The sequence below is a fragment of the Bombina bombina genome, chromosome 2 (genome assembly GCF_027579735.1).
Source record: "Bombina bombina isolate aBomBom1 chromosome 2, aBomBom1.pri, whole genome shotgun sequence".
NCBI lineage: Eukaryota > Metazoa > Chordata > Amphibia > Anura > Bombinatoridae > Bombina > Bombina bombina.
This window is the reverse complement of record NC_069500.1, coordinates 944,702,750-944,774,838: the sequence shown is the minus strand read 5'-3', so window position 1 is coordinate 944,774,838 and position 72,089 is coordinate 944,702,750.

Genomic DNA, 72,089 nt, shown 5'->3' with positions numbered 1-72,089 from the left:
CAGGACTGCTTTCGCAGTATTCCAGAACAATTCTGGGTTGTCCCGGTGGGCTTGATTATCCGTGTAAAAATCGTTCCAGGCATGTGTTAAGTGCTTCAGGAAAGCATCCGAGGTGTACAAGAAGCCTGGGAATCGCAAAGTCTGCTTGTTGGCAATACTTGCTCCCATAGAGATCACGAGTTCTACTGGTGCGTGGTCAGAGACCACTACCTGGTGTATCTTGGCCTTGTTAACCCTTGGAACGATATTGGAAGAAATCATGAACAGGTCTATCCGCGACACCGTGGGCGACGCTCTAGAGATACAAGTAAAGTCCTTGCTTTCTGCATTCCGCAATCTCCATACATCTACTAACTGCAAGGAGTTCGACAATCTAGAGAAGGTCCTCTTTTCAAAGGCACCAGAATCCCGAGGCTGTCCGCCTCCCGATACTCGCTCTGGGTCTCTCCACCTGTCACACACAGGGTTTGGTGCTAGGTTGAAATCTCCCCCGAGTATGATATCCTGACCAAGATAAGGGGACAGTGTCTGGATGAGCCTGGTCCAAAAAGCTGTGGATTTGCAGTTCGGGGCATAAATGTTGCAGATTACCAGTATCTTTTGATTTGTTCTAATTTTGACTATTAAAAAGCGTCCCTCACTGTCTTTGTGGGTGTTTAAAATCTCAGTGTTCCCCCTTTTCCCAAATAGAATGGCTATACCTCTGCTCGAGTTGGTGTATGAGACATGTTCCACCATTCCCACCCAGTCCCGTCTGAGTTTGTCGTGTTCCACCTCTGAGAGGTGAGTCTCCTGCAGTAGGGCAATGTCTGTCCCCAAACGTCGCAAGTGCGCCAATATGGTGCTTCTCTTAGCAGGGGAGTTAATTCCCCCTACGTTCCATGTCACTAATCTTACAGCCATTTAAGTAATGCTATAAGGTGGCCGTACAAGTCGTTCCCCCAGTGGGGGGAGTCGGAGAGGGGTAAGGCAAGCGTCAGACCGAAAGCAGCGAGAGAAGGCATAGAGAGGGCAGGGGAAGCAGGAAGGAAAAGAAGAGGGGGAGGGGGGAGAGAAGGAGAGAGAGGAGAAGGGAGAGGGAAAGAGAAAAAAAAAAAAAAAAAAAAAAGGGAGAACCATCAGTTTGATATTATCCTGATAGGTTAAGTGCTCTAGAATGGGGAGGTCCTTTATTTCATCAAATTTGTCATGAGCATTTAAACTAACGGGGTCCGGGGACGCCACTCCCAGGAGTAGAACTAGTGTCCCATTCTTTAGAGAGATCGTGAAATATGTAATATCAGAGAATTGGCAAAATAAACAGTTCCAAGATAGCGTATAAACCCAACTAAACAATCTTAGTACTATAATAGAGAGGTTGAATCGGTACCTGCAAACCCTCCAATCTGTTGACATGATCTGACTGACATATTGTAACATTATTACCATAGAAATAAAAAGAAGATACCTTATAATATGGGGTGTCTTATCTAACTTAACATTGCTTTGAGTGTTGGAGCAGTAGCAGTCCCTCTGCACCGGCCCTGTTGTCCGGATTACTGTCATATACCTCATGGCAGTAAACTTCAGGAGTAAGAACATTATCAGCATATACCATGAGCTAGGTTCACGGATAAACATAACAAGAAAACATTTTGTGCAAAAAACAAACATCATAACCAGTCATTAGGCCTATGTGGCAACTATCCTGCAAATGAGAAACCTGGACCTAATCAAGACCATTGATCTAAACCCTCTCAACCCGGGTCTGAGCGAGATGGGCCATTGGGGCTATTCCCTCTTCTATTTTGTTCTCTTCCCAGGTATTCTGTAACCTCCCACGGGGAGTCAAAGAATCTAGGGCCCGAGGGAGTTAGCAGTTTAAGTCTGGCTGGGTATAAAAGGTAAACCTGCCTACCCTCTGAGTTAAGTCGCGAGCATAGCGGGGAAAATTCTTTACGCTTCCTCATTAGTTCTGAGGAATAATCCTGAAAAATGAGCAATTTAGAGCCTTCAAAAATTACGGGTGACATTTTTCTATAAGCACGTAGCAGTTCTACCTTCAATTGGAAATGTAGTAACTTGACCATCACTTGTCTGGGCTGCGCATTATCCCTCTCCTGCTGTCTATCAGGTCCCACCCGATGTGCCCTTTCCACACTACCTTTAAAAATGTTGGGGATGAGTTTAAGCACTAGGGGCAGGGTATTTTCAATAAAGTGAATAAGGTCTCTGGGCTTGACGCTCTCAGGAATCCCCAATATGCGCAAGTTGTTGCGGCGGGACCTATTTTCTAAATCCTCCAGCCTCTGATGTAAAACAATGTTTTCCTTAACTAGTACATCAATTTGGGTACCATGAGTAACTGCAGTGTCCTCAAGCCCTGACACCCTGTTCTCTATCTCAGTAAAGCGAACCGAAAACTGTTTCATCTCCCCTGTTAAGTGATCTAGGCCCTTCTGCAAGCTATCAATTCTGGGGAGAAAGATGGAGGAGAGTTGCTGCACCACAACATGCGTATCGAGAGGTAGCCCATTAAAGTCCTGCACAGCAGAGGGCGTATCCTGTGTGTGGTCAGCAGCCCCCCTGTTCTTTCCTGAGGACTTGTTTTTCCCTGACATTTTGCCCCCAGTCAAAAATCTATCCATGCAAGGGTACAATCTCTATCAGAGGTAGTGTCCCACCACCCCACTCCCCTTCAGAGGTATAATCAATTCAATAGGAAAAGCCTGTAAAATACAATACTACCTTAGTTATTTGAAACACTTGGCACAGTAAATTAACACAGTCTATACAGAGTCTTAGTTGTATGAACCTCTTTGCATATAATCACCAAAAGTCCAGGCAAGGAACAAACATGTATAAGAGAGTCTGTTTTCTTTTCTTCTGTCTCCCCTTCCCCTAACTTTTGGGTGGATCAGCCAAGGGGAATCCCTGTTGATTGTAGAGAGTTTTAACTGGCTCGTAGCAAGGGGGTTAGTAGTGATGAGAGAGGGCTATAAGGTGATTAGAGCCACTGATGTTGTAAAAAGTTCTCTGCAAACTGAGCCGTTTGTGGCTTAAGGTGTGCTTCCCCCAGTGTTCTTACAGCTACTGAGTATTATTATAGCACCGTCCAGGCCCCATGTTTAGCTATCAGGGATAGTGCCAGGGCACTCTGTGAGAAGTACGTTCCCTTGTCTAGTGTAGTACCAGAGTCTGTCCCCCACCAAGTGAAAATGTGCAGGGTGATAAAGTTACCTTTTCAGCCGGTCACAGGTTATGTGTTGTGGGTACTTAGGCACACAGGTGATCTTTTCTTTAGCGAGCCGATGCAAGGTATGAAGCGGCATGAAGCGGCAGTGCTTTGTGGAGTTGGGCAGCGCTTTTTGTCCAGCAGCCACGTGGGTCCGGTCTTCCTCAGCGGCTTGCGGTGAGCAAGATGGCGGCTTTTCGCGCCGTATGCTGGCGGCCCTGTGGAGTCGGTAGTCTCTGCTCCTAGACAGCCCCGCTTACCTCCGCTGTCATCACGGCTATTAAAGGTAAGTACACCTTGGATCGGTCCTCTCTACTTGGTGTGTCCCAGTACCGGCACAGGAGGGAAGTTTTTCCGGACTCGGTGGTGAGGCTTAGCACTCTCCAGGCAGCGGTCTCAGCCTTGTGGTTTCCCCAACCAGGTGGGGGTGTCTGTCGAGCCCTTCACAACAGCAGCCGGGTTGTCAGACGTGGTCCGGAACTTTGCGGTAACACTCTCACACTCAGAGTGGCGCACGTACACGTGCTATCTTTCAACGGTGGGGGCGAGATGACTGTCGCCAGTGCTTGAAGTGCCGAACACCAACCGTGTTAAGGCTATAATGCACTTGTGGATAGCCAGTAGTAGAAACCAGCAATCCAAAAGGGGTTAAGTAGCAGCTTAATAGCTTTTGAATTTGTAGCAGCTCCGGAGCTCTTCACTACAGCTGCCTATCCCTTGGCCCGCCCACCGGAAGTCCGAAAAGATACCTTTTAATTTTAGTACTGGCAGACTTTGTGCCAGTACTTAAAGGGACACTTAAGTCAAATTAAACTTTCATGATTCAGATACAGCATGTCATTTTAAACAACTTTCCAATTTACTTCCATTAGAAAAAATATGCAGTCTTTTATATTTACACGTTTTTGAGTGACCAGCTCCTACTGAGCATGTGCAAGAATTCACAGAATATACGTATATGCATTTGTGATTGGCTGATGGCTGTCACATGGTACAGGGGGAGTGGAAATAGACATAAAGTTGAAATTTGGTAGAAAAAAATCTACTACTCATTTGAAATTCAGACTAAGTGCTATTGCATTGTCTTGTTATCTTGCATCTGTTGATTATGCAATTCTACTGTAATTACTGGCCCTGGAACAGCCAATAGAATGTGAGATCAATCCTATTGGCTGATTGAATCACATCAGCCAACAGGATTTATTCTACCTTAATTCCAATTGGCTGATAGAATTCTATCAGCCAATCGGAATCTAAGGGACGCCATCTTGGATGACATCACTTAAAGGAACCGTCATTCAGTAAGAAGCCATCGTTTGAAGAGGATGCTCCGTGTCAGATGTCTTGAGGATGGAGCCGCTCCGCATCGGATGGATGAAGATAGAAGATGTCGTCTAAATGAAGACTTCTGCCCGTCTGGAGGACTTCTGCTGCTTCCTTGAGGATGGATGTCCGGTCTTCAGAACAGTAAGTCGATCTTCGGGGGGTTAGTGTTAGGTTTTTTAAGGGTGTATTGGGTGGGTTTTATTTTTTAGATTAGGGTTTGGGCCGCAAAAGAGCTAACTGCCCTTTTAAGGGCAATGCCCATCCAAATGCCCTTTTCAGGGCAATGGGGAGCTTAGGTTTTATTAGTTAGTATTTTATTTGGGGGTTTTGTTGTGTGGGTGGTGGGTTTTACTGTTGGGGGGGTTGTTTGTATTTATTTACAGGTAAAAGAGCTGATTTCTTTGGGGCAATGCCCCGCAAAAAGCCATTTTAAGGGCTATTGATAGTTTAGGCTATGGGTTTTTTTTATTTTGGGGGGGCTTTTTTATTTTGATAGTGCTATTAGATTAGGTGTAATTAGTTTAAATATCTGTAATTTGTTTATTATTTTCTGTAATTTAGTGTTTGTTTTTTTGTACTTTAGCTAATTTAATTTATTTAATTGTATTTAATGTAGGGAATTTATTTAATTATAATGTAGTGTTAGGTGTTATTGTAACTTAGGTTAGGTTTTATTTTACAGGTACTTTTGTATTTATTTTAGCTAGGTAGTTATTAAATAGTTAATAACTATTTAATAACTATTCTACCTAGTTAAAATAAATACAAACTTGCCTGTAAAATAATAATAAACCCTAAGCTAGCTACAATGTAACTATTAGTTATATTGTAGCTTGCTTAGGGTTTATTTTACAGGTAAGCATTTAGTTTTAAATAGGAATTATTTAGGTAATGATAGGAATTTTTATTTAGATTTATTTTAATTATATTTAAGTTAGGGGGTGTTAGGGTTAGACTTAGATTTAGGGGTTAATACATTTAGTATAGTGGCGGCGACGTTGGGGGCGGCAGATTAAGGGTTAATAAATGTAGGTAGGTGGCGGCGATGTTAAGGACGGCAGATTAGGGGTTAGTACTGTTGGGGGGGTTGTTTGTATTTGTTTACAGGTAAAAGAGCTGATTTCTTTGGGGCAATGCCCCGCAAAAAGCCATTTTAAGGGCTATTGATAGTTTAGGCTATGGGTTTTTTTTATTTTGGGGGGGCTTTTTTATTTTGATAGTGCTATTAGATTAGGTGTAATTAGTTTAAATATCTGTAATTTGTTAATTATTTTCTGTAATTTAGTGTTTGTTTTTTTGTACTTTAGCTAATTTAATTTATTTAATTGTATTTAATGTAGGGAATTTATTTAATTATAATGTAGTGTTAGGTGTTATTGTAACTTAGGTTAGGTTTTATTTTACAGGTACTTTTGTATTTATTTTAGCTAGGTAGTTATTAAATAGTTAATAACTATTTAATAACTATTCTACCTAGTTAAAATAAATACAAACTTGCCTGTAAAATAATAATAAACCCTAAGCTAGCTACAATGTAACTATTAGTTATATTGTAGCTTGCTTAGGGTTTATTTTACAGGTAAGCATTTAGTTTTAAATAGGAATTATTTAGGTAATGATAGGAATTTTTATTTAGATTTATTTTAATTATATTTAAGTTAGGGGGTGTTAGGGTTAGACTTAGATTTAGGGGTTAATACATTTAGTATAGTGGCGGCGACGTTGGGGGCAGCAGATTAAGGGTTAATAAATGTAGGTAGGTGGCGGCGATGTTAAGGACGGCAGATTAGGGGTTAGTAATATTAAACTAGTGTTTGTGATGCGGGAGTGCAGCGGTTTATGGGATTAATATGTTTATTATAGTGGCGGCGACGTTGGGGGCAGCAGATTAGGGTTTAATAAGTGTAGGTAGATTGCGGCAACATTGGGGCGGCAGATTAGGGGTTAATACATATAATTCAGGTTGCGGCGATGTCCAGAGTGGAAGATTAGGGGTTAATAAGTATAATGTAGGTGGCGGCGATGTTAGGGGCAGCAGATTAAGGGTTAATAATATTTAACTAGTGTTTGCGATGCGGGAGTACAACGGTTAGGGGATAATATGTTTATTATAGTGGTGGCGATGTCCGGAGCGGCAGATTAGGGGTTAAAATTTTTATTATAGTGTTTGCGATGCGGGGGGGGCCTCGGTTTAGGGGTTAATAGGTAGTTTATGGGTGTTAGTGTACTTTTTTTAGCACTTTAGTTATGAGTTTTATGTTATAGCGTTGTACCATAAAACTCATAACTACTGTCTTTCAAATGCGGTAGGAATCTTGACGGTAGAGGGTGTACAGCTCACTTTTTGGCCTCCCAGGACAGACTTGTAATACCGGCGCTATGGAAGTCCCATAGAAAAAAGACTTTACAAAGTTTACGTAAGTCGTTTTGCAATAAGGCCAAAAAAGTGTGCGGTGCCCCTAAACCTGCAAGACTCGTAATACCAGCGGTAGTGAAAAAGCAGCATTAGGACCTGTTAACACTGCTTTTTCACCTAACGCAAAACTCGTAATCTACCCGTTAGATTGCAGTATTTTAGTTGAATTATATATATATATATATATATATATATATATATATATACATATATATATATATATATTTAGTGTGTGAGAGTGTGTATACCTTACTGTGAGATACTTTAAAGGGACATGAAACACAGAGCGTATCATTTTATACAACGTTATCATTTATTTATATAATTTTGTTTTGTTCTCTATCTTAATATCCTTTGTTGAAAAGTTTGCCTAAGTTATCTTAGAAGCTGCTGATTGATGACTGTATTTAACAAAGGATACAAAAAAAGAAGCAAATTAGATAAAAGAAGTAAACTGGAACATTTATTGAAATTGTATGTTCTTTCTGAATCATGAAAGAAAATTGTGTCTCATGTTCCTTTAATTTACAGAATGTATAAAACATGAATGACAATTTAATACATTTTGTTATCTAAAAATGAAATGGACATTGTACTGTAATTTCTGTAAAATAGTTTTTACCTTAATATGTTTTCAATGACATTACCATTAAAATGTATGAGAAGTTGCATCTTTCATTTCTTTCATTTCTTTTTTTGTATATGAGATAGCTGGGTTTGTTCTTCATACCACCACTCATTAACATGGGTTTCCTTTAACAACATATCTTGTGATCCTATGCCTCTATCAGTTGGAGTACCGCAAGGCTCTGTCTTGGGTCCCTTGTTTTCTCTCTTTATACATCCTGCCTTGGAAAACTTATAGCCTCCTTTGGATTCCAGTACCACCTATATGCTGATCATACCCAAATCTATCTTTCCTCTCCTGATATCTCTCCCTCTTTACTCAACCAGATTTCTGACTGCCTCTCTGCAATTTTCTCTTGGATGTCTTCACACTACCTCCAACTCAATCTGTCCAAAACTGAGCTGCTTCTTATTCCCCCCTCTTCAAGACATCCGACACCTGACATTTCTCTGATGGTTGGAGACTCTATTCTCAACACCTCACCCCAGGTCCGCTGCCTTGGGGTCACACTAGACTCAGAACTCACATTCAACCCACATATACAAACGCTTACCAAATCCTGCCATTCACACCTACGCAACATTTCCAGAATTCGTCCATTCCTTACTCAAAATACTACAAAAATACTTATTCATTCCCTCATCCTGTCACGCATTGATTATTGCAATTTACTCTTAAATGGCCTTCCAAAACACCGCCTCTCCTCCCTCCAATCTATTATGAATGCTTCTGCTAGACTCATCCACCTAAGTCGACGATCTACATCAGCTGCTCCTCTCTGCCAGTCTCTACACTGGCTCCCCATATACTCCAGAATACAATTAGCCCTAACCTACAAAGCACTCAACAGTCTAACTCCCAACTATATTTCCTCTCTCATCGTGAAATACTCCCAATCCCATCCTCTTCGATTAACCTCTGACCTACGTCTCTACACTCCTGTTATCTCTGCATCCCACTCCCGCCTCCAAGACTTCGCACGTGCTGTTCCTGTCCTCTGGAACTCTCTACCCCGCTCCATCAGACTGTCTCCAACCTTGTATAGCTTCAGAAGATCCTTGAAAACCCACCTCCATCCCGCATCCGAACCAAGCTAATACATGTACATGAACTGCCTGACTCACTGCTGCAAATACAACCAATGTAACAAGCTACCCCAACCTTATGTCTCTGCACCCTAAACCTATAGACTGTGAGCTCTCAGGAGCAGGGCCCTCTTCCTCCTGTGCTAGATTTGTTTAGTCTTGTTATGTTATGTATTGTATCACAAATCTTTGTCATTGTATACCCCTATCATTGTACCCAGCGCTACGGAATTTGGCGGCGCTATACAAATAAATGATAATAATAATAACAGTGCACAAGATGTCAAAAATGATATGGCTAATGTGACAGGATGCACATTCTGGGTTGTCCAGTCTAGAACATGCATCCTGTCACGTTAGTCATCAAACTTTAGACAGCATATGCTCAATTATATTTGCACACTTTTATGTAGCAGTAGCTGTTGTTAATTATACTCTAAACATTTTAACTAATTAAATGGGCCGCAGCAGTAGTTGGGGAACTTAGCTTGTCCATAATTTTGATTTGACTTTGTGCACTGTAGGTTACTGTCCTAATGAGTACTACAGGGGAGGGGAACATTGTCTGAATTTCAAATAAAAAAACAAAATAAGTGTTCTTACATTACAATCCCTTTTTTTATGTATAGACAGCATGCAATCTGATTCCTGGGACAGATATATACCTAGGCTGTGTGAGTATGACTTTATTGAGCAGATGAGCAAACATTCTGATTCTGGAGACTCAAGATTGATAAGTATTGTCATGGAAAGGGCAAAACTCTACTGCAGAAGAAGACTACTTTGGTAAGTAACCCCTAGGTTTCCTATAACCCTTACCAGGGCAACCTGAAAACTGGCAGGGGACAGTAAGGGGACCCAAAATTTCTAGTGGCAGCCCTGGCTATTGATGCAGTGGGTGTACTACATGCAATGGTCTAACATAGAGTAAATATTCTGTACATCGCCATACTAATTGAAAGTTCTGGATCAAATACAGAGAGACATGTATTACTAAGTTTACAGTGTACTTGCTACATTGTATTTGTGGGAAATACTATGTAGGTAAAACCAATGATGATCTGAGAGTCGGGATGGCTAACCATCATTCAGCAATTAGAGCTGGCATTAAAACAAGTGACTCGGAACAACTGTTAGCTAGACACTTTGTGCAGTCAGGACACACTGTAGCTGATCTACCTGTACCTGTTATACAGAGAGGTGGGGAGAGGGAAAAATACTCCTTCAGAAGGAATCCAGGTGGATTTATATGTTAAATACTATAAGCCCACAAGGTTTCAACACTGATCTCGATCACAGTTGTTTTCTATAAGGTATAGGGAAATTATTTATAGAATATAGTAGTGTTATTTATCTGCAAAGAGAGATGTTTAGTGAGTTCATTTATAATGAGATTTCTATTATTAAGTATTGAGTAGTCAAAATGTGTAAAATGGGATTTAGTTCTTATATATATTAATTGCTATAGATTAATAAGAAGAGATTGACTGGTTATTATTAAGTTATTGTATCTCCAGCACACAATATTTTGTATAGTATCTATGTATTTATAATGTGTTTAAATTTTAGTTTTGTCTAGCCGGAGCTTCTGTTTTGTCTGCCGAGCGTTACACAGTTAGATGTCACGGTCACAGTGTTATGGAGTATATATGGGGTAAGTTGATTGTCACTGTTTTATGTTTATTTCTGAGGAAGGCGTTTGCCCCAAAACATCACATTATTAAAACCAAAAAATTGCTATACTCAAGTCCGGAAAGTGCCTGTTTGGAATTTGGGGTTATGTACTGTTTACTAGTGTACCCCATCAAGGTGTATTTGGAATGTGTGTGCTGAGTCTCGAATTTATATATATATATATATATACAGGTAGCCCTCAGTTTACGCCGGGGTTAGGTTCCAGGAGGAAATGTTGTAAATTGAAACCCAGTTTATAATGTGTCATTGGGAAGTGAGTTAGGGTTAGGTTCCAGGCCCTTCTCAAAATTGTCATAAGTAACACCTAATACATTATTTTTAAAGCTTTGAAATGAAGACTTTAAATACTAAACAGCATTATAAACCTAATAATATAGATTGTATCGTCATCAAACTAAGTTTAATGAACAAAAACATTTGCTAACAGGACCTATTTAAATAATCACACAACAGACTGCATCACCATCAAACTAAGTTTAACCCCTTAAGGACCAAGGACGTACGCCACACGTCCTAAAAAAAAATACAGTTAATGACCGAGGACGTGTGGCGTACGTCCTTGGTCTGGAAAGCAGCTGGAAGCGATCCTGCTCGCTTCCAGTTGCTTTCCGGTTATTGCAGTGATGCCTCGATATCGAGGCATCCTGCAATAACATTTTTTAGCAATCCGGTGCAGAGAGAGCCACTCTGTGGCCCTCTCTGCACCGGACATCACCGGCTAAATCCGTTGGTGGGTGGGAGCCGGTTCGGGAGGCGGGTGGCGGCCATCGATGGCCCTGATGATGTGGAGGGGGGGCGGGATCGTGGGCGGGGGTGATCGGGGGCGCGCACGGACGCACGCGCGTGCACGGGAGGGTGGGGGCGGGCGCGTACACGGGGAGGGAGCGGGTGGGAGCCGCTACACTACAGAAAAATTATGTACTCAAAAGTACTAACTATTGACATTAAAATGCATTAGTTAGGGGGTGGGGGATTGGTCTGTGGGGGGGGGGGAAAGCTACACTACAGAAAAACAACATAAAAATAAAAAATAAACTATTTCTCTTGCAAACTGGGTACTGGCAGACAGCTGCCAGTACCCAAGATGGCCCCCAATAAGTCAGAGGGGGGGTTAGAGAGCTGTTGTGGGGGGGATCAGGGAGGTTGGGGGCTAAGGGGGGATCCTACAAAGTAGCATATGTAAATATGCTAAAAATTTATTTTATTTTTTCTAAAAAAAACTTATTTTAGTACTGGCAGACTTTCTGCCAGTACTTAAGATGGCGGGGACAATTGTGGTGTGGGGGAGGGAAGGGAGCTGTTTGGGAGGGATCAGGGGGTCTGATGTGTCAGGTGGGAGGCTGATCTCTACACTAAAGCTAAAATTAACCCTGCAAGCTCCCTACAAACTACCTAATTAACCCTTTCACTGCTAGCCATAATACACGTGTGATGCGCAGAAGAACTTAGCGGCCTTCTAATTACCAAAAAGCAACGCCAAAGTCATATATGTCTGCTATTTCTGAACAAAGGGGATCCCAGAGAAGCATTTACAACCATTTGTGCCATAATTGCACAAGCTGTTTGTAAATAATTTCAGTGATAAACCTAAAATTGTGAAAAATTTAGCGTTTTTTTTAATTTGATTGCATTTGGCGGTGAAATGGTAGCATGAAATATACCAAAATGGGCCTAGATCAATACTTGGGGTTGTCTACTACACTACACTAAAGCTAAAATTAACCCTAGAAGCTCCCTACATGCTCCCTTATTAACCCCTTCACTGCTGGGCATAATACACGTGTGGTGCGCAGTCGCATTTAGCAGCCTTCTAATTAGTAAAAAGCAAAACCAAAGCCATATATGTCTGCTATTTATGAACAAAGGGGATCCCAGAGAAGCATTTACAACCATTTATGCTATAATTGCATAAGTTGTTTGTAAATAATTTCAATGAGAAACCTAAAGTTTGTGAAAAAAATTGTGAAAAAGGGAACATTTTTTTTTATTTGATCGCATTTGGCGGTGAAATGGTGGCATGAAATATACCAAAATGGGCCTAGATCAATACTTTGGGATGTCTTCTAAAAAAATATATATACATGTCAATGCATATTTAGGGATTCCTGAAAGATATCAGTGTCCCAATGTAACTATTGCTAATTTTGAAAAAAAGTGGTTTGGAAATAGCAAAGTGCTACTTGTATTTATGGCCCTATAACTTGCAAAAAAAGCAAAGAACATGTAAACATTGGGTATTTCTAAACTCACGACAAAATTTAGAAACTATTTAGCATATGTTTTTTTGGGTGGTTGTAGATGTGTAACAGATTTTGGGGGTCAAAGTTAGAAAAAGTGTGTTTTTTTCCATTTTTTCCTCATATTTTATAAAAAAAATTTATAGTAAATTATAAGATATGATGAAAATAATGGTATATTTTGAAAGTCCATTTAATGGCGAGAAAAACGGTATATAATATGTGTGGGTACAGTAAATGAGTAAGGGGAAAATTACAGCTAAACACAAACACCACAGAAATGTAAAAATAGCCTTGGTCCCAAACGGACAGAAAATGGAAAAGTGCTGTGGTCATTAAGGGGTTAATGAACAAAAACGTTTTTTTTTTACTTGCATTTTTCTGCAATCAGTTCTCTGCATTGTTAGCATGTTAGATAATATTGGGTCTGCACCTATTCTATGCATTTCAATCTGCGGTGATTAAGCAGTTAGGCACCCTCACCTCAAGCAGCTGGACAGGAAGATAATAGGGAAGTGCCTGCTAAAACTTTTTGCTTGATAGCTAATGTCTGTTCTGTGTACACAGATCAATTTAAGGCTGTTAAGTTGCATAACTTTGCTGCAAAACAAGCGGACAGCTCCACCTACAGGCTATTTTAATTAGGGCACTTTGCTTTCCAAAGCTTTTCAATAGCAGTCACATTACTGAAAAAAAAAGGTTGTTATTCTGAAACGGCGCAAATTGAACCGGCGTAAACCGAGGGCCACCTGTATGTATATATATATATATATATATATATATATATATAAAACACACAGATGATGTCTAGCACTCACTTGCAAGCACTCACCTAAGATTAAAAGCAAAACTGGAATAGTTAGTTACCACATCTGGCCAAATGGGACAAGCCCAAGGTACCCCGTCAAGGTCTCTACCAAAACCTGGGTCCCTAATGCAGCTAAATAATGCAAGTCTGGGTGCAAGGCCCATAGGGAAAATTACAAAAAAAATTAATACAACACACAGAGGAAGTCTAGCACTCACTTCCAAGCACTCAGCTTGAGGGCCGTCTCATGCCAACTACCATGCTTTATACTTCTTGCAAGGAGCCAGTTCTTAAAAAAATGTAGCATTGTTAATAATTTTAACATACCAGGCAGTTCATGGGTTCAAGTGGAGAAGTGTGTGTCATCACTCATGCACCAACCCGAGACCGCGTTAGACTAACTGAGCTAAAGCCAGAGGTAGTTATGAATATTGCACATTCCCGAAACGTCACTGTTATGCTTAAATAAATTGAGTATTTAATATTGAAGACCCGGTGAGTGCTTTCTACTGGTGGTTGCTGGATTTTTATTTAAATGTACCCTGGGCAGCTGAAAAAAAGTGTGTGCGGAGCCCTACAGAGGAGTATTTTATATATATATATATATATATATATATATACACAAAAAGAAGGATAGTTGTATCTGGGATCAATACGATAATGAATCAAGCCTTGTAAGCTTGCCCCTTTAGTGTTTAACCGCTGACTATGTCAGCTGCAATTTCAGCGTGTTTGCAAGCATGTCCTGCTCACGGTCAGTCGGCCGAGCTCCAGTGTCTCCTTGTAGAGGTGCATGTAACAAAACCATGTGTCCTGCTTGTCCAATCCAATGCAATATTGGAGCTGTAGCTTGTGTGAGACGAAATCCTCCGTGATATACCTGGTCTAAGCTGCAAAGTGCTGTAACATGCTGAGATGGGAGCAGGGGAGCGATATTCAAAAGTGAAAGACTTCCCTCTGCAAATCTTGGTAAAAATGCAGTACATAGAAAAAACGAGTAGCAGAGGTATTCTTCCAGTTTAAAAGCATCCAAAATGTATTGAAATATTAAAAGGATATAAAATCCAACATGAAAAAAGGTACCATAGACTGAAAAATTAGAAGTAACAGCAACTACAACGCTAACATGTTTCAGCACAGAGCCATATTCATATTCTGTGCCAAAACATGTTAGCGTTGTAGTTGCTGTTACACTGCTAATTTTTCAGTCTATGGACTATGGTACCTTTTTTCATGTTGGATTTTATATCCTTTTAATATTTCAATACATTTTGGATGGTTTTAAACTGGAAGAATACCTCTGCTACTTGTTTTTTCTATGTACTATATATATATATATACAATATATATATATATATATATATATATATATATATATATATATATATATATATATATATATGTGTGTGTGTGTATTTATAGCTACTATTAGAAAGCTGTCAGTACTAAAGATGGCCACAATTAGTGGGAAAGTAAGGGTTAAATCGCTATTTGGGGGGAACCAGGTAGGTGGGAGGGTTGAGGAGGATCACTGCACTGCAAAGAAAAACAAATATGTATATAAAATAATAATAATAATAAAACAAACTAAACTACATACTGCCAGACTGTCTGCCAGTACCTAAAATGGTGGTGACCATTGGGGGGGTGAGGGAGGGAATAGAGCTGTTTTGGACGAATCAGGCAGGGATCATGGGGTGGGAGGTGTCAGGTTGGAGGATAATCTCTACACTAAAGCTAAAATTACACTTACAAGCTACCTTATTAACCCCTTTACTGTCAGGAATAATAGAAATGTAGTGCACAGCTAATTACCAAAAAAAACAATGACAATGCCATGTATGTCTGCTGTTTCTGAATAAAGGGATCCCAGAGTAGCTTTAACAATTATTTGTATCATGATTGGACAAGCGGTATGTAAATAATTTCAGTTAGAAACTAAAAATTTGTGAAAAGGGATTTTTAATATAATCACATTTTGCAGTGAAATGGTGACATGAAATATAAAAAAATGAACATATATCACTGGTTTTCAAACCTGTCCTCAGGCCTCCCCAACAGGCCAGGTTTTCAGGATCACCTTGGGTGAGAGCAGGTAAAATAACCATGTTTACTAATCAGATGATTATTTCACCTGTGCTCCAGTTCAGATATCCTCAAAATGTGGCCTGCTAGGGAAGTCTGATGACAGGTTTGAAAACCAGTGGCTAGATCAATACCTTGGGTTGTCTACTTAAAAAGATTATATAGTTTTGACAGGTAAATAAATAAAAAAAACAAGGCTCTATTTCTGATAGAGAGCTATTTGGGGGGGATCATATAGTAGGGAATGTTAAGGAAGATCACTACACTGCAGAAAAAAACTAATAAATATAAACAAAAAATAATGATTTTAAAAAAAAAAGTGATAGCAAAACTGCTAAAAATTCTCTGGTATTTTGGTCAAGTTTTCTCTGAAATTCCCTCTGGCGAAAGGGGTTAAAATACAGTTACTAAAGTAATAAATATTAAAATTGAATAAATATTAATTAATTATTAATGATCAGTATTATATATATATATATGTTCATATATGTGTGTGTATGTATATATATATATATATATATACTGTATATATATATATATATATATATATATATGTGCATGTGTCTAAATATGTGCATATATATATATATATATATACTGTATATATTTATATACAGTATATATATATATTTATATATAGAGTACATAGGTAGAAGCACTCAGTGGACTTCAGAATCTTGTGTACAACAAATATTTATTTGTGACATTTTGAGACCTCAAACGTCCCTTCTTCTGACAACTAGTGATGTTGCGAACCTAAAAATTTGGGTTCGCGAACGGCAGACGCGAACTTCCGCAAAAGTTTGCGAACGGGTGAACTGGGCAAACCGCCATAGACTTCAATAGGCAGGCGAATTTTAAAACCCACAGGGACTCTTTCTGGCCACAATAGTGATGGAAAAGTTGTTTCAAGGGCACTAACACCTGGACTGTGGCATACCGGAGGGGGATCCATGGCAAAACTCCCATGGAAAATTACATAGTTGATGCAGAGTCTAGTTTTAATCCATTAAGGGCATAAATCACCTAACATTCCTAAATTGTTTGGAATAACGTGCTTTAAAACATCAGGTATGATGTTGTAACGATCAGGTAGTGTAAGGGTTACGCCTGCTTCACAGTGCGCAGTGTAGGTGACATACCTGCCCTGACCATGCTTTGCAGACCAGGTATTAGTGGTCAGATGGACCCTTGCCCCAACACTGTGTGCCAGACATGCCATTATAGCAGACTTATATGGCTTTGGCGTTGCTTTTTGGTATTTAGAAGGCTGCTAAATGCCACTGAGCACCCCACGTGTTTTATGCCCAGCAGTGAAGGGGTTAATTAGGGAGCATGTAGGCAGCTTGTAAAGTTAATTTTAGCTTAAGTGTAGTGTAGTAGACAACCCAAAGTATTGATCTAGGCCCATTTTGGTATATTTCATGCCACCATTTCACCGCCAAATGCGATCAAATAAAAAAAAATTGTTCACTTTTTCACAAACTTTAGGTTTCTCACAGAAATTATTTACAAACAACGTATGCAATTATGGCATAAATGGTTGTAAATGCTTCTCTGTGATGCCCTTTGTTCAGAAATAGCAGACTTATATGACTTTGGGGTTGCTTTTTGGTAATTAGAAGGCTGCTAAATGCCACTGCGCACCACAAGTGTTTTATGCCCAGCAGTGAAGGGGTTAATTAGGGAGCATGTAGGGAGCTTGTAGAGTTAATTTTAGCTTAAGTGTAGTGTAGTAGACAGCCCAAAGTATTGATCTAGGCCCATTTTGGTATAAAATGAATGCCACCATTTCACAGCCAAATGCGATCAAATTTTAAAAAAACTTAAATTTTTTCGCAATTTTAGGTTTCTCACTGAAATTATTTACAAACAGCTTGTGCATTTATGGCACAAATGGTTGTAAATGCTTCTCTGGGATCCCCTTTGTTCAGAAATAGCAGACATATATGACTTTGGCGTTGCTTTCTGGTAATTAGAAGGCCGCTAAATGCTGCTGCGCATCACACGTGTATTATGGCTAGAAGTGAAGGGGTTAATTAGGTAGTTTGTAGGGAGCTTGCAGGGTTAATCTTAGCTTTAGTGTAGAGATCAGCCTCCCACCTGACACATCAGACCCCCTGATCCCTCCCAAACAACTCCCTTCCATCCCCCACCCCACAATTGTCCCCGCCATCTTAAGTACTGGCAGAAAGTCTGCCAGTACTAAAATAAAAGTTTTTTTAAAAAAATATATTTTTTTAGCATATTTACATATGCTGTGGTGTATCATCCCCCCTTAGCCCCCAACCTCCCTGATCCCCCCCAAAACAGCTCTCTAACCCTCTCCATCTGCCTTATTGGCGGCCATCTTGGGTAATGGCAGCTGTCTGCTATTATTTCACAGTCAAAAAAGTGTTGTTTTTTTTAAATGTACACTACTGTTACACCAGATATAAGTGGTGGTACTGGGCAAGTGGGCACAGTATACGCTGTGAGCCTGACACACACGCTGGCAGGCAGGAAACTGCAATTAGATTACACAGGGAAAAAAAAAAAGCAGACTGATGTTCTAGCCCTAAAAAGGGCTTTTTGGGGTGCTGTCCTTACAGCAGAGATCAGATGAGTCCTTCAGGACTGTAGTGGACACTGAATACACTAGCCTAGCTATCGATTTCCCTATTAAATCAGCAGCATCTACACTGTCCCTCCTCTCACTAAGAATTCAGCTTCCAAATTAATCTAAAATGGATGCCCAGGAGGTGGGAGGGTCTGGGAGGGAGGGTCTGCTGCTGATTGGCTGTAATGTGTCTTCTGACTCAATGATAACGAATAGGGGGCGGATCGAACATCGCATATGTTCGCCCGCCGAGGCGAACGCGAACATGCTATGTTCGCCGGGAACTATTCGCCGGCAAACTTTTCGCGACATCACTACTGACAATCTGAAAATACAAACATGCAAACTTATATAGGCCTGTGTAACCCTCCCCCTGTCTGGCCACCAATCCCTGGGGACCGTGTGCAAAGGTACCAGGGGCTGTACCATAAGCCAGCCCAATTGTGAAACATACCACTGTATGAGTGAAATACATGAAAATAATAATAAAGCCAATAACATAAGTATTACTGTTATTATAACAAAAACATAAACACACAGGGTTGTGTTGCATTTATGTTTATGCTTCTACCTATGTACTCTGTTTATACTCCCATAGAGCACCCTGGCAGTTGCAGGACGGTGGTGAGAGTGCATATACCTTGCAAACTTTGGCTTATATTTATATATATATATACAAAAAATTGTAAGAGATGGGTTCATAAGAACCAACAAGTCTATTATAGCCAGCACTGATTATAAAGCCAAAATTCTAATAAGCCAATGCAGGGCTGAGAGACACCTAGGGAGTTACATAAATTTAAAAAAAGGCACCTCAAATCATTAAACTAGTGCATTCATTTATTAATATACCATAAACCACAGTTAAAGTGTAATATGTTGTTTCAATTTACAATATAACCAAATCAACATATTCCCAGGAACTGTTACAACTGTGCACACTTTTGTCTGGACTAATGTCGTATCCTTATACCTCCCAGTATGGTACTTTGTTCATAATTTAGGGGTATCTGTTTAATTATAACTGGGCACCTAGTGTCAATTACACTTTAACTGTGGTTTATGGTATTTTAATAAATGAATGCACTAGTTTAATGATTTGGGGTGCGGTTTTTTTAATTTATGTGTCTCCCTAGGTGTCTCTCAGCCCTGCATTGGGTTATTAAAATTTTGGCTTTATAATCAGTGCTGGCTATAATAGACTTGCTGGTTCTTATGAACCTATCTCTTACAATATTTTGCATTATTATAGACTCTATTGCCTGGCACCCCTAGTCTGCCAGATACTTAAGATTGCTGATTGGGGTTGATTTTTGCTCTACTAACATTTGGTGCTGTGAGTGGCTTCTCTTTTTATATATATATATATATATATATATATATATATATATATATATATATACACACATACATAATAGCTCTTTCCAATCATTCATCTTGTCATATACCATATATCTTTTAATCCTTATAAAAAAAATTAATAAGTTTTTATCAGATAGTGTATATATATGAGTGTAACACTTTATTTTAATGTACTTATGTTGTGCTTGGTGCAACTTTTTTTTTAATCCTTACACTTTACGCTAGGAGGCCGAATTATCATTGTGTGGACGGACATGATCCGCACAACCTCCTCATGTGTTATTTTAATATAATGTGATTAGCCTAATTGATTAAATTATAGAATGCAATGAACTTTGCATTAATTCTATTTTCCTAAGTATATTTATTAATTCATATTTTAGTTTAGGTAAAGTTGTTTTTTTTTTACAAACAAGAGGATTAGGATTAACATGTATCATGTATTATGTGAGGAAATATATGTATAAATCTTAAAAAAATTACAAATAGAGAATACAGGTCTCATAGTCAAAAACAAATCTCCATCTTAGAGCAAAGTCATAGTACAGACTTTACAGAGGCAGAGCTATCTGAACTATCTGAGGGGCAAAACCTGGAAATCCAAGAAAAACATGAGCTTCCTCTCATGGGGCCCGATATTAAAAGCTTTGCGGTTGACTGCAACAAATAGCTAATTTTTCCTCACCTGTCTCACAATTTTCACAGCAGGAGAAATGCTCCAAAAAAGCCATGCATCTTTTATAGGAAAGTATAGGCCTTGATACCTTAGAATACCTTAGAAAACTTTGCTAATGAATATAAATAAAATAAAATGCATTTGAAAACCTCAAAATAGATTATGTTTTGCTATGTGTCATATAATCTATATGCAAACTAAATTAAATATTTCTTAAAAATTGTAATCTCACCAATGAAAGAGCGGTGAGTCATGATGTATGTGTGAAGATGTTTGCTGTTGGATCTTGTTTAACCCCTTAATGACCACAGCACTTTTCCATTTTCTGTCCGTTTGGGACCAAGGCTATTTTTACATTTTTGCGGTGTTTGTGTTTAGCTGTAATTTTCTTCTTACTCATTTACTGTACCCACACATATTATATACCGTTTTTCTCGCCATTAAATGGACTTTCTAAAGATACCATTATTTTCATCATATCTTATAATTTACTATAAAAAAAATGATAAAATATGAGGAAAAATGGAAAAAAACACACTTTTTCTAACTTTGAGCCCCAAAATCTGTTACATATCTACAACCACCAAAAAACACCCATGCTAAATAGTTTCTAAATTTTGTCCTGAGTTTAGAAATACCCAATGTTTACATGTTCTTTGCTTTTTTTGCAAGTTATAGGGCCATAAATACAAGTAGCACTTTGCTATTTCCAAACCATTTTTTTCCAAAATTAGCGCTAGTTACATTAGAACACTAATATCTTTCAGGAATCCCTGAATATCCCTTGACATGTATATATTTTTTTTTAGTAGACATCCCAAAGTATTGATCTAGGCCCATTTTGGTATATTTCATACCACCATTTCACCGCCAAATGCGATCAAATACAAAAAATCGTTCACTTTTTCACAAACTTTCGGTTTCTCACTGAAATTATTTACAAACAACTTGTGCAATTATGGCATAAATGGTTGTAAATGCTTCTCTGGGATCCCCTTTGTTCAGAAATAGCAGACATATATGGCTTTGGCGTTGCTTTTTGGTAATTAGAAGGCCGCTAAATGCCACTGCGCACCACAAGTGTATTATGCCCAGCAGTTAAGGGGTTAATTAGGGAGCTTTTAGGGAGCTTGTAGGGTTAATTTTAGCTTTAGTGTAGTGTAGTAGACAACCCCAAGTATTGATCTAGGCACATTTTGGTATATTTCATGCCACCATTTCACCGCCAAATGCGATCAAATTAAAAAAAACGTAAATTTTTTCACAATTTTATGTTTCTCACTGAAATCATTTACAAACAGCTTGTGCAATTATGGCACAAATGGTTGTAAATGCTTGTCTGGGATCCCCTTTGTTCAGAAATAGCAGACATATATGACTTTGGCGTTGCTTTCTGGTAATTAGAAGGCCGCTAAATCCTGCTGCGCCTCACACGTGTATTATGGCTAGCAGTGAAGGAGTTAATTAGGGAGTTTGTAGGGAGCTTGCAGGGTTAATTTTAGCTTTAGTGTAGAGATCAGCCTCCCATCTGACACATCCCACCCCCTGATCCCTCGCAAACAGCTCCCTTCCCTCCCCCACCCCACAATTGTCCCCGCCATCTTAAGTACTGGCAGAAAGTCTGCCAGTACTAAAATAAAAGGGTTTTAAAAAAATAAATACATTTTTTTTAGCATATTTACATATGCTACTGTGTAGGATCCCCCCCTTAGCCCCCAACCTCCCTGACCCCCCCCCCAAAACCGCTCTCTAACCCTCCCCTCTGCCTTATTGGGGGCCATCTTGGGTACTGGCAGCTGTCTGCCAGTACCCAGTTTGCAATAAAAAGTGCTTTTTTTTTGTTTTTTGTTTTTTTCTGTAGTGTAGCTTTGTAGCTTCCCCCCCCCCACACACAGACAAACCCCCACCACCTTGCTGATCGTTTTTTTTTACATTATTTACATTTTTTTTACATTTTTTATTTCAGCATTTTCTGTAGTGTAGCGGTTCCCACCTGCTCCCTCCCCGTGCACGCGCCCGCCCCCCCACCCTCCCGTGCACGCGCGCCCGTGCGCGCCCCCAGCCACCCCCGCCCACGATCCCGCCCCCCTTCACACAACCAGGGCCATCGATGGCCGCCACCCGCCTTCCGGTCCGGCTCCCACCCACCAACGAAGGAAGCCACCGATCTCTGGTGCAGAGAGGGCCACAGAGTGGCTCTCTCTGCACCGGATGGCTTAAAAAGGTTATTGCAGGATGCCTCCATATCGAGGCATCACTGCAATAACCGGAAAGCATCTGGAAGCGAGCAGGATCGCTTCCAGCTGCTTTCCACACTGAGGACGTGCAGGGTACGTTCTCAGGCGTTAACTGCCTTTTTTCTGAGGACGTACCCTGCACGTCCTCAGTCGTTAAGGGGTTAAATCATTCAAATATTCCTGCAAAGTTTCCTCATCGTATTACAAGATACACCCATGAATCACCTATAGAATGCCTATATTTTTGCAATAGTAAGGAGCATTGGGAATGTTCTAATAAAGTAACAATGATTTCCAATAATGTAAAATTATGTTTTATGTAATGATCACTTGCGTATTAAGTTTAACACATGTTGGTTTTATTGTGCATATTTTGTAGACAGAATTACAAACAAATTAAAAGATGAAAAACAAAAATTAAAATATTGTTAATCGATGTATTTATATTACAAAATACATTTCCATATTGTAACCTTTTTCAAGAGGGTTGTGTTGTGTAGCATACTGTCATGTATAGTGTAAATGCTATATACAGGGAGTGCAGAATTATTAGGCAAGTTGTATTTTTGAGGATTCATTTTATTATTGAACAACAACCATGTTCTCAATGAACCCAAAAAACTCATTAATATCAAAGCTTTGGAAGTTTTTAGTTTGTTTTTAGTTATAGCTATTTTAGGGGGATATCTGTGTGTGCAGGTGACTATTACTGTGCATAATTATTAGGCAACTTAACAAAAAACAAATATATACCCATTTCAATTATTTATTTTTACCAGTGAAACCAATATAACATCTCAACATTCACAAATATACATTTCTGACATTCAAAAACAAAACAAAAACAAATCAGTGACCAATATAGCCGCCTTTCTTTGCAAGGACACTCAAAAGCCTGCCATCCATGGATTCTGTCAGTGTTTTGATCTGTTTACCATCAACATTGCGTGCAGCAGCAACCACAGCCTCCCAGACACTGTTCAGAGAGGTGTACTGTTTTCCCTCCTTGTAAATCTCACATTTGATGATTGACCACAGGTTCTCAATGGGGTTCAGATCAGGTGAACAAGGAGGCCATGTCATTAGATATTCTTCTTTTATACCCTTTCTTGCCAGCCACGCTGTGGAGTACTTGGATGCGTGTGATGGAGCATTGTCCTGCATGAAAATCATGTTTTTCTTAAAGGATGCAGACTTCTTCCTGTACCACTGCTTGAAGAAGGTGTCTTCCAGAAACTGGCAGTAGGACTGGGAGTTGAGCTTGACTCCATCCTCAACCCGAAAATGCCCCATAAGCTCATCTTTGATGAGACCAGCCCAAACCAGTACTCCACCTCCACCTTGCTGGCGTCTGAGTCGGACTGGAGCTCTCTGCCCTTTACCAATTCAGCTACGGGCCCATCTATCTGGCCCATCAAGACTCACTCTCATTTCATCAGTCCATAAAACCTTAGAAAAATCAGTCTTGAGATATTTCTTGGCCCAGTCTTGACGTTTCAGCTTGTGTGTCTTGTTCAGTGGTGGTCGTCTTTCAGCCTTTCTTACCTTGGCCATGTCTCTGAGTATTGCACACCTTGTGCTTTGGGCACTCCAGTGATGTTGCAGCTCTGAAATATGGCCAAACTGGTGGCAAGTGGCATCTTGGCAGCTGCACGCTTGACTTTTCTCAGTTCATGGGCAGTTATTTTGCGCCTTGGTTTTTCCACACGCTTCTTGCGACCCTGTTGACTATTTTGAATGAAACGCTTGATTGTTCGATGATCACGCTTCAGAAGCTTTGCAATTTTAAGAGTGCTGCATCCCTCTGCAAGATATCTCACTATTTTTTACTTTTCTGAGCCTGTCAAGTCCTTCTTTTGACCCATTTTGCCAAAGGAAAGGAAGTTGCCTAATAATTATGCACACCTGATATAGGGGGTTGATGTCATTAGACCACACCCCTTCTCATTACAGAGATGCACATCACCTAATATGCTTAATTGGTAGTAGGCTTTCAAGCCTATACAGCTTGGAGTAAGACAACATGCATAAAGAGGATGATGTGGTCAAAATACTCATTTGCCTAATAATTCTGCACTCCCTGTACTATAGTCAAAATAATAAGGAAATATAAAAACCCGCACAAAACATGCCACAAATTGGGGTATAGATCATTACATAAGTATCAACCAAACCTAACTTCACACATTAAAATTGAAGAAATACTCTCACACTGGCTTAACCCCATAATGACCACAACACTTTTCCATTTTCTGTCCGTTTGGGACCAAGGCTATTTTTATATTTTTGCAGTGTTTGTGTTTAGCTGTAATTTTCCTCTTACTCATTTACTGTATCCACACATATTATATACCGTTTTTCTCGCCATTAAATGGACTTTCTAAAGATACCATTATTTTCATCATATCCTATCATTTACTATAAAAAAGTTATAAAATATATAACTTTTTTATAGTAATATATAACCCCCTCTCAGACTCAGAACCCATCGATGGCCGCCCACCCGCCTCCCACTTCAGCTCCCACCCACCAACGAATGCGGCCATCGATGTCCGGTGCAGAGAGGGCAACAGAGTGGCTCTCTCTGCATCGGAGGGGTAAAAATGGTTATTGCAGGATACCTCGATATCGAGGCATCACTGCAATAACTGGAAAGCAGCTGAAAGCGATCAGGATCGCTTCCAGCTGGTTCCCAGACCGACGACGTACACCATACGTCCTCAGGCGTTAACTGTATTTTTTCTGAGGACGTATGGAGTACATCGTCGGTCATTAAGGGGTTAATCATCATAAACAATATCACATTTTATTCAAACCATTAAAAGTGTATACAGCATGGGTAAAATCAAAGAAAACAAAAAAGTGCAAGTGCACTCAACTGATGTCTGAAGCATTTTGGGCATGGCCCATAATTATAGACTGGTTTAGAATGGGTGCACTATTATTATGAAGTCTATGGGGCCGATTTACTATGCCCCAAATGGGGCCAACTTGCCCTGTTTCCGCGCAAGCATTCAGGCTCGCTGGAAACAGGAGTTAAGAAGCATCTGTCTTAAGATCGCTGCTCCTTAACTGGATCCGCCGCCTCTGAGCGGCATACAGCAATCAAACCAATCACATGCGATCGGTTTGATTGACAATCCCTGCTAGCGGCGGATTGGCCGTGAATCTGCAGGAGGCGGCATTGCACAAACAGTTCACTAGAACTACTTGTGCAATGCTGAATGCCGACAGCGTATGCTGTCTGCATTCAGCGATGTCTGGTGGACATGATACGATGCAGCGCATCATGTCCGCCAGACTTTGTTAAATCGGCCCCTCTAACTGTTGTTTATTGGTAAACTTTGGAAAAAAGTTTTCAGCACACATTGATTAATATATATTAATACAATTATATCACATGATTAGAGTACCAGGAATTGAAGCTGGGTGAACTATTTTTATGGCCAGAGCCAAATCAGTCGCATTATGGATAAACTGATACTTTGTAAATGCTATTAATCATAATTTAGAATCATTGGATCTTTGGTTAGAAATTGCACTGAAACATACAGTAGAACTCATTTAAATGTGACAAACATTAGTGCCAGCCAAGCAAAAGCCCAAAGTCTATGTATTGAAAATGCTATGACCAACCTTGGTTGGTGCTCTGTTAACAGCCTCAGTGTAGACTGGAAATTGTCAGTAAACAATGTTAAAATTGACCATAGAACTTAAAGGGACACTGAACCCAATTTTTTTCTTTTGTGATTCAGATAGAGCATGCAATTTAAGCAACTTTTTCTTTCAGGACCATGGACAGTACTTTTTTTATTGGTGCTGTCCAATCAGCAAGGACAACCCAGGTTGTTCACCAAAAATGGTCCGGCATCTAAACTTACATTCTTGCTTTTCAAATAACATACTAAGAGAATGAATATAATTTGATAATAGGGGTAAATTAGAAAGTTGCATACAATTGCATGCTCTATCTGAATCACAAAGAAAAAAAAATTGGGTTCAGTGTCCCTTTAAATCCTTAATTGTTGACCACCTCACACACTCAAATTCTGCAAATACAATTCATCAACCAAGGATGACATGTCAGTAGGAACCAAATATTTTTATGATGGTGTTTAACCAAAGAGGTAATTCTTACTTTGTCTTCTGTTTTTCTGCCAAAGCTCTGGAGAGAAAGCATATCATAGTCAGGTTCATGTCAGAAATCTATGTTTTGCACATAACAATGAAAAGCAGATGTTATATCATAAGGCTGACTGTTGTATGTCTAAGAAAACTGTTCAATGCAAAGTTATGAAACATGGACATTTTTTCTACCTAATTTAAAGTAACGCAGTAGTAGCCTGTACAGATGGTATTGGAAAATAGCACAGAAGGAAGACAAGTAATAATGCAACTGACTACTTCATCCAAAGTAAAGGCAGCTGTAACTCATTTTAGCAGCTAAAATATAGTGAAACTTCAAATTTTAAAGAGTAGTTAGTATCTGAAGGTAGTATACATCACTTAAACGGACAGTATACTATAAAATTATTTTTCCCTTAATGTGTTTCCAATTACTTTTTTACCAGCTACCGAGTATAAAATGTATGAGATTTGCTTTTTTAAGGCTTATTTGTGTATATGAATTAGCTGATTTTGTGTTTTGAAGCCGCAACCTAATAAAATGGGTTTAGCTTGTAGGTATAATCAGATCTCATTACTTTATCACATTGTGTACAGATACCTGCTTCTTTATCTTATATCTGTCCATAAACCAATCACCAATACTTGGAGAGAACAATATAAAATTAACATTGTATTACCTTATCTCTTCTAAAACCCACTGGGAGTGTAATTTCTTCTACTGGCTGTGTTAACACAGCTTGGCCTTGAGGCCAAAAACGTTCAGGATGGGTGGGGATACCACAGGCTAAATAAACTATTTCAAATGTCAATGTATGTGTAATGGAAATACTTGTAAACAATTTAATACACTCCAGCAGGTAAAGTGGATTATTGGGAAGAAATTAAAGGGGAGAACATTTTTGAGTCAACTGTCCCTTTAAGACAGTCAACAGCTGGATAGACCAAGTAGACGTAAGGTCCTTGAAGGAATTCTATGAATGACCAGTATTATTTAAGTTTGATATATTTTAAAAAACTTGAAGTGAGACTGTCATGGCTACCAATATCCATTTTAGAAGCCCAACTGATATTCTCTGTTACACTGACATTCACAATTGTAATTAAATCTCCCACACAAATCAGGGACTGAAGAATAGTTTTAAAAAAGGAAGAATGAATAATGTATAGCTGGCCTCCAGGTAATTAATTCACCAGGAGGGTAAAGACTGCATATGCAATTTCAATGCTATAGCCTAAATATGATTGGAACTTTTATTATAAGCCCTACAAACTTTCAAAGGCTTTTAATTATTTATTTGGATAAAATTGCATGTATTTGGCATATAATTATAACACCTGAAATAGTTTAAAAGCTAATGCATTTGATATATATATATATATATATATATATATATATATATATATATATATATATATATATAGTATATAGTATATAGTATATATATATATATATATATATATATATATATATATATATATATATATATATATATACATACACAGGTGAAACTCAAAAAAATTAGAATATTGTGCAAAAGTTCATTTATTTCACTAATGCAACTTAAAAGGTGAAACTAATATATGAGATAGACTCATTACATGCAAAGCAAGATAGTTCAAGCCGTGATTTGTCATAATTGTGATGATTATGGCTTACAGCTCATGAAAACCCCAAATCCACAATCTCAGGAAATTAGAATATTATGAAAAGGTGCAATATTCTAGGCTCAAAGTGTCCCACTCTAATCAGCTAATTAAGCCATAACACCTGCAAAGGGTTCCTGAGCCTTTAAATGGTCTCTCAGTCTGGTTCAGTAGGAATCACAATCATGGGAAAGACTGATGACCTGACAGTTGTGCAGAAGAGTAAATTTATGCTTACCTGATAAATTAATTTCTTCTATGGTAAGACGAGTCCACGGATTCATCCTTTACTTGTGGGATATTATCATTCCTAAAAGGAAGTGGCAAAGAGCACCACATCAGAGCTGTCTATATAGCTCCTCCCTTAGCTCCACCCCCCAGTCATTTGACCGAAGGTACAGGAAGAAAAAGGAGAAACTACAAGGTGCAGAGGTGACTGAGTTTAAATAAAAAATATATAATCTGTCTTAAAATGACACGGCGGGCCGTGGACTCGTCTTACCATAGAAGAAATTAATTTATCAGGTAAGCATAAATGTACTTTTCTTCTATAAAGGTAAGACGAGTCCACGGATTCATCCTTTACTTGTGGGATACAATACCAAAGCTACATGACACGGATGAACGGGAGGGACAAGACAGTTGGTTAAACAGAAGGCACCACTGCTTGAAGAACTTTTCTCCCAAGAAGAAGCAAAGGTATTAAATTTGTAAAATTTGGAAAAGGTATGAAGCGAAGACCAAGTCGCAGCCTTACAAATCTGTTCAACAGAAGCATCATTTTTTAAAGCCCATGTGGAAGCCACTGCTTTAGTAGAGTGAGCTGTAATTCTTTCAGGAGGCTGCTGTCCAGCAGTCTCGTATGCCAAACGGATGATGCTTTTCAGCCAAAAGGCAAGAGAGGTAACCGTAGCTTTTTTACCTCTACGTTTTCCAGAATAGACAACAAACAAAGAAGATGTTTGACGGAAATCTTTGGTCGCTTGCAAGTAAAACTTCAAAGCACAAACCACATCCAAGTTGTGCAACAGACGCTCCTTCTGAGAAGAAGGATTAGGACACAGAGAAGGAACAACAATTTCCTGATTGATATTCCTATTAGTAACAACCTTAGGAAGGAATCCAGGTTTGGTACGCAAAACCACCTTATCAGCATGGAAAACAAGATAAAGCGAGTTGCATTGCAATGCAGATAGTTCAGAAACTCTTCGAGCCGAAGAGATAGCAACTAAAAACAGAACTTTCCAAGATAGAAGCTTAATATCTATGGAATGCATAGGTTCAAACGGAACCCCTTGAATAACTTTAAGAACTAAATTCAAACTCCATGGTGGAGCAACAGGTCTAAACACAGGCTTGATTCTAACTAAAGCCTGACAGAATGACTGAACGCCTGGAATGTCTGCCAGACGTTTGTGCAGTAGAATTGATAAAGCAGATATCTGTCCCTTTAAGGAACTAGCTGATAGCCCCTTCTCCGATCCTTCTTGGAGAAAGGACAAAATCCTAGGAATCCTGATCTTACTCCATGAGTAGCCTTGGATTCACACCAATAAAGATATATACGCCATATCTTATGATAAATTTTCCTGGTGACAGACTTTCAAGCCTGAATCAAGGTATCTATGACCGACTCCGAGAAACCCCGCTTGGATAAGATCAAGCGTTCAATCTCCAAGCAGCCACAGAGAAACTAGATTTGGATGCTGGAACGGACCTTGAGTCAGAAGGTCCTGTCTCAGTGGCAGAGTCCATGGTGGAAGAGATGACATGTCCACCAGGTCTGCATACCAAGTCCTGCGTGGCCACGCAGGTGCTATCAAAATCACTGAAGCTCTCTCCTGTTTGATTCTGGCAATCAAACAAGGAAGGAGAGGAAATGGTGGAAACACATAAGCCAGGTTGAACGACCAGGGTACTGCTAGAGCATCTATCAGTACTGCCTGAGGATCCCTTGACCTAGACCCGTAACAAGGAAGTTTGGCGTTCTGACGAGACGCCATCAGATCCAATTCTGGTGTGCCCCATTGCTGAATCAATTGTGCAAACACCTCCGGATGGAGTTCTCACTCCCCCGGATGAAAAGTCTGACGACTTAGAAAATCCGCTTCCCAGTTCTCCACTCCTGGGATATAGATTGCTGATAGATGGCAAGAGTGAGTCTCTGCCCATCAAATTATTTTGGTAACCTCTATCATCGCTAGAGAACTCTTTGTTCCCCCCTGATGATTGATATATGCTACAGTCGTGATATTGTCCGACTGGAATCTTATGAATCTGGCCGACGCCAGCTGAGGCCACGCCTGAGGCGCGTTGAATATCGCACTCAGTTCTAGAATATTTATCGGGAGGAGAGCCTCCTCCTGAGTCCACAATCCCTGTGCTTTCAGGGAATTCCAGACTGCACCCCAGCCCAATAGGCTGGCGTCCGTCATCACTACGACCCACGCTGGCCTGCGGAAACACATTCCTTTGGACAAATGATCCTGTGACAACCACCAAAGAAGAGAGTCTCTGGTGTCTTGGTCCAGATTTATCTGAGGAGATAAATCTGCATAATCCCCATTCCACTGTTTGAGCATGCAAAGTTGCAGTGGTCTGAGATGCAAGCGAGCAAACGGAACTATGTCCATTGCCGCTACCATTAAGCCGATTACCTCCATACACTGAGCCACTGATGGGCGAGGAATGGAATGAAGAGCTCGGCAGATGAATAGAATTTTTGATTTCCTGACCTCCATCAGAAAAATTTTCATTTCCACTGAATCTATCAGAGTTCCCAGGAAAGGAACTCTTGTGAGAGGGATAAGTGAACTCTTTTGTATGTTCACCTTCCACCCGTGAGATCTTAGAAAAGCCACCACGATGCCTGTGTGACACTTGGCTAGTTGGAAAGTTGACGCCTGGATTAAGATATCGTCCAGATAAGGCGCCACAGCTATGCCCCGTGGCCTTAGAACCGCCAGAAGGGACCCTAGCACCTTTGTGAAAATTTTGGTTGCTGTGGCCAACCCGAAGGGAAGAGCCACAAACTGGTAATGCTTGTCCAGAAAGGCGAACCTGAGGAACTGTTGATGATCTTTGTGGATAGGAATGTGTATATACGCATCCTTTAAGTCTACGGTGGTCATATATTGACCCTCCTGGATCATTGACAAAATAGTCTGAATGGTCTCCATCTTGAAGGATGGGACTCTGAGGAATTTGTTTAGGATCTAGATCCAAAATTGGTCTGAAGGTTCCCTCTTTTTTGGGAACCACAAACAGATTGGAGTAGAACCCCTGCCCCTGTTCTGTTTTTGGAACTGGGCAGATCACTCCCATGGTATATAGGTCTTCTACACAGCGTAAGAATGCCTCTCTTTTTGTCTGGTTTACAGACAATTGAGAAAGATGGAATCTCCCCCTTTGAAATCTAGAAGATACCCCTGGGTTACTATTTCTAAAGCCCAGAAGTATTAGGCCTCCAGACTGACTTGGATTGAGCAAAATTCCCCTCTTGCTTTGCGGCAGGGGAAGAGGGAGAGGGACCACCTTTGAAGTTCCGAAAAGAACGAAAATTATTTTGTTTGGTCCTCATCTTATTCGTCTTATCCTGAGGAAGGGCATGGCCTTTCCCTCCAGTGATGTCTGAGATGATCTCTTTCAGTTCAGGCCCGAATAGGGTCTTACCCTTGAAAGGGATGGCTAAAAGCTTAGCTTTTGATGACACATCAGCAGACCAGGATTTAAGCCATAACGCTCTACGCGCTAAAATGGCAAAACCTGAATTCTTCGCCGCTAATTTAGCCAATTGAAAAGCGGCATCTGTAATGAAAGAATTAGCTAGCTTGAGAGCCCTAATTCTATCCAGAATATCATCTAATGGGGTCTCAACCTGAAGAGCCTCTTCCAGAGCTTCGAACCAAAAGGACGCTGCAGTAGTTACAGGAACAATGCACGCTATAGGTTGGAGAAGGAAACCTTGGTGAACAAATATTTTCTTCAGAAGACCCTCTAATTTTTTATCCATAGGATCTTTGAAAGCACAACTGTCCTCGATAGGTATAGTTGTACGCTTAGCCAGGGTAGAAATAGCTCCCTCCACCTTAGGGACCGTCTGCCACGAGTCCCGCACAGCGTCAGATATGGGAAACATTTTCTTAAAAGTAGGTGGGGGAACGAACTGAATACCTGGTCTATCCCACTCCTTAGTAACAATTTCCGAAATCCTCCTAGGGACTGGAAAAACATCAGTGTAGGCAGGAACCTCTAGGAATCTGTCCATTTTACACAATTTCTCTGGAACTACAATAGGGTCACAATCATCCAGAGTCGCTAAAACCTCCCTGAGCAATAAGCGGAGGTGTTCTAGTTTAAATTTAAAAGCCGTCATATCTGAATCTGTCTGAGGGAACATATTTCCTGAATCAGAAATCTCTCCCTCAGCCAGCAAATCCCTCACTTCAGAACATTGTGTGGGTACATCGGATATGGCTAATAAAGCGTCAGAGGGCTCAGCATTTGTTCTCACCCCAGACCTACTGCGCTTCCCCTGCAACCCAGGCAGCTTAGATAAAACCTCTGTGAGGGTAGTATTCATAACTGCTGCCATATCTTGCAGGGTGAAAGAATTAGACACACTAGAAGAACTTGGCATCGCTTGTGCGGGCGTTAACGGTTGTGACACTTGGGGAGAATTAGATGGCAAAACCTGATTCTCTTCTGACTGAGAATCATCCTGCGACATACTTTTAGTAGCTAAAATATGTTCTTTACAATTTATTGACCTTTCAGTGCATGAGGGACACATTCTAAGTGGAGGTTCCACAATGGCTTCTAAACATATTGAACATTGACTTTCCTCAATGTCAGACATGTTGAACAGGCTAGTAATGACTACAAACAAGCATGAAAACACTTTATTTAGTGAAAGAAATAACAATTTTAAAAAACGGTACTGCGCCTTTAAGAGAAAAAAAGCATACACGTTCTGCAAAACAGCCTAAATATGCACCAAATTTTTCAAAATTTTGTATGTAGACACAATATAGGTAGTTAAGATTAAGATTGCATCACAAAAATTTTTAACAATTAACCCCTTAATTTGCAAACCAGATCGAAAATAGGCCCAGATCCGGAAAAAAAAAACACTCAGGGATCGAAAATGTGGGGTAAAATCTTTGATTTGGCCCAAAACATACACCAGGGCCCTCAAGAGTTAGAGTTTACTGCTTGCTGATAAAACTAACTGCGCATCTGAGGTGCGAAAATAGGCCCCGCCCATCTCACTCGATGTCTCCACAGCACCAGAGCGGTTATAACTAGCCATGTGGGTTCTGAGACCCAAAAGTTAAGCCATGTGTGCCCTTAATAAAGTTTGCCGAAACGTTATTGCCCACAAAAACGTTAAAGCACTCCCAAATCAAAAAACGTTTGCTCACAAAAATTTGCAATTCAGTGTCAACCGTATTTGTAATTGGCCCCATATGCAAGCTAAGTAATGCCCTTATTTCAGCCTTTCTGAAATACACAGTCTCTCCAGAAAAATATGACTGAACATACCTCACTGCTGCATAACATGAAACCGTTCCTCACACTGAAGTTTCCTGTACTCTTCAGCCTCTGTGGGAACAGCAATGGATCTTAGTTACAAATGCTAAGATCATCATCCTTCAGGCAGCAGTCTTCATCCATCTGCTGCCTGAGAGTAAATAGTACACACCGGTACCATTTAAAATAACAAACTCTTGTTTGAAGAAATTAAAAACTAATATTTTATCACCTCTTTCACTTTACCCTTCCTAGTACTTAGAATAGGCAAAGAGAATGACTGGGGGGTGGAGCTAAGGGAGGAGCTATATAGACAGCTCTGCTGTGGTGCTCTTTGCCACTTCCTGTTAGGAAGGATAATATGCCACAAGTAAAGGATGAATCCATGGACTCGTCTTACCTTTATAGAAGAAAAACATCATTTACACCTCCATAAGGAAGGAAAGCCTCAAAAGGTAATTGCAAAAGAAATTGGATGTTCCCAAAGTGCTGTATCAAAGCACATTAATAGAAAGTTATCTTAGAATTTCCACTGTGCTTACTGCTTGACTACACCACAGTGGAAGTTCTAAGAAGTGTATGAGGATTGAGGACAATCACAGTGAAACTAAAGAGAAAGAGTCACTTTGGAATCAAGCCTGCCATCTGCACACCATACTCCAAGGAGACAAGAAGTCACACATCATCCTGACACTGATGCAAATCATTTACGGAGGATTAGCACTGATAGATGCACACCCACAGCTTTCTTTTTGTCAATTGTTTTGACTTTGAATATTGTCATATAACACTTTTATACGTTTTTATTGAAGCAGTATCTTTATTGTGATTGGTTCGAAATAATACATTATTTCCTAAATAAGTGCTCTCAATAAGCATATGTGTATGTGTACATATATACATTTATTTGTTTATATTAGTCTATTTGTGGTTTGGAATAAGTTCTAATCATATTATTATTTCTTTCTTGCTCACTGTTGTTTCATACTAATCTGAGACTAGTAGAAATGTCCTACACAGGACAAGATGGCGTCCCTTCAATTCCGATTGGCTGATAGAATCCTATCAGCCAATCGAAATTAAGGTAGGAAAAATCCTATTGGCTGATCCAATTAGCCAATAGAATTGAGCTCGCATTCTATTGGCTGATTGGATCAGCCAATAGGATTGAACTTCAATTCTATTGGCTGATTGTATCAGCCAATAGGATTTTTCCTACCTTAATTCCGATTGGCTGATAGGAGTCTATAAGCCAATCGGAATTGAAGGGACGCCATCTTGGATGACATCACTTAAAGGAACCTTCATTCTTCAGTCGCCATTGGATGGAAGAGGAGTCTCCGCGTCGGATGTCTTCAAGATGGACCCGCTCCACACCAGATGGAAGAAGATAGAAGATGCCGCCTGGATGAAGACTTCTGCCGGTCTGGATGTCCTCTTCTGGCCGGATCAGATGAAGACTTCTGCCCCTCTGGAGGTCCACTTGTGCCCAGCTGGGTGAAGACGTCTCAAGGTAGGGTGATCTTCAAGGGGGTAGTGTTAGGTTTTTTAAGGGAGGATTGGGTGGGTTTTAGAGTAGGGTTGGGTGTGTGGGTGGTGGGTTTTAATGTTGGTGGGGTATTGTATTTTTTTTTACAGATAAAAGAGCTGATTACTTTGGGGCAATGCGGCAGATTAGGGGTTAATAAATTTAATATAGTTGCGGCAACGTTGGGGGGGCAGATTAGGGGTTAATAAATAAAATGTAGGGTTTGGCGGTTTTGGGGGCATCAGATTAGGGGTTCATAAGTATAATATAGGTGGCGGCGGTGTCCGGAGAGGCAGATTAGGGGTTAATAATATAATGTAGATGGCGACGATGTCAGGGGCGGCAGATTAGGGGTTAATAAGTGTAAGATTAGGGGTGTTTAGACTCGGGGTTCATGTTAGGGTGTTAGTTGTAGACATAACTTTTATTTCCCCATAGGATACAATGGAGCTGCGTTAGGGGCTGAACGCTGCTTTTTTGCAGGTGTTAGGTTTTTTCAGCCAGCTCAGCCCCATTGTTTCCTATTGGGAAATTGTGCACGAGCACGTTCAGCCAGCTCACTGCTGACTTAAGCAACGCTGGTATTGAGGTGAGATGTGGAGCTAAATTTTGCTCAATGCTCACTTTTCTGAGGCTAACGCTGGCTTGCAGAAAACTTGGTATTGGCTGTTCAGATCAGCCAATAGAACGCAAGGTCAATCTGATTGGCTGATTGGATCAGCCAATCGGATTGAATTTCAATCTGATTGGCTGATTGAATCAGCCAATCAGATTTTTTTACCTTAATTCCGATTGGCTGATAGAATCCTATCAGCCAATCGGAATTTGAGGTACGCCATCTTGGATGACGTCCCTTAAAGGAACCTTCATTCGTGGTTAGTTCATCGGTTGAAGAGGATGGCTCCCCATCGGCTGGCTGGAAAATGGCTCCGCTCCGGATGGATGAAGATAGAAGACGCCGCTTGGATGAAGACTTCTACCGGATGGAGGACCTCTTGGATGAAGAATTCGGCTCCGCTTGGATTAAGAATTCGGCTTGGCTGGGTGAAGACGACTCAAGGTAGGGAGATCTTCAGGGGGTTAGTGTTAGGTTTATTTAAGGGGGGTTTGGGTGGGTTAGAGTAGGGGTATGTGGGTGGTGGGTTTTAATGTTGGGGGGTTGTATTTTTATTTACAGGTAAAAGAGCTGATTACTTTGGGGCAATGCCCCGCAAAAGGCCCTTTTAAGGGCTGGTAAAAGAGCTGATTACTTTTTAATTTAGAATAGGGTAGGGCATTTTATTATTTTGGGGGGCTTTTTTATTTTATTAGGGGGCTTAGATTAGGTGTAATTAGTTTAAACTTCTTGTAATTTTTTTTAATTTATTGTAATTTAGTTTTTTGTTTTTTTTTGTATTATAGATTAGTTTATTTAATTGTATTTTAGTTTAGCTAATTGTAGTTAATTTATTTAATTAATTTATTGATAGTGTAGTGTTAGGTGTATTTGTAACTTAGGTTAGAATTTTTTTTTTTTTTTTTTTTTTCAAAAGCTTTATTGAGTGAACATTTATAGATTGACATCATTTACAATGAATGCAACAAATAATATGTTTATCAGCAAGATATTAACAGCATATCAAAGAAGGTGAGTTGAGATAAACGAATGAAATATAACCACAGTATTACATTTGCCATGTTCAATGTTTATACATTTAGTTTAGTGAGTTGCCATTCATAGGCAAAGATATTTTGAGGCTGACGCCATCAGGCCCAAAAAACACCACATGTATAGCCCATTAAGGCTGTTACTGCAAAGCTAAGTACAGATGGGCCCGACCACGTCAATCCTGTATGATCTTTGAGTATTTTGAATAAGACATGGAAAGGGGTGGGGAGAAAGGTGGGGAAGGACGAGAGGGGGGGGGGCAGAGAGGGATCAGATTTGTAAAGGGGGGAGAGGGGGGGGGGCGCATGATTGGAGGGGGGAAAAGGGGAGGGGAAGACAAAAACAAAAAAACAAAAAAAACAAAAAAAAAAAAAAAGGGAAGGGGGGGATGTTTATCAGTTATTGAGAGTTTAACCATAGTTTGTTCAAGGAGATCCAAGCATCCCACATGTTCTGTCGTCGTGATTCATACCAAACACCCTGTTATGTCGTGCTCTATAGAGTCTTACCCTCCCAGATAAGGACCATGTACTCATGAATTTCTAGTTTCCCTGTCTTCATATAGTGAAATCTTTCCAGTTTTAATAAGTCCCAGACCCCGGCCTTCCATTCATCAAGGCTGGGCGTGTGTAGTGACTTCCAATATCTTGGTATAAGTCCCTTTGCGCAATTTAACATCAGGAGGAGTAGGTGCCGTTTTGCTTCCATAGCAATTTTAGGTAGCTCATAGTATATCAGATATTTGGGATCCGGAGGTATAATAATTTCAAGCAGTTTGCTACATACCCGAAATATCTCGCTCCAGAAGGGCTGTATGCAGGGACAGTGCCACCAAATATGTAACATAGAACCCTCTTCTCCGCAATCTCTCCAACACCCTCCGCCCGTGTGCGGGTAAATTTTTTTCAGCCTCTGTGGTGTGAGGTACCATCTACTCAGGAACTTAAAATGTAGTTCCTGAAGTCTCATCGAGACCGATGCTCGTTTCGCTTTCCGAAAGATAGCCCTCCACGCCCCCGGGTCAGGTTCGAGACCTAGTTCCTGTTGCCAGGCGGCCACGTAGGAAGGGAGTATGTCATCTCCACCTTCCAATAGCAGTTTATATAGAGTCGAGATAAGATGTTTCGGCAAGCTCGGAGAGGTACAGAGGGCTTCAAAAGGTGTTTTCTGTCTAATTAGCAGTTCTCTATCCCGCAGGGCACGAAAGTAGTGATTAAATTGCGCTGTTCTGAACCACGAAGAAAACAGGTCGCCATCCCAATCAGCCAATTCCGCCTGTGGCTTAATTTTATTCCCTGTTATGGTGTTCGAAATCGCGGTTTCAGCTAGTGTGTAGGGACATCCCAGAGAGTAATTTTTGTTCGCCAATCCATTATCTGGATTTTCCCGAACAGGTGTCACCGGCGAGAGGGGGGTGGAGATATATGGCCTTGACTTAATCAATTTGTCCCAATTACGCAGCACATCGTCTATCAGAGGATACTGTGAGATCCAGTTGGGGCGTTGCGTTGGGTTGATCCAAGCAAGGGAGCCCACGTTTCCCCTCTGAAGGATCTCTCTGTCTAAGCCTATCCAAGCCTTGTTGGTTGAGCCATGACACCATTCCACTAAATGTTGCAGTTGGATGGCTTTAAGGTATTCACTCAGTTTAGGGACGCCCGCTCCTCCTCGGTCTCTAGGGAGGTACATTGTTCTTTTATTGATCCTTGGTCTCAGACCATTCCACACATAAGTCTCCAGTGCTGATTGAATTTGGTGAATTATGTGCTCTGCTGACGAGAGGGGGATCGCCTGCATAATATATAGAACCCTGGGTAAGATGTTCATTTTTGCTACTTGGATTCTCCCCATCCACGAGATGGTTTTGTTTTTCCAAGATGCCAAATCTCGGATTACTTCCTCTCTTATATGTTTGTAGTTTGTGTTCACTATTTCTCTGATCGTGGGAGCCAGAATAACACCCAAGTATTTTAAATGTTTTGTAGCAATTTTTAGAGGGTAACGGTCGTTGCGGGATGCAAAAGTATCTCCAGGTATTGAAATGTTCAACATCTCAGACTTGGAGAGATTGAGCGAAAAGTCTGACACCTTCCCGAATTTCTCGAACTCGGCTAGTGATTCCCGTAGAGATGTGTCATTGTCGGCTAAGGTCAGGAGCACATCGTCGGCATACATAGCCAGTTTGTGTTCCACGCCCCCTGTTCGGTATCCACCTATCTCGGAGTTCTTGCGTATTCTGCAGGCCAGGACCTCCATAACCAGGGCAAATAATAGAGGCGAGAGGGGACATCCCTGTCGCGTTCCATTTGAAATCTGAAACGCTTCTGAGAACAATCCATTCACCCGTACTTTGGCGTTCGGGTTGGAATATAGGGAGAATATATAATTTACAAAACGCTTTCCAAAACCCATTTTAACTAGAGTATGCTGCATGAAGGTCCAATTGACCCGATCAAAGGCCTTTTCCGCGTCCGTCGAAACCAACAACAACGGAGCGGAATTGGCCTGTGCATGTGCGATCAGTTGGATCACTCTGAGAGTGTTATCCCGCGCTTCTCTAGCAGGGACAAACCCTGCTTGGTCCGTGGAGACCAGCTGGGGCAGAAATTTTTGGAGGCGGCTAGCTATTACTTTAGCCAAAATCTTAACGTCAGAGTTAAGCAGTGATATTGGTCTGTAACTGCTGGGCAGATTTTCTGGTTTGCCCGGTTTAGGAATAACTGAGATGTAAGCCTCAAGCATCGTACTCGGTAGAGTGGGTGCTTCGGAGAGTTGGTTGAACACCCGCAGCAGGTGAGGCATCAGTATACCGGAAAATTTTTTGTAATAGCGCATGCCAAACCCATCGGGGCCGGGGCTTTTGCCAGCTGGGAGGCATTTGATAGCTGCCAGGACCTCTTCCATTGCTATAGGCGCTTCTAATTGGCTTGCCTGTTCAGCCGCCAGAGATGGTAAATCTGCATTTTCAATATAGGCAAGGGTCTCCCGTTCCATAAATTGTCCATCTCGAGGTTCTCCCTGTGGATCCCCTGCTGTATGTATGTTGTATAAAGTTTTATAGAAGTTGCCAAAGATGTTTGCTATGGCTTGACCTTCTTTATGCGTTATCCCCTGTTTGTCTGTAGATTCATAGACAAATGAGCGCAATCTTTTCCGTGTCAATGCTCGGGCCAAGAACCTCCCTGCTTTGTTGCTATGTTCAAAGAACATTTGACGCAGTATGAGCGCTTTTTTATGCTGCTCTTCCTGCAGATGGTGAAGCAGAGCTGATCTGGCTGCTGTTAGCTCTGTTTGCAGTGCTCGGTCATCGGGTTTTTCTTTATGTGCTAATTCTTTTTGTGATACTTGTGCTAACAATGCACTATAGGCTTCTCTTTTGGATTTGCGTTTAGCTGCACTGTATCCGATCAGCCGACCCCTGATCACACTTTTGTGAGCTTCCCAGATAAGAGAGCTGTCCATAGTGTCGTCTGCATTCAGGAGGAAGTATTCCTCTATGTTTTTATGCAGATCCAGAGCTAAAGTTTTGTCGTCTAGGAGGTACTCATCAAGTCTCCAGACGTAAGGAGTAATTGGAGTGTCTGGCCAGTCAATAGTGCATTTGACCGGAGCATGGTCCGACCACGTGATTGTATTGATACTACTACTCGTTGTCACTCCTAGACCCGCAGAGTCGGTAAAGAGGTAATCGATCCTGGTGTACTTCCTGTGGGGATGTGAATAAAAAGTATAGTTTTTATCCAATGGGTGGAAAGTACGCCAGACATCGTGGACTCCCAAGTCTCTCAAAGACCGGATCAGATGTTTTGCTACTTTTTGGGGAGTGCTGGAGAGGCCGTCAGATGCGTCTAGGCTGGGGTTCAGCGAGACATTAAAGTCGCCTCCCATATAAAGGACACCTTTTTGTATCTCCAGGATACGCTGCATTACTTTCTTAAAAAAAAGTCTTGAGCCTTATTTGGAAAGTATAGATTGGCCAGGGTCATGGGTCTACCATACAGTCTACCTGTCGTAATTATATATCTTCCATTAGTGTCTTTCAGCGTTTGCTCCGCCTGGAAGGGGACACCGCTGTGAAACAAAATGCCAACTCCATTCTTTTTGGAGGATCCAGAGGCAAAGTCAGCTACTGGGTAATGTCTGCTAAACCACTTTGGTTCCCTATATTTAGAGTAGTGGGTTTCTTGGATAAAAATGATGTCACCACCCATTCTATGTAAATCTCTTGTGATAATTGAACGTTTCCCTGGGTTGTTTAGGCCCTTAACATTTACTGTGAGTAGGTCCAGGTTACGGGCTCTATTATGTGGTTGTGGGAGCACCATTGTGGTGAGTGGGGGGGGGAGGGAGAGAGAGGAAAAAAAAAAAAAAAAAAAAAAAAAAGGGGGGAGGAGGGTAAGGTGGAGAACAAGGGAGATGAGGGAGAGGGGTAGGGGAAAGGACAGGGAGATAGGGTTTGAAATGTAGAGGAGGAAGAGTTAGTGAGGCAAGGGAAGGAGGTGAGGGCAAGTTCAGGAGGATATGAGAGGTCTAAAGAGGAGAGGTATATTAGTCAAAGAGATAGGGGAAAAGAGAGCAGATAAGGAGGATTCCAACAGGGACCAGGCAGTCTAAAGTTGGATTCTCACACGAAACACAAGAGAGTCTGAGGCTATAGGGTTAGAGGGGAGGGAATAGGTACCTATATATCAAACAGGTAAAACAATAAGAGGTATTAGCCTCTATACTCTTGTAACTATAGATTAACAGAAATATGGACCTTGTAGGTAAAGTAACTCAAAAACATAACACGTAACAATGTCGGAACCTAGATATGGATGAAGGACTAGTTTTTGACCGTCCCTCCCAAGAACAAGTTTTCTGACCGTCCATCAACACAGCCCCTACATGATATTACACATATTATATACAGTACCCGAACAGCAAAACCCACCCAATATGTATTAACGTATAATTTGCTAAACTCTTCCCCAGTTCATCCCCGGTTATCGCCTCAGCTGGGCAAATAAGTTTCTAACTAGGGTATTTTATTTTTTTTTTTTTTTTTTTTTTTAAATTTCTTTTTTATTAGTATATGATATATTGTTGCACCTTAGGTCTCCAGTGCGGCTCATGTGAGGCTTTGGTGTCTCTAATCAAATGCTACATATTCCAAATGATTATTCCCCCGCCCCGTAGCTCATGTATTCTATTTGCTTACATTCTATCTTATTTTATTATGTGAGCTATCTGCTAGATCTAGGGGGAGAGAGAAAGATCCAGTCGGTAGACCCATGGATCACACCTATGGACAAAAATTATTTCAATGTGTGATAAATTGTGAACATATGTATCAATATAGCAGTAACTATCAAACACAAATAAACAGTTAGAGCAGAACCATCGAGGGGCTTGTTCATATGCAATACATCAAGTCCAAGTATCTGTCCGTGTCTCTCCGTGCTTAAACCGACCAACTGAGGTACCAGATGTATCTAATGTTAGGCTCTAAGGTGAAAAACTAAAAGGGAAAAGTTATAACTAAGCATATTTCACAGATTGGTATAGGCAGTCTTTTAACTTATCTGTTCCTGAAGAGTGTGGGACTGATCGATCCGGGTAGGGCGTTCTGTGTTGAGTAGCGGTCTACCAGTGCACCAGATAAAGGTCACTGATTTAGGATATCAGGCTTCATATAGTTTAATCTCGACCCCGAACCACACCTTCCCTGTTAACATCAGGATCTGGCCGGGCAGGGGCAACCGGCACATTAGGTGTTCTGATCTGTAATCCAAAAGTTTGGTTTAGAGTGTGCAGGTCTTCTGGAGATTTGTAGATTGCTGTCGAGCCGTTCTTCGATGCGATGATACAAGTGGGGAATCCCCATCTGTATTGGACTTGCTGTTCTTTGAGGCAGGAGGTAATGTAGCGCAGTTCTCTTCGTTTCTGGAGAGTTGCAGGACATAAATCCGAGTAGACTTGTATTTCTGCACCTTCATATGTAAGAGGGTGCTTGTTTCTGGAAAGCCGAAGGATATCTTCTTTATCCTTATAGGAGAGTAATTTGATGATTATGTCCCTTGGTGGGGCTCTGGCCGGTGGTCTGGGCCTGAGGGCCCTGTGTGCTCTTTCCACTTGTAAGTCTGCAGCAGCAGGGGCACCCTTAAGAAATTTGAAAAAGTCTTGTACATATTGGCCTATTTCAGGTGGGTTTACCGTTTCAGGCACTCCGCGCAATCTCAGATTATTGCGCCTGCTCCTGTTTTCCAGGTCTTCAATCCTTTCGGTTAAAGTCTGGACAGTTGCGTCTTGGGATTGTATGCAGCTGGCTTGGTGTTGGAGGTCTGAGCGCATTGTTTCCTGTACCTCTTCCATCTGTGAAACTCTATGATCAACAGCTGTAATGTCTTTCTTCAATTCCCCAAACATAAGCTTGACATCCATCATGGCTTCATGGATGTCATGTTTGGATGACAGGTGTTTAATGTCATCTCTGGTGAGGTATGAGGGTTGTTGGAGTTCCAGATTAGATGTCTGTACTGCTGCAGAGTGTTTACCACTTTCTTGTGCCTCTTTGTGAGTACTAGGGATAGTGTCCGCTGCAATTAAATAATTCTCCATATTAGATGCCTGTGAGCCCTTGGGCGGGTTAACTATGCGCCTATTGGCCATTTTCCAGGGTGCATTAAATGACTGACTATATACCTAAAAGTGCTGTAGAGGCAGGTAAGGTGGGATTATACAGTCTGGTAGTTTTGCTTCTTATGGGATCTGCTTACAATTCTCCTTATGCTTCTGCTAGTTATAGTGACCAAAGTGGCTCAGTGTATTCAATTAGGCTGCTATCAACAATGTCTGCTTATTACTGCTAATTGGGGAGATTTAGGCTCTTTTCATATAAGCAATTCCACAGGGTCTCACTATGCTGTTGCAACTTGTCAGCCGGTCTTTTATTGCTTACATGTTACCCCTACCCTGTTAGGGCTTATCAGACCTGCCACCCCGATCCTCTATGTGGTGTACCTGTATGTTGTGTCGTTGGTTGAGAGAGGTATCCCAGGTAGGCCAGCTCATTCAGCCTCAGACAGACCGGCACTGTGTTATAGTGTGGCGCGGGAACTCCTCATCAGATACGGCTCTTGATTTTACCGTCACTGCTGGTTCCCTTCCAGCTCCGGACCTACCAGTCTGTGTCTTTTGCCGGGCGTCTCCCTGTCGCCTCTATGCGGTTATTTCTGGCTCCCGTCCTGCTCCTGTGTGCAGAAGGAAGCTGTAGGCCAAACACACCTCGATGTCCCCAATGCAGCGTGTTATCTCGCTCCTCTGCTCAAGTCTGTCACGCCGTGGGGAAACTGGGTCAAAGTCAGCCTGGTTTAGCTTTCGGCAAATAGCTGCGCTGGTTCAAGTGTTAAGTGAGGAGTTTCTTGTCAAGCGTGACCTCCGCTGTTGCTGCTTTCTTTTCAGCCTAGGCCCCAATGTGCTCCGCTTGTTGAAAGGTTTCTGTCACTGTTATATCCTCCAGGGTCACTGCAGAAAATGTCCGGTTCGTCCTTGGGTGTTAATTATTATTTTTGGGTAGGTTCCAACTTGCTGTGAGCTACTTATACCTATAACAAGAGTTTTAAGGCTTCAGAGCTAAATCAGTGTGCGGCCATTTACAAGCGTGGCCAAGCTCCGCCCCCAGGTTAGAATTTATTTTACAGGTAATTTTGAAATTATTTTAAATAGGTAGCTATTAAATAGTTAATAACTTTAATAGCTATTGTACCTAGTTAAAATAAATTCAAAGTTGTCTGTAAAATAAATATAAATTCTAAAATAGCTACAATGTAACTATTAGTTATATTGTAGCTATATTGGGGTTTATTTTATAGGTAAGTATTTAGTTATAAATAGGAAACATTTATTTAATTATAGTACATTTATTTAGATTAATTTAAATTAGATTTAATTTAGGGGGGTGTTAGGGTTAGGGTTAAACTTAGGTTTAGGGGTTAATAAATTTATTATAGTAGCGGCGGCGTTGGGGGCGGCAGATTAGGGGTTAATAATTGTAGGTAGGTGGCGGCGATGTTAGGGAGGGCAGATTAGGGGTTAATAAAATGTATTATAGTGTTTGCGAGGCGGGAGTGCGGTGGTTTAGGGGTTAATACATTTATTATAGTGGCGGCGATGTCCGGTCGGCAGATTAGGGGTTAATAAGTGTAGGTAGGTGGCGGCGACGTTGGGGGGGGACAGATTAGGCGTTAATAAATATAATATAGGTGTCGGCGATGTTAGGGACAGCAGATTAGGGGTTCATAGCTATAATGTAGGTGGCGGCGGTGTCCGGAGCTGCAGATTAGGGGTTAATAATAAAATGCAGGTGTCAGCGATAGCGGGGGCAGCAGATTAGGGGTTAATAAGTGTAAGGTTTGTGGTGTTTAGACTCGGGGTTCATGTTAGGGTGTTAGGTGTAGACTTAGAGAGTGTTTCCCCATAGGAGCTAAACGCTGCTTTTTTGCAGGTGTTAGTTTTTTTTTCAGCCTGCTCAGCCCCATTGTTTCCTATGGGGATATCGTGCACGAGCACATTTTTCCAGCTTACCGCTACCATAGGCAACGCTGGTATTGAGAGTTGAAGTGGAGCTAAATTATGCTCTACGCTCCCTTTTCTGAGCCTAACGCAGCCATTCAGACAACTCTAAATACCAGCATTGTCTTAAGGGTGCGCTGGAAAAAAAAGCAGCGTTATCACCGCGGGTCTTTACCAACAAAACTCTAAATCTAGGCGTAAGTTTCCTTGTCATCCAGGAAACTGATTGCACATATTATATTGATATGCTTGGTACGCTTATCTGAGATAATTCTGATCAGTTACAAACATAAAAGTGTGTATTTAGCAATGTAATATTATTTTTTAGTTGTTTACACTTTTCATAGTATGACTTTGGCTGTAGTTTAAACTTTTTATTAACAGTAAGAAACAAGCATGGGTGTTAACATGTAAAAGGAGCAGACATGAACACCTAAACATTTCAAAGAGAAACTGTGCACAAAGGCAAGTATGCTGCTGAAAAGTTATTGGTAAGGAAAAGTTATTGGTAAAAATTACATAAATAAAAAAAAAAAATGTTTAAAAACCAAAGTGATTTTCTTTTCTGATGGATTGGATTTCCATTTGTAAGGGGTCTCAATCAAGAGTATTTAAAGGGAAAGTGTAAAAAACTATATGCTCTAATTTGCTAGAATGTCATTTTTTTTTTCAATACTCAATACTCTATAACCTCAAAGGGGTTAAATACATAAATAAGGGCCTGGTCAGGAACCACAAGCATTACAGCTCCCGATCTGAACAAAACCACTGAATGGCAGGGGGTTCAATCAATGTTTTATCAGCTTTGTAAAGGTTAAAGGGACATTATACACTAGATTTTTCTTTGCATAATTTTTTTGTAGATGATCCATTTATATAGCCCATACAGGGTTGTTGCTTTTTTAAATGTATAGTTTTGCTTATTTTTAAATAACATTTCACTGATTTTCAGACTCCTAACCAAGCCCCAAAGTTTTAGAAGTATACTAATGTATACCTACTCCAGCTTGCTCCTGTTTGTGTAAAGAGTATTTTCATATACAGAGGAAGGGGGTGTGTCTGTTGTTTTTGCTATACAACCATTGTCAGTGGGTGTTCCAGCTAACCTTTTCAACAGCGCTAAACTGGGAGCTTCTAAGTAAGTTTTAAATGGTTTTATACTTGATTTTTATATCAGTATCTGTGCATCTTATTCTTTATAGTAGTGTCTATTACATGCAGTTATATGAAAATATGTGTATACTGGGGGGCGGAGCAAGCCGGGCGTCTGAGCGGTCGCACACAGAGAGAGCTCTGCTCATAAAATACATATATTTCTATCCTTGACCGCTCAGTACTGCCCAAAATTATATAAACTGGTAGCCAAAACTCTCAAGACCTCTGTTAGAGGACATGTGGAGGGGGAAAAGAACGGAGAGGACAGCTCAATGTGCAGCTCTCGTTTGCAGCTCTCATAGTATTGGCTAGAGGAGCAGCCATGTTTTAACCCACGTGGAGTTCCGTGCAAATGCCGAGGTGAATGGAATTGATAGCTATACCCTGAGGTAGTCTGTGAACATAGTGCCGTTGTCATTCTACAACTCCCTGAGGCTTATCAGAACTAAGAGGTCTAACTGAACAGCGCCGAGGTAAACCCGCTAAGAGACACGATACTCGATTGAAATACCCCCTGTACAGTGTCTGTTAAGACTAATATGGAGGCGCAGATTGTGAATGCCCTCCACGCACTAATTGACAAACTTGACTTGTATCATAATATTCTAATGCAGGAAATAAGCCCCATTACCTCCCCTATGCAGGGATCACTAGCGGAAACTTTAGAGATTTGCTGTGACAGCCTGTATACCTTAGCCATTACTAAGCAGCCGGGCGTTGTGACTAAACGTCTGGGAGATGCGGCTTTGAATGTTATTATTGAAGACCCTAATGTGATGTACTGCGCTCCTGTGCCTATGGGTCTTGGGAAGGATTTAGAAGTACATCTTGAAGGCAGACAACAATCTGAGCTCCCCTGTCCCTCTGTTGACTGTACATCGATCCAGGAACAACTTACACATTCTACAGACTCCATGATGCCAGTAGTAAAAACTTGGGGTGCAGGGGATGCCCTACAGACCGGAGCCACCTTCCATAAACTGCAGCGCCCTCTCCTAAAGCTCGTCATGCAGGAACTTGATGCTCAACAACACATCAGCGACGGACCTAGGTCGCAACAGCCCTACCTGCACTTTGGTGACTCTCGATGGCTCTCCAATCGTGGGTTTTCCCTAGACCTTTTACAACATTCCTTAGCATTGAGGACCGGAATCGGGTGATTACCTAACGAACTTTATATAGTGTCTGGCCCACTTCCCCGCAACTCACAACAGGGTGCCGCCAGACTTCCACCATAGAGACTTTAGTCAAATTGAGAGCTCACATCTAGCCTCCAGCTACTAAAGGATTACTATATTAAATGACGGCTTTAGAGTCTGAAGTATACAACCTTGCTCCTTTAGTCAGTTTACATTTTTTCTTGTAACACCAGTTATTTAGCATTTGTTTTTAGAGTTAGATACCTTCAGTTACACTCTTTCCAGCCTGGTGAATAGGTGTGGGATAAAATTAAATTAACAGCACTGTTGTGCCCTTGGCTTGACTCTCCTATCTGTATGTTGGAATATGTGAACTCAGCGGACATAGAAGAGAACATTCTCTATTCAATATTTCCATAATCAATGTATGTATGTTAGTAGGTTTTCTTATGCAAGGGTCTATATCGCTATATAGTTATTCTCCATGGAAGTATTGCAGTCATGGACTTTGATAGGAAGTCCTATATTGCTGTGAGTAGCCACCTCCACAGGTTCCCTATAGTAGTTAACCATTTAATCCCTAGTTTTATTTCTCAGGAAAACAGTTAAGTTAACCTGGTCTCTACACATTTGTTTATACAAATTGGATTGCCAAATGGAGGAGAAGCTCCTTAACCTCTACACTATTGGCTCTATGTTATATATAAGATTTGATGCACTATGATTAATCTGCAGGGCCCTACTGCTGCTCTTCTCATGCTGTAGGAGTTGGTTAAAACAGCAGGACAACTGACCCCATATTTAAGTTACAAAGCTCCCCCATTCTATATGATATAAAAATCTACCAATGTTGTTTTGATGTGTACCCCCACGGAGAACTGTCCCTTCCTCTTGTAACAGAATGCCCTCAACAGTTCAGTTCACCCTTAATACTAATCTGGCTACCGCAGACAGCTCCCCCCCCCCTTCCCTTCCCTTCCCCTCTTTTCTAATAAGAGCGGCTCTTGCCCGCTGTGCTCTTTTTCCCCTTCTTCTCACTTTAACCCAAGACTGACCAACCTATAAGCTCCCCCCCCCCTGATTTTACCCTCACTAGATTCCCTAGGTCCAAGAGGGACCCTTCACATACTAGGGGGAGAATTTTTATATGTTTACATTTAACTTACAAAATAAAATTAAAAAAAAGAAGTCACGTTTACTTTTGCCCAGTCCAGCTCAACAGACAGTAGTGGAACTCGTTGGACGATTTTACTTCTTCATATATACCCCTATTGGTAGACTCCAATCACAGAAAGTCGCAACTCTAGATACTGCCCCCTAAACTACTGTGGTAGCCTTAGAGCTCACCCAACTTAATCTGTTCTCACTAATGCAGGGGGTTACAGATATGTAAATGCATATAATTTCCTTGATCTGTTAATATATGTGTTATGTTTGTATTACTCTGGTACATGGGCAAACCCTTCCTGCTTGTAATATTGATTTGAGACTTCAATAAAAATTGGTTTAAAAAAATAAAATAAAAAATATGTGTATACTGTCCCTTTAAGCTCCAAGATAAGTAGTAAAAAAAATGACATTCTCTAATGAATTAGAGTACATCATTTTTCCATTACAGTGTCCCTGTTTTCATCATACAAGATTAAAAAAAAACGTATTGCCTTAAAAGAACACTAATCATAATTAAACTGTCATGATTTATAAAAACCATACACTTTTAAGCAAGTTTCCTCATATAAACGTCCATTACCAAAATGTGCACAATCATTTTATATGCACACTTTTTGAGGCACCAGATCCTTTGTTTAAAGTGTTGTTGCTGGGTATACACAAACATGATTTATTTAAACACAAACAATTGGAGAAAACTTTTGCTACAATGAAAATATAATACATATTTTTAAGAAAATGTTGATAATGTGTCGTCCCTCATATGGTTATAGTTATTTTGCTTGTTAAATCAAATATTTTAAAATGTATGTTTGAAAAGAAGAAAATGTAATCTAAATGCAGAAAGGAGCAGTTACAATGTGTACTTACACTAGTTATGGAGGTTACCTTTATTTTCTGTAGTACTGAAATATTAGTTAAAGGTATAGGAAACCACAAAATTTTCTTTCATGATTCAGATAGAACATACAATTTCAAACAACTTTCCAATTTATTTCTATTATCAAATTTGCTTTATTCTCTTGTTATCCTTTGCTGACGGAACACCATTGCACTACTGGCAGCTAGCTGAACACATCTAGTTAGCTAAACACAAGAAACAAATGTGTAAAGGCACCAATCAGCAGCTAGCTCCCACTAGTGTAGGATATGTGCATATTCTTTTTCAACAAGGGATACCAAGAGAACAAAGCACATTTGAAAATAGAAATTAATTTAAGTGTCTTCAAAGTACATGCTCTATCTGAATCAGGCAAATTTAATTTTGACTTTAAATAAAATGTTGTGTTTTTATGTCCCTTTAACTAATTGGTGCATGCAAATTTTGCACTACTCATGCTCCAGCTCTATGTGTTTAATTAAACCCTGTACACATTTAGTTAGCCAATCATAAGAGACAAACGTGTGCAGGCACCAATCAGCAGCTAGCTCCCACTAGTGTAGGATATGTGAATATACTTTTTCAACAACCGATACTAAGAGAACGAAGCACATTTGAAAATAGAAGTGAATTTAAAAGTGTCTTAAAATGAAATGCTCTTTCTGAATCATGCAAGTTTAATTTTGACTTTCCTATCCCTTTAACATTTTATAGTATTTGAATTAAGGAGCAATATAGGTTTTTTTTCTGTTCAGATACCTTATGTTTTGGTATTTTAGACTAAAGGGTTAATGTAACAGATTCTCATCTAGTCTAGTTATTAGCACCTTTGGCAAACTAGAGCAGCTGGGATAAAAACATCATAAGTCATTTTATATGATGTATGTTCCTTTGCCGTATGCTGTATCTTTGACTTATTGAGGACAGCATGATACACAAAGCAGTAAAAGTAGATTAACAAATAAAAATGTCATAGCTATAGCTTCATCCCAAAGGCAGATATCCTATTCACTTGCTATACATCCCTCTTCTTCTTAAAATAAATCATCTGTAACTTTGTCATTAGACGATGTTCTCAGGGGATTGGATAAATCTATTGTGGAGAAAATATATCAAAAGAAAACATACTGTGTGAAATTTGTTTTGGATTGCAAGATAGTATCCAAAGAGTAAACACATAGATGAGTGAGAAATAACCTTTAACAAAAAGTGTGTTCCCTAGATATTTATTTGCAGTTCAGATTTATTGAGTTCTCTCTTGAGAAATGGTAAAATAAAAACCGTTTTAATAAGAATATAATAAATTGGACACTAATAGGAGGTTGAACAGGGAATAAGTCCAGGTAAGACTTAACAGCTGTGGAGGGGATCAATGCTTTACATATACAGTAGTACTCCAGGGAACCTATTTATCTTCATTCAGGGTCAGCATAATGGCACACACCAAGCATATTTATTATTGCACATGTGTGCAACTTTACCAGTTACTCTCTCAAAACCAATTGCATGAGAGCAGGGCATGTCAATCATCATTGAAAAATCAGTCCGCTGTGATTTAAGCCTGCCATGTCTGAGGTGGCGGAGGGCTTAAGAAGCAACGGTCTTAAGACATAAGCATGAAAGAGACTGCACTGCAAGGGTTAATAAGCTTAGGATGAACAGCTTGTGGGGTCAGTGTTCATAGAAGTTGGGATATCAGAACAGCACAAAATTGATTAGAATGGAGTACAAAAGTTTTAACTGGAAGAGTTAGTTACCGCATCTAGCCAAATGGGACAAGCCCAGGTACCATGTCAAGGTCTCTTCCAAAACCTGGGTCCCTAATACAGACATAAAAATGCATGCTTTCAATCAAACAAACTGGGAATAAATTCACAGACTTATGTAATCACCCTAGACATATACAAAACACGGAAGGGGACTGCACTCTCAGACCGGACCGGGTACACATCACATGATCCTGCAACATGCTCAGCCCTGGGTGCTCAATAGCACTCTCAGGAAGCTGTGCTGTCTCCAGAGTCACAGGCAGTTAACCCTGAACAAGTCTAGGTGCATAGCCCATAGGGAAAATTACAAAAGAATTGAATACAACATACAGAGAAAGTCCAGCACTCGCTTACAAGCTCTCAGCTAAGATTAAAAACAAAACTGGAAGAGTTAGTTACCGCATCTTGCCAAATGGGTCAAGCCGAGGTACCCCGTCAAGGTCTCTTCCAAAACCTGGGTCCCTAATACAGCCATACAAATGCATGCTTTAAATCAAACAAACTGGGAACAAGTCAGGGTTCACAGACTTATGTAATCCCCCTAGACATATACAAAACACGGAAGGGGACTGCACTCTCAGACCGGACCATGTACACATCCCATGACCCTGCAACATGCTCAGCCCTGGGTGCTCAATAGCACTCTCAGGAAGCTGTGCTGTCTCCAGAGTCACAGGCAGTTAACCCCAGACAGGTCTGGGTGCAAGGCCCATAGGGAAAATTACAAAATACAGTAAATGAATACAACACACAGAGAAAGTCCAGCATTCGGTTACAAGCTCTCAGCTAAGATTAAAAGCAAAATTGGAAGAGTTAGTTACCACATCTGGCAAAATGGGAGTACTGGACTTTCTCTGTGTGTTGTATTCATTTATTTTGTAATTCTCCCTATGGACCTTACCACCAGACTTGTCTGGGGTTAACTGCCTGTGACTCTGGCGACAGCACAGCTTCCTGAGAGTGCTATTGAGCACCCAGGGCTGAGCATGTTGCAGGGTCATGGATGTGTACCCGGTCCAGTCTGAGGCCCCTATTTAACAAAGGTCTGTTGGACCTGATCCAACAGTGCGGATCAGGTCCAACAGAGCTCGCTGAATGCAGAGAGCAATACGCTCTCCGAATTCAGCATTCACCAGCAGCTCTTGTGAGCTGCTGGTGCACGCCGCGTCCTGCAGATTCGCGGTCAATCGGCCACCAGCAGGGGGTGTCAATCAACCCGATCGTACTCGATCGGGTTGAATTGCGGCGATGTCTGTCAGCCTGCTCAGAGCAGGCGGACAGGTTATGGAGCAGCAGTCTTTAGACCGCTGCTTCATAACTGGTGTTTCGCCAGAAACACTGGCCCTCAAGCTCCATACGGAGCTTGATAAATAGGCCCCAGTGAGTGCAGTCCCCTTTCGTGTTTTGTATACCCCTCTTTAAATAGTAACAATTGGTAAGTGCACTGTACAATATTATTGTTTTTCTCCACATGTCTGAAGACATGGTTACTCCCCAAAAACGTTTACACCTCAATAAATAAATAATTTTATTTGGACCTTGCTTTTTATTTTTATATATGTCTATATATGTGTACATATGTATTTATATGTGTATATATGTGTTAACAGACATGTATACACATATAAATACACATATATATATATAGAGCCCTTTGCAGTTAAGTACATGAAAACATAAAAAAACATAATTTATAGTTTTATATATATATATATATATATATATATATATACATACACACATATATATATTGTACCAAAATACCATCAGATTTTTATAGAATTATGTATTTATGAATAAATAGAACATAATCTGCAATGTACAGAACATTGGAATGTGAAATATTCATATTTTCATGTAGGGTTAGCGCACGAGTTGGGTATTAGGGTTTTTTTCCTTTCTTTTCTCCATTGACTTCTATAGGGTAATAATATTTTCAGTTAGGCTTTTTGGATATGTCGGGTTAGCCCAATCGTGATAACTTTTTACTTTCAACGCATCCCAACGTGTGCAAAATGTTTACCAAAAAGCGCTCCACTTGTAATCTAGCCCTATGTTAGCTGATATGTGTGAGTAAAGCTTGGAACATATTTAAATTAAAATGTTTATTATATTGTTTTTATGTTTCCTGTTTTATGATTGGTGAATCACTGCTGGTGGGAGCAGTCTGAAGGAGCATGTGTTTGTTCCAAAACATCGCTTTCTTTTTAAATAAAAAATTATAACTAATAATTCCAGTGAGTGCTCTTTGGATTCATATAGCACTGTTAGATCATTTATATAGACTATAAGGAACAACTTTTTGTCCAATTGTCACCTTAATACCTTAACATAGTTATGGAACTTAAATATAATAATAGTTAACCTCTAAATATATATTGAACAAAAGTTTACCTTATTGAAAGGAAATACATTCCCCATTTCTAACCCAAAACTGCTGGCCAGTTAAAGATAGTGCCACCATACCATTTTGGTTAAAGGTGATCTAGTTAATTACTGAGTCACAAGGGGGTGGGATTCAACCAATCAGAAGTATTACACCCCTCAGCAAACAGGTTTTCAGAGGCTAGAGAGGAAAGGAGGAAGGCCCTTAGAGAGAAACAAAAGAAAGCCACACACGCACATAGGAAACTGTTTACATTCTTGAACCCCTTGGACTTCTTGAGACATAAAACAGAGAACCCAGAGGCCCAGAGATCACACAGACCGATCGTGAGCAAAGTCAGACAAACAGACTCATCCAAAGAGAAACCCAGGCACACATAGGGGGAGAAATCAAAAAACAATATACAAATTTGTCTAAATCACAAACAAATAAAATAATACGCAAAACAATGTGATGGTGCACAAAAGGATATACTGTGAAAAACTGAGTAAATAAATCCCATATATAATTGCTTGTAGATTCAAATGATGGTACCTCCAAAAAAAAGCTGCAAATTGTGAATTCCTGTAATGCACTATGGCATAAGAAATAAATGGCTCTTTGAGACTCCAAATGGAGACATAGAAGTGGAACTCGAACTGGATTGTGTTAAAACAATTTATTAATAAAAACTGATATCACCAGGCTTATACAAGAGACTAGACAATAGCAAGAACCCACGTTAACATGGACCGTTAATAAGAAACAATGTCTCTAAGTTGTGATGTATTTGGCTCAGAAGGTAAGTCTCTGCCCTTTCAGTGACGTCACAAAGTTAGCCGACATACGTTTCACCAATAACTGCTTGGCTTTGTCAAGAATATAATTGGTTTCTTCTAGAGTCTTTTTTAATCCATCAAGTCCACTTCTCATTGGTTCCTGAGTGATTGTCTATAACTGGGGTCAGATGGTATTCCGTTTTGATTATTGTCCCAAATTTGAATCAATATCTTACAAGCTTTAGTTATGGAAAATCACCTTTAAAAACTATATATATATAGATAGATAGATAGATAGATAGATAGATAGATAGATATAGCTTGTCTATCTGTTGGAACCTACAGGTTCACTAGTGAATTCTACTGATTTGTCGAATTGTGGTCACGTTTTCTAGTTGTTACATCTGGTTTGTAACTAATTGGTGAGGATCTGGTAATAAGAATAATCAAATTGAGTAACAGATAGTTGGATTGAGATAAATATAATTTGAACAATTTGTAGTTTGCCTGTATTATGTTAATACTTTATTACATGTTTTTTATTTTATTTTTAATCTTTATTAGGATGTTCACAAATAGTACATGTATTTTAAAACTAATAAAGAAGGATAATATCAAGAGTTGAAATCAAGGTCCTGAGACAGTTCAAAGTTTTAACTGCATTAGTCCTGAAGCAAGAATCTGCTGATTCTGAACAATCCATTCTAACGTAAAAGGTTAGATTGCAATAACATATTTACTAAACTTAAATATATATTGCGATAATAGCTTAGTAAACAATAAAAACATATAACGTAAACAAAGCAAAACTTTGTAAGACATTTGTACGGCTAAGACACTTGGTAAGATGTTGAAATCGTTGGTTTGTATACTTTCCCTTCCTGTAGCCAATGTGACAGGAGCGTGTGAATGTGAATAAAAGTTAATATTATGCATTTCTCTAGAACTACATAAATTACATTTAGGAATATTACACCATAGTTTTACTGCATTAAGCAGTTTTTTTTGTGAGATTGGACAAGAAATCTATGAAGCTTGAAGTTGCCCTAAGTATTACTCACAATAAAACATAATGGGCTAGATTACAAGTGGAGTGCTAATTTATTGTGCGCCCGCAAATAGGCAAATCCGCCTGTTTACATGCGTGCAATAAATAACCAGCCATTACAAGTGCTACCACAAACTCGCTGTAGCAATTAGTGCTCAGAAAATTAACCAGAGGTCCGAACTCTGGTAAAAATGTTTAATGTCCCCTAATTGCCCCCCTCAAAAAAAAGTGTGTGATGTCCCTTTTTAAAAAAAAATAAAAACATTTTTACTGCATTAAGCCGTTTTGGGTGGCTAAAGTTTGCGGATGTGTGGTGTTAGAAAATATACTACACTAAAAAGTGCCTTTACATAGCGGTATATGGGAACTGTGTGTTTCCTGTAAATATATATGTATATGAATATATACATTTATATTTATGTGTTAATAAGTTCATATACACATATAAACATAAATATATGTATACAGGTATATTCATATATATTTATATTTGCTGCCTATTGCTGCACAACTTACCCCTTCGCTGCCCTAGTTCACATGCCGTGTCTGACGGCATGAGAACGAGGCTCCCATTGGAGCCTATAGAAGCGCGCTCTTGTAAGCACAATGCTTCAGTGCAAAGTGAACGCGAGTTCACGTTCACATTGCACCTCACTTGTAATACCAGCGCACATTTGCATCCACTGGTATTACTAAGTTGAGCACAAATATCACTTTCACCGAAGTGATATTTTGTACTCAATTTATAATCTGGCCCAATATTAAAGAATCATAGAAGATCTGTTTCCAGTATTAAAGGGATATTCCAGCCAAATTTGGAAACCACATAGGTGCATTTCGATATTGATCAGAAGCAATTTTGTAATATACATGCATTTGCAAAAATGCTTCTAATAAAAGTTATAGCTGTTTCAATAGTATATTTAAGTATGCGCTGTGCACCAGCATTTTAAACACAACACTTGCTCAGAGGGCCTAAGGTGCTTGTACCATCTTGTAATGACTCAATTTGTTAATTGCTGACATGATACAAGCCCCACTGATAATCTGAGCAGCTGCAGTATTTACAATGTGGGTGCCGTGACAATATCTAGCTATGCTTCACATGCATGTGTAGAGAAAAATGTTTACACTAAAACAGTGATAACTTTTACTAGAAGCATTTTTGCTGATACATTTATATTACAAATGTTTCTATTGAAATATGTAATTAATTTATGTTCATTTAAATTTTGACTGGAATGTCTCTTTAAGCAATGAGTGGTCTAGCCGCGTTAAGAAGAATTTAACACAAGGCTCTTTTGATTTTACTTTTGATTTCCCCTAATATGTTAAATAAAAAAAGTTGTGGTATCAATTTTAAGTTACAAGATAAGATTCTATTAAGATTACCTAAGATTTTTACCCAAAATTCTTTGACTTTGGTGTGATTCCGTCAAATATGGAGCATGTCGCCTTTTTCCAACCTTCATCTCCAGGATATATCTGATGCTTCAGGGAACATATATTTTATTCTCTGAGGATCAGATACCACCTAAATAGTATCCTGCAGGTCTATTTATTAAGCTCCAAATGGAGCTTGATGACCCGTGTTTCTGGCGAGCCTTCAGGCTCGCCAGAAACACAAGTTATGAAGCAGCGGTCTAAAGACCGCTACTCCATAACCTGTCTGCCTGCTCTGAGGCGGCGGACAGAAAGCAACCCGATTGAATACGATCGGGTTGATTGATACCCCCTGCTAGCGGCCGATTGGCCGCGAATCTGCAGGGGGCAGTATTGCACCAGAAGTTCACAAGAACTGCTGGTGCAATGATAAATGCCGACATCGTATGCTGTCGGCATTTATCGATGTGCGGGCGGACATGTTTCGCTATAGCGGATCATGTCCGTCCGCACAATGATAAATGGGGGCCTTAGTGTTTGTTTCAAGAGTCTGAGTTTAATGTGCTGAGTGCACTCTACTATGATAAATATCTTTCCATTTCTGCTGTGAGATTTCCCTCTCCCAGGTTGCCACAAATTTGAGAGGTTTAGGAAATGTGCCAGTTATTAGCAATTTATAAAGGAGAGAGATTATGCTCTTATGTGAGTTCTGCCTGACACAATTTCTCAAAAGCAGTAGGGGGTCTAATCAAGTTGTGTCGTTCCTTATGCACATGTAGATAATGGTTATTTAATCTGATGGTACCTAGACCAAGGATTTAAGAAGTCACGACCAAGATGCATCAGATCTTGTTTGGGTTTTAAAGTCCAAATTAAACTTTCATGATTTAGATAGGGCATGTCATTTTAAATAACTTTCTAATTTACTTTTATCATCAAATTTGCTTTGTTCCCTTCTTATTCTTAGTTGAAAGCTAAACCTAGGTAGGCTTATATGCTAATTTCTAAGCCTTTGAAGGACACTTCTGCATTTGACAGTTTTTCACAGCTAGAGGGCGTAAGTTCATGTGTTACATATAGATAATATTGTGCTCATGCACGTGAAGTGCAAATCTGTCAAAAGATCTGAGATAAGGAGGCAGTCAGCAGAAGTTTAGCTACAAGGTAATTGCAGAGGTAAAAAGTATATTTCTATAACAGTGTTGGTTAAGCAAAACTGGGGTATGGTAAAATAAAGGGATTATTCATCTTTTTTAAACAATAACATTTTTGGTGTTTACTATCCCTTTAACTTGTTTTCGTCTGCTAGTAGTCTTAACGGCAGGAGCATATTTAAATGCAGGTCTGTATCATTGGACCAAGTAATGCCTTCAGAAAACTCAGGGTTGGCTAGTATGGTAATGAAATGGGAATAAAATGAAGATATATCTTGCATATAATTATTAATATAAACCTAATCTGTAATGGTTTCTGAAATTATTAAAAAGTCAGATTTACGTAAACTTTTAAGTGTTTTTGGCACCCAATTTTGTGTATCACTTTGTCTAACTACAAGTAGAGGTGGCCCTCGTTTTACAACGGTTCAATTTACACCGTTTCAGAATAACAACCTTTTTTCCAGTCATGTGACTGCTATTGAAAAGCATTGAGAAGCAGTGCATTTATTAAAATAGCCAGTAGACGGAGCTGTCCGCTTGTGTTGCAGCCAAGCCAAGGAAGCTGAAATTAATCAGTTTAACCAGACCTGAGCTATCGAAAAGATTTCAAAGGAACAAGATCTTCCTGCCTATAAATCAGTCAAGATTGGAATGCATAGAAAGAACTATTTGCAGAAAAATGCAAGTGAAGTCTGTGTTGTGTGATTATTTTATTAGGTTTATAATGCTGTTTAGCAATTTTTTTTTGTTCATTTAACTTAGTTTAATTATGTATTCTGTGTTGTGTGATTATTTTATTAGGTTTATAATGTTGTGTAGCATTTAAAGTCTTAATTTCAAAGCTTTAAAAATAATGTATTAGGTGTTACTTATGACAATTTTGAGAGGGGCCTCTCCCTCACTTCCCATTGACTTATATTATAAACTGGGTTTCAATTTACAACGGTTTTGATTTACAACCATTCCTTCTGGAACCTAACCCCGGCGTAAACTGAGGGCTACCTGTACTTAGATCTTATAACTCTTTTAAAGAAGTAATACAAATGACTTTTTTTAGTTCCTTCTTTCATGGAATTCTGTTTTTTTTAAAAAAAAAACAGAACAACATTTTTTAACAATGATATTATATACTGTATATGATCTTGTTTATGGTTTTGATTTAATTTTATATATATATATATATGTGTGTGTGTGTGTGTTACTATGCATATTAATTAAACCATAAAATTAACATTATGGGCTCCATATATTAAAAGCCAGGAGAGGAGGACAAGGTTAATTTGTCATTGCACCAGCAGTTCTTGTGAACTGCTGGTGCAATACGGCCCTCTGTAGATTTAGCAGGGAGTGTCAATCAACCCCATCGAATTTGATCGGATTGATTTCTGTCCGCCGTCTCAGAGCAGGTGGACAAGTTATGGAGCAGAGGTCTTTAGAGCGCTGCTTCATCATAACTTCTGGAGGCTCGCCGGAAACAAGGGGCCTCAAGCTCTTTACGGAGCTTGATAAATATGCCCCTTAGCCAATCCTCCAATCCTAAAGAGGAACCTGTTTCCCAGTTGAAAGTCAACGTTTAAAAGACAGATTGTTCTTTTTTTCTTATTTTGCCATTTAAATTGGTATATCCAGTTCATTTTATTTATTGCATTCTTTCTTTCTTTCTCTGTCTAATATTTTGAGTTTAATGTTAAAGGATAGTGTAAAACCTTTTTTTACCCTGTTAGTGGCCCTTATAAGGAGTCTTACACTGTTTTATACTCTCCTATAAGGCTAATCTGTGGACATTCTATTGCATATCTCCCAACATCTCCCAAAGCTTTCTGGGACTGGGGGGTGAAGGAAACTTGCAGGTGGTGACTATCAGGTGTTTTGAGAGCAAACCCGCAATTGGAGGTACAGGGCCACAGTTGATCAGTGCCAGGTCAGACGGACAATGGGCAGGGTTGAGCAGCCAGTGGTCCCTGATTTTGCACTGGAAACCATGGCATTTTCCCTGAGGGGGAAGCAGCAGGTTGGACATGAAAACCAACATGTTTGCATGATTCCGATAGAACATATAATTTTAAACAACTTTCCAATGTTTTTCTATGGTCAAATTTGCTTCAGTCTCTTGTTACACTTTGTTTAAGGAGCAACAATGTGGCCGAACACATTGGGTGAGCTATTATCAAGAAGCATATATGTGCAACCCCAATTAGCAGTTATCTCACAGTAGTGCATTGCTGCTCCCGAGCCTATCAAGGTATGCTTTTCAAAAAAGGATACCCAGAGATTAAAGATAATAGAAGTAATTTGGAAAGTTGTTTAAAATTGCATGCTCTATTTGAGTCATGAGAAAAAAAAATTGACTTTCAGATCAGACACGTTACCTGCAGATCAGATCAGAATCCTCCACATATCAAAGCTTTCTGATTAGGAATACATCGTCTGCAAGTAATTTGGTGGGAAGTTTCCACTGCAAGTACTGTGTGTTTTTTTTAAATATTTTTGTAAGAATGTCCATAACTGTTTTTGTTCATATTGAATTTTCATTTCACTCATATTTAATTGTGACATAATTTACTGTGATTTACTTTTTATTAATTTGTACATATTATATTCATAAAACTGTGGCCACAGTTACAAATCTGACAGGTTGATTAAAATAATTCACATCCAATTAAAGGGACAAATTTTATCTTTCATGTTTTAGAAAGAGCATGCAATTTTAAACAACTTTCAAATGTACTTCTATTATTTAATTTGCTTCATTTTCTTGATATCCTTTGTTGAAAAGCATATCTAAATAGACTCAGTAGCTGCTGATTGGTGGCTGCACATAGATGCCTCGTGTGATTGGCTCACACATGTGCGTTGCTATTTCTTCAACAAAGGATACCTAAAGAATTAAAGGGACAGTCTACACCAGAATTTTTATAATTTAAAAAGATAGATAATCCCTTTATTACCCATTCGCCAGTTTTGCACATCCAACACATTTATATTAATATATGTTTTACCTCTGTGATTACCTTGTATCTAAGCCTCTGCAGACTGCCCCCTGCAGTTTAGCCAATCAGTGCAGACTCCTAAATAACTCCACGGGAGTGAGCACAATGTTATCTATATGACACACATGAACTAGTACTGTCTAACTGTGAAAAATGCTCTGAGCTAAGAGGACGGTTTTCAACGATTTAGAAATCAGTTTGAGCCACCCTAGGTTTAGCTTTCCAAAAATACCACCAAGGGAACAAAGCAAATGTAATGATAAAAGTCAAATGGAAGTTTGTTTAAAATTCCATGCCTTATCTGAATCATGAAAGTTTCATTTTGACTAAACTGTCCCTTTAAGCCAATTAGATAATTGAAGTAAATTGGAATGTTGTTAAAATTGTATTCTCTATCTGGACCATGAAAGAAAAACGTTTGGCTAGATTTAGAGTTCTGCAGCCAAAGGGGTGCGTTAGCTACGCGTGTATTTTTTCACCCGCACCTTTTAAATACCGCTGGTATTTAGAGTTCACAGAAGGGCTGCGTTAGGCTCCAAAAAGGGAGCGTAGAGCATAATTTACCGCCACTGCAACTCTAAATACCAGCGGTGCTTACGGACGCGGCCAGCTTCAAAAACGTGCTCGTGCACAATTCCCCCATAGGAAACAATGGGGCAGTTTGGGCTGAAAAAAAAACTAAGACCTGCAAAAAAGCAGCGTTCAGCTCCTAACGCAGCCCCATTGTTTCCTATGGGGAAACACTTTCTATGTCTGCACATAACACCCTAACATGTACCCCGAGTCTAAACACCCCTAACCTTACACTTATTAACCCCTAATCTGCTGCCCCCGCTATCGCTGACCCCTGCATATTATTTTTAACCCCTAATCTTCCGCTCTGTACACTGCCGCAACCTAAATTATACCTATGTACCCCTAATCTGCTGCCCCTAACACCGCCGACCCCTATATTATATTTATTAACCCCTAATCTGCCGCCCCCAACGTCGCCGCCACCTATCTACAATTATTAACCCCTAATCTGCCGACCGGACCTCGCTGCTACTCTAATAAATGTATTAACCCCTAAAGCTAAGTCTAACCCTAACCCTAACACCCCCCTAAGTTAAATATAATTTTTATCTAATGAAATAAAATAAATCTTATTAAATAAATTAATCCTATTTAAAACTAAATACTTACCTGTAAAATAAACCCTAATATAGCTACAATATAAATAATAATTATATTGTAGCTATTTTAGGAATAATATTTATTTTACAGGCAAATTTGTATTTATTTTAACCAGGTACAATAGCTATTAAATAGTTAATAACTATTTAATAGCTACCTAGTTAAAATAATTACAAAATCACCTGTAAAATAAATCCTAACCTAAGTTACAATTAAACCTAACACTACACTATCAATAAATAAATTAAATCAATTAACTACAAGTACCTACAATTAAATAAACTAAAGTAAATTACAAAAAAAAACAAAACACTAAATTACAAAAAAAAACACTAAATTACAAAAAATAAAAAAAGATTACAAGAATTTTAAACTAATTACACCTACTCTAAGCCCCCTAAAAAAATAACAAAGCCCCCCAAAATAAAAAAATGCCCTACCCTATTCTAAAATAAAAATTGTAAAGCTCTTTTACCTTTTGCGAGGCATGCCCCAAAGAATTCTGCTCTTTTGCCTGTAAAAAAACACATTCAATACCCCCCCCAACATTACAACCCACCACCCACATACCCCTAATCTAACCCAAACCCCCCTTAAATAAACCTAACACTAAGCCCCTGAAGATCTCCCTACCTTGTCTTCACCACGCCGGGTATCACCGATCCGTCCAGAAGAGGGTCCGAAGTCTTCATCCTATCCGGAAAGAAGAGGTCCTCCAGAGGGTCCAAAGTCTTCATCCTATCCGGGCAGAAGAGGAGATCCGGACCAGCAAACATCTTCATCCAGGCGGCATCTTCTATCTTCTTCCATCCGGTGCGGAGCGGGACCATCTTCAAGCAGCCGACGCGGAGCCATCCTTCTTCACCGACGGACTAACGACGAATGAAGGTTCCTTTAAGGGACGTCATCCAAGATGGCGTCCCTCGAATTCCGATTGGCTGATAGGATTCTATCAGCCAATCGGAATTAAGGTAGGAAAATTCTGATTGGCTGATTGAATCAGCCAATCAGATTCAAGTTCAATCCGATTGGCTGATTGGATCAGTCAATCAGATTGAGCTTGCATTCTATTGGCTGATCGGAACAGCCAATAGAATGCAAGCTCAATCTGATTGGCTGATTGGATCAGCCAATCGGATTGAACCTGAATCTGATTGGCTGATTCCATCAGCCAATCAGATTATTCCTACTTTAATTCCGATTGGCTGACAGAATCCTATCAGCCAATCGGAATTCGAGGGACGCCATCTTGGATAACGTCATTTAAAGGAACCTTCATTTGTCGGAAGTTCGTCGTGGAGGAAGGATGTTCCACGTCGGCGGGATGAAGATGGAGCCGGAAGAAAGAAGATTGAAGATGCCGCTTGATAGAAGACTTCAGCCAGATGGAAGACCTTTTCAGCCCCCACTTGGATGAAGACTTCAGCCGGATGATGGACCTCTTCAGCCCCCGCTTGGATGAAGACATCGCCCGGATTGGATGAAGAATTCGACTCGGCTCAGTGAAGACGACTCAAGGTAGGAAGATCTTCAGGGGGGTAGTGTTAGGTTTATTTAAGGGGGGTTTGGGTTAGAGTAGGGGTGTGTGGGTGGTGGGTTTTAATGTTGGGGGGGTTGTATTTTTATTTTACAGGCAAAAGAGCTGTTTTCTTTGGGGCATGCCCCGCAAAAGGCCCTTTTAAGGGCTGGTAAGGTAATAGAGCTGGTATCTTTTAAATGTAGAATAGGGTAGGGATTTTTTTTTATTTTGGGCTTTGTTATTTTATTAGGGGGCTTAGAGTAGGTGTAATTAGCTTAAAATTGTTGTAATATATTTATAATGTTTGTAAATTATTTTTTTATTTTTTGTAACTTAGTTCTTTTTTTATTTTTTGTACTTTAGTTAGTGTATTTATTTGTATTTATTTGTAGGTATTTGTATTTAATTTATTTAATTTATTTATTGATAGTGTAGTGTTAGGTTTAATTGTAACTTAGGTTAGGATTTATTTTACTCGTAATTTTGTATTTCTTTTAGCTAGGTAGTTATTAAATAGTTAATAACTATTTAATAGCTATTGTACCTGGTTAAAATAAATACAAAGTTGCCTGTAAAATAAATATTAATCCTAAAATAGCTACAATATAATTATTATTTATAGTGTAGCTATATTAGGGTTTATTTTACAGGTAAGTATTTAGCTTTAAATAGGATTAATTTATTTAATAAGATTTATTTTATTTCGTTAGATAAAAATTATATTTAACTTAGGGGGGTGTTAGGGTTAGGGTTAGACTTAGCTTTAGGGGTTAATACATTTATTAGAGTAGCGGCGAGGTCCGGTCGGCAGATTAGGGGTTAATAATTGTAGGTAGGTAGCGGCGACGTTGGGGGGGGCAGATTAGGGGTTAATAAATATTATGTAGGGGTCGGCGATGTTAGAGACAGCAGATTAGGGGTACATAGGGATAATGTAGGTGGCGGCGGTGTGCGGTCGGCAGATTAGGGGTTAAAAAATTTAATAGAGTGGCGGCGATGTGGGGGGGCCTTGGTTTAGGGGTAAATAGGTAGTTTATGGGTGTTAGTGTACTTTAGAGCACAGTAGTTAAGAGCTTTATGAACCGGCGTTAGCCCAGAAAGCTCTTAACTCTTGGCTTTTCCCTGCGGCTGGAGTCTTGTCGTTAGATTTCTAACGTTCACTTCAGCCAAGACTCTAAATACCAGCGTTAGAAAGATCCCATTGAAAAGATAGGATACGCAATTGGCGTAGGGGGATCTGCGGTATGGAAAAGTCGCGGCTGGAAAGTGAGCGTTAGACCCTTTCATGACTGACTCTAAATACCAGCGGGTGGTAAAAACCAGAGTTAGGACCCCCTAACGCTGGTTTTGACGCCTAACGCAGAACTCTAAATCTAGGCGGTTGTGTTTAGTGTCCGTTTAATTTCAGCTGGTTAATTTAAGCTTCTAGCCGGGAATCAGTTATTGTCTCCAGCACATGATTCAATTTTTAGTTATCCTAATGTATTTAACCAAGTTACAGTAACTTCCCAGTTGCTTTGAATTGAACTCTGCTGAATACTGTTTGACAATATTCAAAGTGTTTACTTAACATTAAACCTACTTAAATGAATCTGTTAGTCAATCCTCATATCTGATATAGGATTTTCATGCAAAAAATGCATTAAATTTAAACAGAAACAAGGAACTAAATGATATTCTTAGATAAACTGTTTTGATAACAGTGTATATACAGCTGTAAAACATAATCTGTTTCACGTCATTACACCAAATATGCATTACACTTTGAAACAGGTTTAGCCTCAAGCACACATAATTCACTCAGCGTATGTAGTAAAAATCATTACAAAAACTAAGACACAGTCGCTAGAAGTAAGCTTTTTGCGTGCGTCAGGTTGTGCTCGTATTATGAGCTGAAAGTAAACTGTTTTCGCTCATTCGTTAACCTGACGACTGCAAAAAGCCGAAATTTATAATATTGTGTGCGCATGCACGTATTCCCCCCATAGAAGTCAATTGAGAAAAAAAGTGGGGGAAAAACTAACACCCTTCTCGCGCACAAACCGGATCGCATATTCTCATGTGCACTATACATTTTTCACATTTCAATGTTCTTCACATAGAAGAATATGTTGCATTTACTCATGAATAAATATTTATATATATATATATATATATATATATATATATATATATATATATATATACAGTATATATATATATATATATATATATATATGTGTGTGTGTGTGTGTTTTGGTACAATATGTATTTCTACCTATATATGTATATGTTTAAATATAGGTATAGATATTTAAGGATATACATAGAAATATATATTTATAAATACATATAACAAATTCTGCTATGCACAGAACAGTAGAATTTGAAAGATTTACAGTAAATACACAGTATAACACTTCTTTAAAAATTAATATTGCATGAATATGTTTTCAACTACTTAATTGCAAAGGGCTTCAATGCACTTATATATATTTGTACATATGTATTTATGTGTTTATATGTGTAAATATGTCTGTAAAAACATATATTCACTTATAAATGCATATGTACATCTATATAGACATATATATATATATATATAAATATATATATATATATATATATATATATATACACCAGTTTATATACATATACATCTTTAGACATGTATATGTATGTATCACAATGTTAAAGTCCTATGCATGCCTTTTTTCCCCCCAAAAAACGGAGATCTCATAACTTTTGTGTGCAATATTATTTTTTATTAGATGGTGCTATTATGAGTGAAACTGTACTCTGTAATGTATTATTAATGTGTTTCGTGCAGCCTGAGCTCTGAGGACACGATAATCATTCTAGTGCAAATCCATTTACTTTTAACTCGTAATACCAGCAGTAAGCCCAACGAGCACAAACACCTGCGATAAACCTCTTATCGCTTGTGCTCCACTCATAAGCTGGCCCATTACTTGTACAAAACCCTTTACCCAAACTGCTTGTGACCGGAAAAGGTTTGGATTTTGGAATAGTTTGGATTTTGGAATATTTCAGAGGCGGTTCTCGAGTTAGTGAGGCCTTAGGCAAAGCTCAAATAGAAGACCCCCTTGACGCAAAACAAAAATGCAAAAATGAACCAAATAAATATAAATATACATTGCTCTGGATTTCCCTGAAAGAGTAGAGTGAAAAAGGTAGAAAGATAGAAAACGAAGAGTGAATAGAGAGGGTAAAGAAAGGAGGAACCAAGAGGTGAGGTAGATTGGGGAAAGGAGAATGAAGAGAGAGGAACAAGAATAGTGAAATATACAAAGAGAAAAGAAGGGAGAGAGAGAGAATGGACAAAAAGAAGAGAAAAAAAATTAGAGGCAAAAGTTAATAGATGAGAGAGAGAAGTAAGAGAGTAAAGAGAAAGAGGGAAGAAGAAGGAAGAAAAGCGAGAATGGGAGAGTTTAGAAAAAATTAAGAGAGGCAAATAAAATAGAGATGAGAGACAGAAAATATATAGGAGAGAGTAAAGAGAGAGGGAGAAATAAAGGAGGAGACAATGAAAAGATAGTGTACAAAAACAGAAAGAGGAGAGGACAGTGGAGAGATTGAGAAAGAGAGAAAAGAGAAACAAGAGAGAAGAGAGTGGGGAGAGACGGGATAATAGGAGCTGGAAAAGGAGAGAAGAGAAAACTGAGAGAAAGCATGAGAAAAGAAAGAAGAAGGGAGAAAGAGAGGGCAGAAAGAGAGAGGAGAGAAAGAGAAGGGAAACTGAAGAGAGGGAAGGTGAGAGAGAGTGGAGAAAAACAGAAAAGTGAGGGGAGAGAGTGTTTATAGAATAGACATGGGCAGAGAGAGATAAGGGAGAGCATGAAAATAGGTATTGAAGAGAAGGAAGGAAGGCGTGGAGAAAGAGTGGAGAAAGAGTAAAGAGAGAGACAGAGAAATAGTCATATGAATATAGAGACACACTGTGAGGCACCTGTTTAAGTGAGACCTTAGGCGGCCACCTATTTAGCCTAATGGTAGAGCCACCTATATTTGTATAGTGGCATCTGTAAAATGGCACAGCTGGAAGAGGGGATGGGATGAAGTGTAAACAACATCTTGTGTCATTTAGGCAATATTTACATGTGATAATACAGTACTGTAATCACATAGGTAATAGTTGTTGTTTTAAATAAATATAGACTATCATTTGCATTTTAGAACACAAAACCTAAACCAAAAACGCAAGCAGAAAAGATTCTAAGCTTTAATAATGTTATTTAAAAAAAGTTAATGAAAAAGTCTGGATTTCAGAATAATTCTTGATTTTGAAATTCCAGATTTGGGGATTTGTACCTGTAATAATGATCTAAAAATAAAACATACAAGGAAAGATCTCATGAACTTCATACGTACAGCTTATAGGAAAGAAGGGACTGTATATATATAATAGCGGCCCTCAAGCACATTATGGAATTTTATAAAGATAGAGATTAACTAATTTTCACAAATAAATACAATTACACCTATTCTATATATTTTTTTCAAACTATGATAAAATAATGAATCCGCTATGATTGTCTAACAACCACAATAAGTGCAAATAGGGGCGCCTACACAAAACAAATAAACTAAAAAGAATAAAAAAAATTAAATAAATGCTATTAATATTGTAATAGTGCAATAGATGATAATATGTATAGTCTATGTACGTAGACAAATTCAGGCAGCTCTCCTCAAGTGTCTGGCCTTCCACTTCAAAAATACTATGGAGAAATCAAAGAAGGCACCTCATAGCGTAATGCAGTCAAATATAAATGGTTGAGTGAAATATCAAATACACTTACATTTGGTGCAGCACTTATGAGACTGATGAGCACCTCTGTTCCTGAGACAGGAGGCGAGTTAGCTGGGTGATTCTTAAGTATCCTGCCTGCATCATTTGCACATAAGTGCTGCACCAAATGTGAGCGTATTTTATATTTCACTCAACCATTTATATTTGACTGCATTACGCTATGAGGCGCCTTCTTTGATTTCTCCATATATTTTCAAGCTGCCCACTACATTTAATACCATAGAGATACAAATAACTTGTTGAGGGCCTTAACTAATTTTGAGAAGATTCACCCCAATAACAAATCCCATTTATTTCATCCTATTATATAAAAGGCCAAGTGTGTTTGTCCAAAGCTGTCGTGCGCAGTAGAGACAGCGCGAGGACAAACACACTTGGCCTTACCTGACAATCCATGCTGTTTGCGGCGAAAGTGGGCTTGGCGGGCGGGGGTGTGGGTGTGGCCGGGACGGGACAGTGGGCGTGTTCGGGTGTAGTCAGTGTGGTGGGGCATGGCCGAGCGCAGTCGGCGCGACAGAGAGGGGGGAGAAATAGAAAGAGAGGGGGAGAGACAAAAAGAGATAGGAAAGAGCTAAAGAGAGGGGGAAGAGCAGAAGAGAGGGGAAAGTGCAGAAGAGAGGGGGGGAGAGAGAGCAAAAGAGAGGGGAGAGAGAGACAGAGCAAAAGAGAAGGGTGAGAGAGGGGGAGAGAGCAAAAGAGAGGGGGAGAGAGAGAGAGCAAAAGAGAGGTATGGAGAGAAAGAGCAAAAGAGAGAGGATGGAGAGAGCAAAAAAAAGGAGAGAGAGACAGAGCAAAAGAGAGGGGGGGAGAGAGAGCGCAAAAAAGGGGGGAGAGAGAGCGCAAAAGAAAGGGGGAGAGAGAGTGCCAAAGAGAGGGGGAGAGAGAGAGCACAAAAGAGGGGGAGAGAGAGAGCGCAAAAGAGGGTGAGAGAGAGAGCGCAAAAGAGAGGTGGAGAAAGAGAACGCAAAAGAGAGGGGGAGAGAGAGAGCTCAAAAGAGGGGGAGAGAGAGAGCGCAAAAGTGATGGGGAGAGAGCGCAAAAGAGAGGGGGAGAGAGCGTAAAAGAGGGGGAGAGAGAGCGCAAAAGAGAGGGGGAGGGAGAGAGCGCAAAAGAGAGGGGGAGAGAGAGTGCGCAAAAGAGGGAGAGAGAGAGCACAAAAGAGAGGGGGAGAGAGCGCAAAAGAGAGGGGGAGAGAGAGCACACAAAAGAGGGGGGGAGAGAGAGAGCGCAAAAGAGTGAGAGAACGCAAAAGAGAGGGGGAGAGAGAGAGCGTAAAAGAGAGGGGGAGAGAGCGCAAAAGAGAGGTGGAGAGAGAGCAAAAGAGAGGGGGGAGAGAAAGCAAAAGAGAGGGGGGGAGAGGGAACAAAAGAGAGGGGGGAGAGAGAGAGAGTGCAAAAGAGAGGGGGAGAGAGCGCAAAAGAGAGGGAGAGAGAGAGCGCAAAAGAGAGAGGGAGAGAGAGAGCTCAAAAGAGAGGGGGAGATGGTACAAAATAGAGGGGGAGAGAGAAAGCAAGGGGTGGGACCGCTGTAGTGCAAAAAATGGCCTGTGTGAACGGCTTTAGGACTAGTATAATATATTACAACAAACACCCTAAGGTTATATGACGCAATATATAGAGAGATGAGAATGCAAGTTGGGCAAAATAATCCTTCCTCAAATAGCACTACATATTTTCCATCTCATTATGAAATCTTCTATATCAACACAATTACTGAAAATAAACTATAAAATCCTCCTTCACTAATACTACACCCATAAGAGATTGGGCAAAGAGGTAGCAAATGCTGGAGATGCAGAACCAAGCAAATTGATATAAACCATATATGGTAGACTTCTAAAACAATACAAAACTTCCAGAATGCCATAATAAGGGAGACTGTAATGTAACTAAGCCACAATCCGCTGATATGATTACTAAATAAAAGCCCACCATGTCTGACTAAACGTAACAAATATCTACTCCAAATTATGGTTAACAGTGCTCAATTCCTTCAAGCATAAAATTTGAAAACATCCGAGAACCATTCTGTGTATATGAAATAATATCCTATAAAGAATACTGGTATATAGTGCATGATGCAATTGATTAATACATTTCACTTTTATTGTTATGTTATACATATAAGTCTGATAATGAATCTCCCTTTACCATACTTGGCATATTGAAGTTAACCTTATTAAAATGTAATTAACTAAAACTAGTCATCTTTACCCTTCATCTAACAGATAACAATAAAGCATAGTCATTTGGATATTTTATATTTTATATATATTATATTGTTATAGTGTAACATGTCCAGTAGTAACATGTGCAACCAATTAATTATATAACAGGCCGATGACTTCAATTACTTGAGGTTGGGTCTAACATAATGAGAGAACCCATGAAAATTGCTAAGAATATATACATAATATCCAAAAGAGACTTAAAAACCTTTAGACAGCCCTGAGAGAAGTAAGTTGATAAACTAAATAGTATACTATACCTAGAAAAGCTGCTGCTATGCCCAATATTCATAAGAGACTGAGAGGCATATCCTCTTTCTATCCAAACTGGGACAAGATCCCACTAGTGAATACAAATAGATGGGAACTTGCTATATATATATATATATATTTATAGAACATGGTTTTGTTATTCCTCTGATGCCTAATCACAATTCATTCCATTAAAACAAATATCTTAAAAAATTGGTCTACTCTCCTCCTCAATTCAGACAATTTTTGCAAGACTGCTACTGCAGTAGCCACCAATAAGCAAGCGATATCCAGGGAGCTGAACCTAAAATGGGCCGGCTCCTAAGCTTTAAACCCCTGCTTTTTAAATAAAGATAGCAAGAGAACGTAGAGAAATTGATAATAGGAGTAAATTCGAAAGTTGCTTAAGATCTACTTGCTCTATCTGAATCATGAAAGAAAAAATGTGGGTTTAGTATCCCTTTAAAGAGACAATAAACACTTTTTGAATTGTAATATAAAATGTTTAATTATATGTAAAGAAAAAAACTTTGTAATATACATTCATTATTTATTTTGCCCCCTTTTCCTATTATTTAATTCTTAAAATTGTGGACTTTCCAATTCCTGTCAAAAATGGAAGCACAGGCTACAGACTTAAAGCGACAGTAAACTCCATGAGAATTGTATCTAAAATGTTTAGTTTTGTGCTTTATTAAACAAAGTTGCAGTATCATTTAATTGTTTATTTTGATCCCTTTTCATGTAATTTAACTCTGAAAATTGAGCAATTTCTAATTCTCACAATTTGAAATGCAGCCTGCTGATTCGTCAAGGCTAACTCAACTACACATCTGTCTATAATTTGCACAATTAGATAACAACTG